Consider the following 70,586-nt stretch of genomic DNA (forward strand, 5'->3'; position numbering starts at 1 on the left):
CAGGTAGTAGCTTTACCTGCTACACCACAGCACTGGTCCCAACCCTATATATATTTTAATTTTTACCAGTCTTATCCTAGTTGAAGATGAATTGGTTAATACATTGTTGGAGGCCAGCGCCACAGCTCACTTGGCTAATCCTCTGCCTGCGGTGCTGGCACCCTGGGTTCTAGTCCCAGTTGAGGCGCCAGTTCTGTCACAGTTGCTCCTCTTCCTCTTCTAGTCCAGCTCTCTGCTGTGGCCCAGGAAGGCAGTGCAGGATGGCCCAAGTGCTTGGGCCCTGCACCTGCGTGGGAGACCAGGAGTAAGCACCTGGCACCTGGCTTCAGATCAGTGCAGCTCTGGCCACCGTGGCCATTTGAGGGGTGAACTAACAGAAGAAAAAAAGGAAGACCTTTCTCTCTGTCTCTCACTGTCTAACTCTGCCTGTCAAAAGAATACATTGTTGCAATAAATTTACTCAATTTTCAGTGTTTTTCTACTGTAAATTTTTACTTTGATAAATTTAGTTAGGTAAAGGTCTTATATGATTTAAGGTTTTTAAATCCTGTAAAATCTCGTCACCTGTAAAAATATACATTTTTTTTAAAATATTGCCCTTGGTTCTAGTTCCTGATTTTGGTTCAAAATATATCCCTTTTTCAGTCTTACTGCCCCATAGCATCTTCAGATTGAAACTTACTGAATTATTTATCATTTCTTAAGTTTCTATCATCTTTGCAAATAGCTAAAATTTTATAAGGTAAATAAAGACTTTTTGATAATTGAATCTTTCATAGATTTATCCATTTCATAATTTATATCTTCTTCAAAATATGTTGTGTACAGTAAAAACACAACACTACCTATCAGCTTAAAAATAAAATTTCCATTGGACTGGCATTGTGATGTAGCAGGCTAAGTAGCTGCCTGTAACTACAGCATCCCATACAGGCACTGTTTCATGTCCTGGTTGATCCACTTCCAATCTGGCTCCTTACTAATGTGCCTGGGAAAGCAGTGGAAGATGACCCAAGTGCTTGGTACCATGCAGCAACGTGGGAGATCTGGAAGGAGATCCTGGATCCTGACTTCAGTCTGGCCTAGCCTTGGCTCTTGTGGTTATTTGGGGAGTGAATCAACAGATAGAAGATCTCTCTCTCTCTCTCTCTCTCTCTCTCTCTCTCTCATTCTGCCTTTCAAATAAGTAAACAAACCTTTAATAAATCATCTCAATGGAAACACAATTTATTAAAAAAGATTAAATTTTTATAATGCTACAAGATGGATGGATCTCAAAGAAATTAGGCTAAATTAAACAAGTCTATCAAAAAGGCAAATACTGCATGACTCCAGTTCTAGAAATTACCTATGATAGTCAAATTCATAGAAATAATAATGGTGGTTGCCAGGCTATGGGGGAAGAGTGAATAGAGATATATATTTAATGTTTTTGAACTTCAGTTTGAGATCCAAGGAATCCTAGAGATGGATGGTGGTGATGGTTACACAAAAAGAAAAATGTACTTAATGACACTGAACTGTACACATAAAAAAGTTAACATTGTAAATATTGTGTTGTATTATGTGTATCTTACCCCAAGAAAGAAATAATATTTTAAAGATTTATTTATTTACTTGAAAGTCAGAGTTACACAGAGAGAGGAGGGGCAGAGAGAGAGAGATAGAGAGAGAGATAGAGATGTCTTCCATCTGTTGGCTCACTCCCCAATTGGCCGCAACAGCCAAAGTTGTGCCGATCTGAAACTAGGAGCGAAGAGCTTCTTCTGGGTCTCCCATACAGGTGCAGGGGCCCAAGGACTTGGGCCATCTTCTGCTGCTTTCCCAGGCCATAGCAGAGAGCTAGATTGGAAGAAGAGCAATCCGGTTCTTGAACTGGCAGCAGCTGGGACTAGAACCGGAGCCCACATGGGATACTAGCTCTGCAGGCTGGGGCTTTAACCCACTGTACCACAGCACTGGCCCCTTGTTGAATTCTTTAATTACTGGAGGACTAAGCTTGTGATTATAAAGTAAATTGAAAATATGTCATTGGAAAAATTAAAAAATTATAAGAAAGAAAGGAGTAGTGAGGCAGGGATTGAGAGAGGGAGTATAGGGTGGGAAGTTTCATTATGTTCTAAAATTATATGTGAAATACATGCATCTCTCCCTTTTATATAAATAAGTAAAAAATTTTTTCAAAAATCAGTGAGCCACAAAGTCATCTTCTGTAAACATTGAAGGATCCTTAGAAGGTAAAGATTTTAAATACTTAGTGTCTAACATATTTACTAACTCATGAGAGCTCTTCAATATTTGTGAATTGTCTTTCTCATGTATTTCCTTAATTATGGCATTCCTTCAGGTAATGATACATCCCCAAATACTCTTACTAAATATTATATATTTTGGCCTTCTCCCTAGGAAAATACCTTTACATTTTCATATTTTGGAGATATTTAGTTTTCTTAATCTGTTCCAGAAGCACATTTTCAAAGATGCATTTTAGCACTTACTGCCTTCCACATTCTCAGAATTTTTTTTTGACAGGCAGAGTTAGACAGTGAGAGAGACAGAGAGAAAGGTCTTCCTTCTGTTGGTTCACCCCCAAATGGCCGCTACAGCTGGAGCACTGCACTGATCGGAAGTCAGGAGACAGGTGCTTCTTCCTGTTCTCCCATGTGGGTGTAGGGGCCCATGCACCTGGGCCATCCTTCACTGCCTTCCTGGGCCACAGCAGAGAGATGGACTGGAAGAGGAGCATCCAGGACTAGAATCTGGCACCTATATGGGATGCCAGCACTGCAGGAGGAGATTAGTCAAGTGAGCCACAGCGCTGGCCCCAGAAAGAATTTAAGGAGGTGGAAAATGGGAAGAGGCACTATTGAATGCAAAAATAAATAAATGCACAGGATAGTGAAAGTGCAGAATAGTTTAGGAAATAGTACATTACATATGAGAGTACTTAAAAAGATTAGTGGAAAATTGAATTAAAATCTAATGTATGTGGGCCAGCCAACTCGGTGCCACAGTAGCTTAAGATGCTGCTTGTGACACAAGCATCCCATATCAGAGTGCCTGTTGGAGTCCCAGCTGCTCTGATTCCCATCCATCTCCCTGGTAATGTACCTGGGAAAGTGGAGGAAGATGGCCCAAACACTTGGGTGCCTGCTACCCAAGTGGGAGACCTGGATGGAGTTCCTAGTTTCTGACTTTGGCCTTGCGTAGTCCTGGCTATTGTGTTCATTTGGAGAGTGAACCAGTAGATGGAATATATCTCTTTCTATCTTTCCCCCTCTCTCTCTATCACTTTGCCTTTCAAATAAATAAATATTCTTTAAAAAAGATAATGCAGGGGCCGGTGCCATGGCACACTAGATTAATCCTCAGCCTGTGGCGCCAGCATCCCATATGGGTGCTGGTTCTAGTCTCCTTTGCTCCTCTTCCGGTACTGCTCTCTGCTGTGGCCTGGGAAGGCAGTGGAGGATGGCCCAAGTGCTTGGGCCCCTGAACCCATGTGGGAGACTGGGACAAAGCTCCTGGCTTTGGATTGGCACAGCTTCAGCCATTGCGGCCCTTTCGGGTGTGAACCAACAGAAGGAAGACCTTTCTCCCTCCCCCCCCCCAACTCTACCTGTCAAATAAATAAATAAAATCTTTTTTTTTTGAAAGGTGGAGTGTACAGTGAGAGAGAGAGACAGAGAGAAAGGTCTTCCTTTTCCATTGGTTCACCCCCCAATGGCCATTGTGGCCAGCGTGCTGCGGTCGGCGCATGGCACTGATCCGAAGCCAGAAGCCAGGTGCTTCTCCTGGTCTCCCATGCGGGTACAGGGCCCAAGACTTGGGCCATCCTCCACTGCACTCCCGGGCCACAGCAGAGAGCTGGCCTGGAAGAAGAGCAACCGGGACAGAATCCGGTGCCCCAACTGGGACTAGAACCCAGGGTGCTGGTGCCACAGGCAGAGGATTAGCCTATTGAGCCGGGGTGCTGTCAATAAAATCTTTTTTTTTTTTTAGTTAGAAACATACCAGGGGACTCCAATTCAATCCCATCAAGGTGGCATGTACCAAAGCCATCTCACTAGTCCAAGTGATCAATTTCATTTCACAATTGATCATAATGAAAGGACTAAGAGTCAAAGGGAGCACATAAACAAGTCTAGTACCTGCTAATATTAATCGATAGAATAAATAAAGGGGAGAGTGATCCAACATGGGAAGCGAGATACTCAGCAGACTCATAGAATGGCAGTTGTCCTAAACAGCACTCTGGCCTCAGAATCAGCCCTAAAGGCATTCGGATCTGGCTGAAAAGCCCATGAGAGTATTTCAGGCATGGAAAGCCAAGACACTCTGGCAAAAAAAAAAAAAAAAAAAAAAAAAAGACCTAAATGAAAGATCTTTGTGAGTGAGATCCCAGTGGAAAGAATGGGTCATCAAAGGAGGTACCTTTCTCTGAAGGGAGGAGAGAACCTCCACTTTGACTATGACCTTGTCTAAACAAGATAAGAGTCGGAGAAATCAAAAGGCTTCCATAGCCTTGGAAACTCATGACTGGTGCATAGGGAGATTACTGATGCCATAGACAGGAGTGTCAATTTGTAAAGTCAACAACAGGAGTCACTGTGCACTTACTCCTCATGTGGATATCTGTCCTTAATGTGCTGTACATTGAGGCTTAATGCTATAACGAGTACTCAAACAGTATATTTCACTTTGTGTTTCTATGGGGGTGCAAACTGTTGAAATATTTACTTAATGTATACTAAACTGATCTTCTGTAAAAAAAAAAAGAAATTATCAATTCCCAACTTGACTCTCACTGGGATTAAACATGACAATAGGTCTGATCTGATTTCATCATCATTTAAAAAAATCATCTATTATTTTTCACTTTATGTTTCTGTGTGGGAGCAAACTGTTGAAATCTTTACTTAATGTATGCTAAACTGATCTTCTGTATATAAAGAGAATCGAAAATGAATCTTGATGTGAATGGAAGGGGAGAGGGAGTGGGAAAGGGGAGAGTTGCGGGTGGGAGGGACGTTATGGGGGGGAAGCCATTGTAATCCATAAGTCGTACTTTGGAAATTTATATTCATTAAATAAAAGTTAAAAAAAAAAAAGGTTTGCTGGGAGGAAGGGCAATACCCTTTACTTGTGCATTAGGTTTGCACGTAACTGAAACACAGTATATAATAGATGCCTTTTCTAAACTTTGAAATAAAAACAATTAAAATAAAAAAAAAGATAATGCAGAGTTTCTGTGAAATAATTGACAATACTTCATACTGTGGTTAATATGGGAGGTGATTGTGGTTTCAGTGAAGGTGTACAATGTGCTGGCTGAAAAGGAAGAGTAATAAGAAGTGGAGCTAGAGACCTTTAATACAGTAGGTTTAATTTTCTTCTATGTGAAACAGCATAACTATTTAGATCAATTATTTAATGCTGCTTGTAAAATAATTAATTTTAGTGTATTTTAATACACCAGTGCAAGGTCTTAGTCCACCCAAACGAAGATGGACTGGGTCAGAGGAAAGGTAAGTGCACCGCTTGCCTGTTCCCCAGCCTCCCTTGATCCCAGAGACAATCAGACACAGCGGGGAGTCGAGTCAAGCAGGAAATCGTTTTTTGCGCACATAGCAAAGCCTTTTAAAGCACAAAACTGCAGGATTATTGGGGCAGGGCATAAGGACCAACCAATTACTTAAAAGGTCATTTTACGGGGCGATTTTTTACAGGACCAGCCATATGTCTGTACATTTGTCATCAGTCGTCATCACCTCTCCTGATGCTGTGCAGCCAATTGCGTTTGGTGGTAAACAACCTTGGGTACCGCCCACCTTACTTCCTTTAGGCGCCATCTTTGAATTGCCTCATGTGCCTAGTATCCCTGCACACCAAGACCTCAAAATTGATAGTAGAAACTTTCAAATCCAGAAATAGGTAAAAATTCCTTTGGATATTGGCAATCAGTGAAAATAAACATGTTCAGATTTTAGATTTATATGGAATTAGTTCCTAAGTGATTACATGAATTCTCATTAGACATTGATATTTCACTTCATCTTTACATATATTACACACATAGTTTTGATTCAGGTAGAAATTTGCTCTTTATTCAAATTGCACTCTTTCAATAACAATTTGAATATAAAGTAAAATGGTTACTTCTCATAGAGAACTGTGAAAGTAGTCATCCATGTTTCTGTCCAGTGGTTTTTTTCTAAACAAAATCTAAAATGGATTTCTCTACTCCACCATGTTTAATGCTTCTGACCTTCACTGTCACGCCCAGTGACCTGAGACTCCCAGAAAACATTATAATTCTGAGAACCACATATTGAGAAGATACTGGATTTTATTAGTCATAAAGGCATGTGTTGAACTAGATTATGATATTTATTTTAATATTTCTTTAATATAGTGTGTACTTCTTGGCATGTAGTTATCATACTATGTAGATCAGAGGCAAACTCTATTGTGGAGAAAATCATGGTTAAAATATCTTGATTTCTACCCTAGAGAGTTTCTTAAATGCATGTCTGCCTTACCAATTATTTTTATTTTTTTAATCATTTGTTTGCTGTCTTCTGTTTGCTCTTCATGAAAAGCTTACTTATTTGGGAAAATGAGAAATGGTTTATATTGCCTACTTTAAAAAGTTAGTTTCAGGATTGCTTTATAGTTTACAGCAAATGTAGAGCATATTTTCACCTTCAAATGTTATATATATATATATATATATGTGCACACACACACCTTCCTTTCAACAAAAATTCTCAAAAGCTAACTAAATGCTTGAATATATTGAATGTATTATAAATATACCTCAGAAATATGAAGCACTCTAGCACAAATAAACATTTCCATGAGTTTTCCCTATACTAATGTTTTCTCTATATGGAATTTTTTTGTATATAAGTAGTATTTTTATGGAGATGAGCTTCAACCACTGAGTCTATATTTCTAATTTTTGAACTACTTAATAGTTACTATTTCAGAATGTAAAAACCAGAATAGAACTATTTAAATCTGTTTCTACAAAGTGACCATACTGGTGCATACCTATTGAATATTATCCTTGTTCAACACAATTGTAACAATGTCAGAAATACAGTTTCATAAGAGAACATCTAACATTTTATTTATGAGATAAAAAAGAGTTATTAAAACTATTAAACATAAACCACTTGTTAAAAATCATTTTATATCCACTACCTATCACTTGGAACGAAAAATACTCCTTATCAGGTTACATATTGCCCCTTTTACATCCTTATTCCTCAGAGTGTAGATAAAAGGGTTGAGTGTAGGAGTCACCACTCCATAGAAGAGAGCCATGAACTTGGGCTGGTCCTTTGAGATGGTGGAGGGGGGCTGAATGTACATGCTAATGGCTGGGCCATAAAATAAGAAAACTACAATGAGATGAGAAGAACATGTCCCAAAAGCTTTTTTCCTTCCTTCAGAAGATTTAATCTTAAATACAGCACGTCCGATACTAGCATAGGAAGCAAGAATTAAACACAGAGGGACAGCTAACATGAAAATGCACACCACAGAGAGTGTGAGCTCATTAGCCCCCTTTTCACCACAGGCAGTCTTTATCAGAACCGGAATCTCACACAGCAAGTGATCCAGTGTATTGATACCACACAATGGCAACTGTAGTGTGATGGTCGCTTCTGAGAAGGCATAGGCCATTCCACCCAGCCAGACCACAGACGCTAACAGGATGCAAATGCGCTGATTCATGATGAGCGGGTAGTGCAGGGGTCTGCAGATGGCCACATAGCGGTCAAAGGACATAAGTGCCAAGAGCAGACACTCTGTGCCCCCCATTATGCTGAAGGCATACAACTGAATTGCACACCCCATGTAGCTGATGGTCTTCTTGGAGCTTCCCAGGTTAAACAGCATCTGAGGGACAATGCTTGTGGTGTAACACATGTCCAGAAAGGAGAGGTTGGTGAGGAAGAAATACATGGGGCTGTGGAGACGGGGGTCTATCTTGGACACCAGAATGATGGCAATGTTTCCCAGCAGGGCCATGGGGTATGTTATGAGGAGAACAATGAAGAGAGGAAGCTGTACCCATGGATGGTTAGCAAAGCCGAGTAGAATGAACTCCTTAGGGTGGCTTTCATTAATCAGTGCCATTATCCTCAGTTTGTTTCACGCATCAAGAGAGTAGTAACAAAAGAGCTAGAAAGAATTAATGACAAATGATAAAACACTATTATGCATTGGCATTCACTCATTCATGGAAAGTAGGTTCAGTAATTTCCTGGGAAAATAAGGAATATTCACTGCGTGATAACATTTTCATTCGTGACACTATGAATTAAAGATGGTTAGCCGAAACAAATAAGGTAGCTATCCTTGATTCTTTTGGGTATTAAATGAAAAGTAGAAGGATCTTTGTTTGGGGAACTCATAGTAGTGCTCTTAATACTTTGACTTACATAAAAATCACCTAAGAAGGCTCTTAGTAGAGAGTTTATTGCTTCCTGTCTCCAGGTGTACAATACATTGATGTGGCACAGGTCACAGAAATTGGATGGTTCATATTCAGAAGTACTGATGTGGCCGATGCCACGGCTCAATAGGCTAATCCTCCACCTAGCAGCACCGGCACACCGGGTTCTAGTCCCGGTCGGGGCGCCAGATTCTGTCCCGGTTGCCCCTCTTCCAGGCCAGCTCTCTGCTGTGGCCCGGGAGTGCAGTGGAGGATGGCCCAAGTGCTTGGGCCCTGCACCCCATGGGAGACCAGGAGAAGCACCTGGCTCCTGGCTTCAGATCAGCACGGTGCGCCGGCCGCAGCGCGCCAGCCGTGGCGGCCATTGGGGGGTGAACCAAAGGCAAAAGGAAGACCTTTCTCTCTCTCTCTCTCACTGTCCACTCTGCCTGTCAAAAAAAAAAAAAAAAAAGTACTGATGCAGACATTCCTGAAATATTAAGAGTAGTAAAAATGCTGAGGCAGCAAAACAGGTGGAGGAAGGAGGAGAAAACATGTATCTTTAAGAATCACCAAGATGGAATTGTCCAGCTCCAACTAAGCAGTCAAATAATTACTTCATCTCCAGGGGGAGTAAGAAGACTTTGTTTGCTATAAATAAACCTATCGTGGCTATTTGTAATCGAGCAAAAAATTTTTAATGCTTCTAACATCAGTTTCCTCAAATAAAAGTTGAGAGTTGCATTATAATAAGATAGATTTTGTAATCTTCAAACTTTTATTTATGTGTAATATTTTTCCTGCATAATTATTTTGTTTAAACTTTGGGCACTAGATTGTTCACACTAAATTTTAGTTTATCCGTTTTTCAGAAACTTTCCTTTATTGACTTATCTTTTTATATGAGTTTGCACAGTTATGTTACAAATGCATTTGTGAACTTCAGGTAAATGCTGTCTGGAAAAAAGTCAAAATTCTAATTCAGGCTAAGACTTATTCAAATACATAAGTTATATTATATTTCTAGGACATATTCCTTTGTTTTTTAACTAAGAGCACACAGAGACAGCAAAATCAACTATTTGAGTAAAGCAGCATTTTAAGAAAATAAATTAGGTAGTGAAGGTTTTTGATTACATTGCTATTTTCCTTTAATTGTGAAGTGTTTGCATGAAATTGACAGTCTTCTGTAAGATAGAGATTATTCAGATTGGAATTTAAGATACCATCCTAGTATAAAAATTTTGAGTTACTCTTCTAGTCAATTAGTGGTTATGGGTAACAGTTTGCATTTCAATATAGAGTATATATTTGTATATAGTGTATAACTGTTCATATTCTGTGTTTTTAAATCTCAAATCCATTCTGTGAGGTGTCAAAAAAGCTACTGATAGCTAAACTGGGAACATTATCCTCACTTTACATGCTATCCTAGACCAGAAATGTACAATTACTATAATAAAGTAATAATTCCTACTCATCCTTAACGAGTCCTGTAGGCTAAACTCTTCAATAAGCTTTTTACACCAATGAAATAAGTTAGTACCCATCCTAAACCCCATTAGAAAGAAAGTTTTAGTCATTTTATTTTAGTGTATTGTTAATCTTTTATTCCAACAGTTTGCCTGTACTGCAGAATTTCTAAAAACCAAAAGGTGAGCAATACCTTAAATGAGACAGTGGGATATTGAGACTAAATTTAAAGTTTCTTGATTCCAAACAATGCATCTTTATTCTAGGGATGTTTCTTGTATGAGTGTAGCTTCTTGTATCTTACTTGCGATTGATGTTATTCAAGATGTTGTATTAGCATGTGAAATCTAGGATATGTTAGCCCAACTTTTTTCTATGTTGTAGATGGAATATGAAATAAGCATGATAGAAATTAAATATCAGCTAAAATAAATATTCTAAAATTTGCCACCTGTCCACATATTAAATAATTGCACAGACAACTATTAATTATTCATTTAACATTGTTACAGCTATATTTTTCTTCCAAGTACTGTCCACTCGTTAGAGTAAATTTTGATTTGATCTTATTATGGGTAATAGTCACTACAGTATACCTTCAGTAATTTCACTAAATTTATATTGTTTGTAATTGTTTGTATTATTCACTTTATTAAGTATAGTTTTGTTTATGAATAGTGATGTTGACTCTCATTAGAAAAAATTCTAGCAAATTTAGGTATTGAATAATTGGCTTTTACTTACAGTTCTTGAACTGGGGAAGCCTATGTTCTACAAAGCAGAATGAAAACTCCAAGGGTTCAGTAGCAAACAGTGGGTTTTGTAAGTTGGGGATTAAAAAATAGAAAAATAAGTGGCTAACATTAAGTTACTCCAAGTTGCTTCTTTGAATGGGTTAAAGCATGGGGACCTTCTTGGTATACTAACTCAGGAAGACTGGAATCTCCTGTTTTTAGGAAAAAGTACTGTGTTTTGAAATCTATTTACTTCATTATAGCTTCAATTTGATTATGAGACATGACTCCATTTTGGCTTGCTCTGTTCTGCTGGAGCTGAGTACAGGAGCTTCTTTCAAAGTTCTAGACATTTTCTTAGAGAAATAGCAATAGGTGTTCCTTATCTATGCAATTCATTGTGAAGCATATTTAAATTCTATAATTCTACCGTTAGATATCATTTCCATGTCATTCTCATGATATTTTATTGCTTTTAACTCTTGGATTCCTTGACCATCGCATCTTCTACTTCCAGTGATCTTTTTCCCCAAAGAAACCGTTTGTTTAAGAAATACAGACTTCATGCATTTCATAAATACAACTTTAGGAATAGAGTGATTCTTCCCAACATACCTGCCCTCCCACCCACTCTCCCACCTCCACTCATCCTCTCTCTCCCATTCCCAGTCCCATTCTCCAGTAAGATCTATTTTCGTTTAACTTTACACACAGAAGACCAACTCTACTAAATAAAGAGTTCAACAATTTGCACACACACTCAAAAAAACTGTTCCTCAACAGTTGAGACAAGGGCTGTTCAAAGTCATTGCATCTTGAAGTCAATTTCACCTTTTTAAAGAAAATTAACTTTATAGATGCACCCAAGAATGATACATCTTTTATGAGCACTTAAACATAATTATAATATAACTCTTTGAGGACAAAGGTCCTGCATGGGAAGTTAGTGCACAGTGACTCCTGTTGTTAATTGAAAAATTAACACTATTTTATATATGATGTCAGTGATCAACCTGAGGCTCTTGACATGAGCTGTCTTGGCTATGGAAGCCTTTTGAATCTACAAACTCCATCAGTATTTAGACAAGGCAAGCAAAGTAGAAGTTCTCTCCTCCCTTCAGAGAAAAGTACAACCTTCTTTGATGACCACTTCTTTCTGCTGGAGTATCACCCACTGAAGTCTTTCATGTAGGATATTTTTTTTTGCCACAGTGTCTCAGCTTTCCAAGCCTGAAGTGTTTTCATTGGCTTTTCAGACAGACCGGAATGCTTTAAGGTCTGATTCTGAGGTCAGAGTGCTATTTAAAGCAATTGTCATTCTATGAGTCTGATGTGTTCCAGTGATTTTTGAACACTGTTTCATTACATGAGGATCTATTCATCCTTCCATGTTTAATTTACTTTAATAAATGCCAGCCTTTATTACTATTGATGTGTCTTCTGTGATTACACTCACATTTTCATTCTAATGTATCTCATTTGTACTTGATTTTTATCAATAACAGCACTTCATGTATATTTATGGCATATTTTATTTTTATGTACAGTAAAAGATAAGGAGAAATAAAAGTAATTTTTATCTGGTACCAATTCATCTGGATGAAACACAAGCACAAATCAAACCACAAAATTTTCACCATACTTTAAAAAAATTGATTCATGTTACATATTCACCTGATTGAATAAAGTCTTCATCATTTGGGTCTTTCAGTATCTCTCAGATATACTGTTTATTGAAACTTAAATGTTTTTAAGTACTATTTAATTCAGAGACTTAAGAGATTTAATTAACAAATTAATCTAGTTGTTTCTAAAGTCAGTGAACTAGGTATTTTCAGAGTTTAGAAAAAACTCCTTGAAATGAGATGTTCTGCCTTTCATACAGATATTAGTCACAACATTCTACTCTAATTCCAATATTCCTTGACAATGCCTAGCCTTTAAAGACTAGTATCTTTTCTTACCTTATTTTAATAAATATCTTCAGTAGAAAGGAATTATTAAGAAATACATTTGAATTTTTCAAACTTTCAGAGAATAAGCTGTAGTACGCAGATGAGTACAATATTTATAAGTTATCTTCAGAACTGTTAGTTTTTCTGCATAAAGAAAAACTCATGTCTTAGGAAGACAATACCAAGAATGCTTTGTGGGTATGTTATTTGTATGCTATTACTGTGACCCCATGGGCATTGTTTTCAAATAGGCCATTCATTTATCTTTATCCCTGATGGGTTAACAGGGAAAGTTCCTTGGGACAAAGTTCTTTATGGTAAGGCTTCTTATGTATGATTAGATACTCACTGAATTGAGGTTGACAGCAAATCTCTGTTGTTAGATGTCGCATAATATTTGATGTTTTTAAAGTTAGGTGTTTTATAATGTCACTCAATTTCCCGGCACACTGGACATTGTTTTTCAGTAGGCTAGAATTATCTCTTGGTATTCACATAGAATCGGTTCCAGTGCCCATGTGGTATACCAAAATATGTGGATGCTCAAATCCTTTTTATGAAATGTCTTGGAGTTGGTGATGTGGTGTCATAGACTAAACCTCTGCTTGAGATGCAGGAATCCCATACAGGTGCCAGTTCATGTCCTAGCTGCTCCTATTCCAACCCAGCTCTCTGGTTACAGCCCGTGAAAGCTGTAGAAAATGGCCCAAGTGCTTGGGCACTTTTGCCCATGTGGGAGACTGGGAAGAAGCTTTTGGCTTTGGATTGATTTAGCTCCTGCTGTTGCAGCCATTTAGGGGGTGTGAACCAGCAGATGGAAGACCTTTCTTTCTATCTTTCCCTCTGTCTATAATTCTACCACTCAAATAAATAAATAAAATCTTTTTTAAAAGATTTTATTTATTTATTTGAAAGTCAGAGTTACACAGAGAGAGGAGAGGCAGAGAGAGAGAAAGGTCTTCCATCCAATGGTTCACTCCCCAATTGACCACAAGGCCAGAGTTGTGCTGATCTGAAGCCAGGAGCCAGGAGTCTCTTCTGAGTCTCCCATGAAGGTGTAGGGGCCTAAGGACTTGGGCCATCTTCCACTGCTTTCCCAGGCCACAGCAGAGAGCTGGATAGGAAGTGAAGCAGCCGGGACTCAAACCAGCGCACGTGTGGGATGCCAGTGCTTCAAGCCAGGGTGTTAACCTGCTTTGCCACAGTGCCAGCCCCAATAAAATCTTAAAAAAATGTCTTACTAGAGTCCTGTGTTGTGGCATAGCAGGTAAAGACATGGCCTGTGGTGCTGGCTTCCCATATAGGAATTGGTTTGTGTTCCAGCTGGTCCACTTGTGATCCAGCTCTCTGCTAATGGACTGGGGAAAGCAAATGTTTGAACCCCCGCCACCCACTTGGGAGGCCCAGATGAAGCTCCTGGCTCCTGGCTTTGACCTGGCCCAAGGTTGGCTGTTCAGACTACCTAGGGAGTGAACCAGCAGATGGAAGATATATCTGTCTCTCCCTTTCTTTCTATAACTCTGACCTTCAAAATAAGTCAATCTTTATAAAAGTAAAAAATAAAATGCCTTAATATAAACATATAACCCACACAATATTTCTGTATACCTTTTTATTCCAGTATACTTGTAGTCATATCTAGATTACTTACAATACCTAAGGTAATAGATGTGCTATGTAAAAATTTATTGTATTGTTTAGGGAATACTGAGAAGAAAAAAACATGTCTGTATGTGTTCACTACAGCTGCAACCATCATAGATCTAACTATGCACAATACACTCTGCACTTTCTTGAATCTTGTGGATGCAGAATCCGTAGACATGGAGGACTGACTTAATAACAAGTAACTAAATGAATAAGAAAAATTTGATCACAGTTAGTCTGCATAGTTTTTGGGGAACTCAAATATGAGTTTCTTGAATATATTACTACATTGATTTTAGAAAATCTCATTTAATATTAATTATTCATAAAACGACACTAAAAAGGCATAAAATAATTAGAGAGAAAAGTAGAAAGCAAAATGATATCTTTCCAAAGAGAATAAATCAAGTGATACTCCAAGTAAAACATTAAAATAAAGACTAAGTTACAGATATTCTCTTGATTTCCAAGATGGTGGAATAGGGAAAGGATAGATTGCACTAGGATAGGGAAACAAACAAACAAACAAAAAGGTTGTGATTCCAAGATGGCTGAATAGGGACAGTGTGGTCTGTTCCAGGCTAGGGGAAGATGAATGAATGAATGGAAGGATAGAAGGATGGATGGATGGATGGATGGATGGGAGGAAGGAAGGAAGGAAGGAAGGAAGGAAGGAAGGAATAGAAAGAGAAAGGGTAGAGGAAGTGCATTCTCAGGAGAGAGTTTGAGGGAAACTGCTGTGGAGATTCTGTAGAAGCAGGAGAGACACCATGCATCTGTGTGGAAGGTACAGATGTGCAACAATAAGCATGGACACAACAAACGACCTCAGAAGCCCTTAGCTGGAGAAAGCTCCAGCTTTGGAGGACAACGTGAGATCAGACTGCAATGGCCCATGCCACTGGTGATGCAGGTGAAGGGAGAGGCTAGCAGACTACACACTATCTTTGAGTCTGGCCCAGAACCTTGAGGGGAACAGGGTGCCTGCTCTCCCAGAGAAAAAGAAAAGGGGCACATCTCTCTCACTCCATGCCCTCTGCCCCACAATGGCACCTGGCAACTGGCTGACAGAAGGTGGGTGCCATTTTGGACAGAAGTAGGTAGAAATGCTGCAGATCTTGGGCATCTACCCAGCAACTGGTTGGGACAGTCTCCATCTTGTCAGCAGAGACAACCACAGCAGCTCCAGTGCATACACCCAAAAGCAGGTGGGGAGAAGGAGCTATTCTGATATTAGTACCGGCTGAAGAGATTTTTGTATGTGTCCAGAAGAACTGTGAAATTAGTACAGCTGTGGCTGGTGTGTGATCAAGGGATTATTTTTGTCTCAAAGAAAGCTTTTATTTAAGGAATACAAACTTCATGAATTTCATAAGTACAACTTTGGGAATATAGTGATTCTAACATACTCACCCTCCCACCATTCCTCCTCCTCCATCTCCCATTCCCAGGCCCATTCGCCACTAAAATCCATTTTCAATAACTTTATACATAGAAGATAAACACTATACTAAGTAAAGAGTTCAAGAATTTGCACAACACACACACACACACACAAAACCAAACTGTGCCTCATTAGTTGAGACAAGGGTTTTTCAAAGAGATTGCATCTTGAAATTAATTTCACTTCTCTTTTTGTTTTAGGAACTTAATTAACTTTAAAGAAGCACGCAAGAATGATACATCTTTTATGAGCACTTAGACATAATTCAAATATAACGCTTTGAGGACAGAGGTCCTGTATGGAAGATAGTGCACAGTGACATTAACACTCTTATGTATTATGTCCGTGACACACAAGGCTCTTTTTTTTCAACTTTTTATAATTATAAATTTCCAAACTTTTGGATTATAGCAGATTCCCCCCGATAACCGCCCTCCCACCTGCAAACATCCCATCTCCCACTCCCTCTCCCATCCCATTCTTCATCAAGATTCATTTTCATTTATCTTTATATACAGAAGATCAACTTAATATATGCAAAGTAAAGATTTCAACAGACTGTACCCACATAGACACAAAATATAAAGTATGGTTTGTGTAATAGTTTTACTGTTAATTTGCATAGTACAACACATTAAAGACTGAGATCCTACATGGGGAGCAGGTGCACAGTGACTCCTTTGTTGATTTGACAATTGACACTCTTATTTATGACATCAGTAATCACCCGAGGCTCTTGTCATGAGCTGCCAAGGCTATGGAAGCCTCTTGAGTTTGCCAACTCCGATCTTATTTGGACAAGGCCATATTCTTTTTTATGACTACTAATTTTTATTTTTTAAAACTTAAGAAGTAATTTGTATCCATAGTTTTTATAACTTTTTTTAACTTTAATTTAATAAATATAAATTTCCAAAGTACAACTTTTGGATTATAGTGGCTTTCCCCCCCCCATAACCTCCCTCCCACCTGCTACTCTCCCATCTCCCACTCCCTCTCCCATACCATCCTTCATCAAGTTTCATTTTCAATTATCTTTATATACAGAAGATCAACATAGCATATACTAAGTAAAGACTTCAACAGTTTGAACCCACACAGAAACACAAAATATAAAGTATTGTTTGAGAACTACTTTGACCGTTAATCCACATAGTACAACACATTAAGGACAGAAATCCTACATGGGGAGTAAGTGCATAGTGACTCCTGTTGTTGATTTAACAATTGACACTCTTATTTATGACATCAGGAATCACCCAAGGCTCTTGTCATGAATTGCCAAGGCTATGGAAGCCTCTTGAGTTCACAAACTCTGATCTTATTTAGACAAGGCCATAGTCAAAGTGGAAGTTTTCTCCTCCCTTCAGAGAAAGGTATCTCCTTGTATGATAGCCCATACTTTCTGCTGGGATCTCACTCACAGAGATCTTTCATATAGGTCTTTTTTTTGCCACCATGTCTTGGATTTCCATGCCTGAGAAACTTTCATGGGCTTTTTAGCCAGATCTGAATGCCTTAAGGGCTGATTCTGAGGCCAGAGTTCTGTTTAGGACATCTGCCATTCTATGAGTCTGCTCTCTCTGCTGCTTCCCATGATGGATCATTCTCTCATTTTTAATTCTATCAATATTAGCAGACACTAGTCCTGTTTATGTGATCCCTTTGACACTTAATCCTATCTTTATGATCAATTATGAACTGAAACTGATCACTTTGACTAGTGAGATGGCATTGGCACATGCCACCTCGATGGGATTGAATTGGAATCCCCTGGCACGTTTCTAACTCTACTGTTTGGGGTAAGTCCGATTGAGCATGTGCTGTACTGTACATTTCCACCCTCTCTTATTCCCATTCTTATATTTAATGGGGATAACTTTCCAGTTAAATTTAAACAGCTAAGAGTAATTGTGTGTTAATTAAAGAGTTCCACCGATGGTTTTAAGTAGAACAAAACAAAATCTAAAAGAATAAAGTAGTAAGTTGTTCCTTGAGAGTCAGGACAAGGACTGATCATTGTTTCTCATAGTGTCCATTTCACTTCAACAGGTTCCCTTTTAGGTGCTCAGTTAGTTGTCACCAACCAGGGAGAACATATGATATTTGTCCCTTTGGGACTGGCTTATTTCACTCAACATAATGTTTTCCAGATTCCTCCATTTTGTTACAAATGACTGGATTTCTTTTTTTCACTGCTGTATAGTATTCTATATAGTACATGTCTCATAATTTCTTTATCCAGTCAACTCTTGATGGGCATTTAGGTTGATTCCATATCTTAGCTATTGTGAATTGAGCTGCAATAAACATGGAGGTACAGACAGCTTTTTTTGTTTGCTAATTTAATTTCCTTTGGGTAAATTCCAAGGAGTGGGATGGCTGGTTCATGTGGTAGGGTTATATTCAGGTTTCTGAGGAATCTCCAGACTGACTTCCATAGTGGCTTCACCAGGTTGCATTCCCACCAGCAGCGGGTTAGTGTGCCTTTTTCCCCACATCCTCGCCAGCATCTATTGTTGGTAGATTTCTGTATGTGAGTCATTCTAACTGGGGTGAGGTGAAACCTCATTGTGGTTTTGATTTGCATTTCCCTGATTGCTAGTGATCCTGAACATTTTTTCATGTGTCAGTTGGCCATTTGGATTTCCTCTTTTGAAAAATGTCTATTTGGTTGAAAAGTAATCCCTATTAGGAATTTGGAAAACACTATGCTGAGTGAAATAAGCCAATCCCAAAGGGACAAATACTACTTGTTCTCCTTGATAGGTGACAACTAACTGAGCACCAAAAAGGAAACCTGTTAAAGTGAAATGATCACTATGAGAAAAGGTGACTTGATCAGCCCTCACCCTGACTGTTGATGAGCAACTTGATATGTTATCCCTCTTAGTATTTTTTTGTTTGTTTGTTCTACTTAATACTTTTGGTTGAATACTGTAATCAATACGCAATTCTTCTTAAGTGCTGAAACTTAACTGAAAAATGATCGCTGTTAAATGCAAGAGTGGAAATAAGAGAGGGAAGAGATGTGCAATCCGGGACATGCTCAAGCTGACTTACCTCAAACGGTAGAGTTAGAAACATACCAGGGGATTCTAATTCAATCCCATCGAGGTGGCATGTACCAATGCCATCTCACTAGTCCCAGTGATCAATTTCTGTTCACAATTGATCATAATGATAGGACTTAGAAGAAAAGGGATCACATAAACAAAAATAGTGTCTGCAAATACTAGCTGATATAATTAAAAAGGGAGAGAATGATCCAACATGGGAAGTGAGATACACAGCAGACCCATAGAATGGCAGATGTCCTAAACAGCACTCTGGCCTCAGAATCAGCCCTTAAGGCATGCAGATCCGGCTGAAAAGCCCATGAGACTATTTCAGGCATGGAAAGCCAAGACACTCTGGCAAAAAAAAAACCTAAATGAAAGATCTCTGCGAGTGAGATCCCAGTGGAAAGAACGGGTCTTCAAAGAAGGAGGTACCTTTCTCTGAAGGGAGGAGAGAACTTCCACTTTGACCATGGCCTTGTCTAAATATGATCAGAGTCAGTGAACTCAGGGGGCTTCCATAGCCTTTGCAGCTCATGACAAGAGCCTAGGGTGATTACTGATGCCATAAACAAGAGTGTCAAATTGTTAAGTCCACAACAGGAGTCACTGTGCACTTACTCCTCATGTAGGATCTTTGTCCTTAGTGTGCTGTACATTGAGACTTAATGCTATAACTAGTACTCAAACAGTATTTTTCACTTCATGTTTCTGTGTGGGAGCAAACTGTTGAAATCTTTACTTAATGTATGCTAAACTGATCTTCTGTATATAAAGAGAATCGAAAATGAATCTTGATGTGAATGGAAGGGGAGAGGGAGTGGGAAAGGGGAGGGTTGCGGTGGGATGGACGTTATGGGGGGGAGCCATTGTAATCCAAAAGCTGTACTTTGGAAATTTATATTCATTAAATAAAAGTTTGAAAGCGAAAAAAAAAAAAAGAAAAAGAAAAATGTCTATTGAGGTCCTTGGCCCATCTCTTAAGTGGGTTGTTTGTTTTGTTGTTGTGGAGTTTCTTGATCTCTTTGTAGATTCTGGTTATAAACCCTTTATCTGTTGGATAGTTTGCAAATATTTTTCCCATTCTGTTGGTTGGAAGAGGCCATATTCAAAGTGGAAGTTCTCTCCTTACTTTAGGGAAAGATATCTCCTTGTATGATGGCCCATTCTTTCCGTTGGTATCTCACTCACAGAGATCTTTCATTTTGGTCATTTTCCTGTCACAGTGTCTTGGCTTTCCATGCCTGCAAAACTCTCATGGGCTTTTTAGCTGAGTCCAAATGCCTTAAGGGCTGATTCTGAGGCCATAATGCTTTACGTGCTTCTGCCATTCTGTGAGTCTGCTGTGTATCCCACTTCCCATGTTTGAACGTTCTCTCCTTAATTCTATCAGTTAGTATTAGCAGACACTAGTCTTGTTTATGTGATCCCTTTGACACTTAATCCTATCTTTATGATCAATTATGAACTGAAACTGATCACTTTGGTAGGATAGCATTTGTACATGCCACCTTAATGGGATTGAATTGGATTCCCAATTCACGTTTCTAGCTCTACCATTAGTGGTAAGTATGAGTGATCATGTGCTGTATTGTACATCTCCTCCCTCTCTTATTCCCACTCTTATATTTACAGAGATCAAGTGTCAGTTAATTTAAAATGCCTAAGAAATTTGTGTGTTAAAGAGTTCAACCCATGGTATTAAGTAGAAAAAGAAAATATTGAAAAGAATAAAACAGTAAGCTGTTCTTGTCAGGACAAGGGATGATATAGTCATTGTTTTTCACAATGTCCATTTCACTTCTACAGGGTTCCTTTTAAGTGCTCAGTTAGTTGTCACCAACCAGGGAGAACATATGATATTTGTCCCTTTGGGACTGGCTTATTTCACTCAACATAATGTTTTCCAGATTCCTCCATTTTGTTGCAAATGACTGGATTTCTTTTTTTTCACTGCTGTATAGTATTCTATATAGTACATGTCTCATAATTTCTTTATCCAGTCAACTCTTGATGGGCATTTAGGTTGATTCCATATCTTAGCTATTGTGAATTGAGCTGCAATAAACATGGAGGTACAGACAGCTTTTTTTGTTTGCTAATTTAATTTCCTTTGGGTAAATTCCAAGGAGTGGGATGGCTGGTTCATGTGGTAGGGTTATATTCAGGTTTCTGAGGAATCTCCAGACTGACTTCCATAGTGGCTTCACCAGGTTGCATTCCCACCAGCAGCGGGTTAGTGTGCCTTTTTCCCCACATCCTCGCCAGCATCTATTGTTGGTAGATTTCTGTATGTGAGTCATTCTAACTGGGGTGAGGTGAAACCTCATTGTGGTTTTGATTTGTATTTCCCTGATTGCTAGTGATCCTGAACACTTTTTTAATGTGTCAGTTGGCCATTTGGATTTCCTCTTTTGAAAAATGTCTATTGAGGTCCTTGGCCCATCTCTTAAGTGGGTTGTTTGTTTTGTTGTTGTGGAGTTTCTTGATCTCTTTGTAGATTCTGGTTATTAACCCTTTATCTGTTGGATAGTTTGCAAATATTTTTTCCCATTCTGACAGTTGCCTCTTCACTTTCCTGACTTTTTTTTGCAGTACAGAAACTTCTCAATTTGATGTAATCCTAATTGTTTATTCTGCCTTGACTGCCTGTGCCTCTGGGATCTTTTCCAAGAACTCTTTGCCTGTGCCTAAATCTTGCAGGGTTGCTCTGATATTCTCTAATAATTTTATGGTATTGGGTCAGAGTTTTAGATCTTTAATGCATGTTGAGTGGATTTTGCGCACGGTGAAATCTAGGGGTCTTGCTTCATGCTTCTGCATGTAGAAATCCAGTTTTCCCAGCACCATTTGTTGAATAGACTGTCCTTGCTCCAGGAATTGGTTTTAGATCCTTGATCAAATATGAGTTAGCTGTAGATGTTTGGATTGATCTCTGGTGTTTCTATTCTGTTCCATTGGTCTATCCATCTGTTTCCATACCAGTAACATGCTCTTCTGATTACAACTGCCCTGTAGTATGTCCCGAAAACTGGTATTGTGATGCCTCTGGCTTTGTTTTTGTTGTCCAAGATTGCTTTTAGCTATTCGACATCTCCTGTGCCTCCATATGAATTTCAGCATCATTTTTTCCAAATCTGAGAAGAATGCCTTCGATATTTTGATTGGTATTGCATTGAATCTACAAATTGCTTTTGAGAGAATGGACATTTTGATGATATTGATTCTTCTAATCCATAAGCATGGAAGATTCTTCCATTTTTTGGTATCCTCCTCTATTTCTTTCTTTAAGATTTTGTAATTCTCATCATAGAGAACTTTGACGTCCTTGGTTAAGTTTATTCCAAGGAATTTGATTGTTTTTGTAGCTATTGTGAATGGGATTGATCTGAGAAGTTCTTTCTCAACTGTGGCATTGTCTGTGATACAAAGGCTGTTGGTTTTTGTGCATTGATTTTATATCCTGCTCCTTTGTCAAATTCTTCCATGAGTTCCAATATTCTCTTAGTAGTTTTGTTTGGATCCCCTAAATAAAGAATCATGTCATCTGCAAACAGGGTTGTTTGACTTCTTCCTTCTGAATTTGCATCCATTTCATTTCTTTTTCTTGCCTAATGGCTCTGTCTAAAGTGTCCAGTACCATATTGAATAGCAGGAGTAAGAGTTGGCATCCCCGTCTGGTACCAGATCTCAGTGAAAATGCTTCCAACTCTTCCCCATTTAATAGGATACTGGCCGTGTGTTTTTCATAAATTGCTTTCATTGTATGTAGGAATTTTACCCAAGGTTCTTGACATGAGCTGCCTAGACTATGAAGCCATTTGAATTCGCAAATTCCATCAGTATTTAGACAAGACCATTAGCATAGTGGAAGTTCTCTCCTCCTTTCAGAGAAAAGTACAACCTTCTCTGATGACCAGTTTTTTCCACTGTGGTCTCACCTGCTGAGGTCCTTCATGTAGGACATTTTTTGCAACAGTGCATTGGCTTTCCAAGCCTGAAATGCTCTCATGGGCTTTTCAGACTGACAAGAATGCCATAAGGGCTTATTCTGAAGTCAGAGTGCTATTTAAAGCAATTGTCATTCTAGGAGTTGCTGTTGGACTGATTCCCCTGTTGACACATTCACCTCTTTTTAATTCTGTCTATCATTATTACAGACACTCAATCCTATCCATATGATAACTAATACACTTAAGATAGTACTTTTACCTCCAAGCTTAAGGAGATTTGGGGACCCATGGCAAGTTTTTAAACTGTACCCTTGGATGTATGTCCACAGAATTGTATGCAGAACTATACAGTTTTACAATTACAGACTTTCTACACTTCATAATTACAACTTTAGGAACATGGTGATTTTTCCCATCATGCCCACCTCCCTCCCCGACGTTGCCACCCCCTTCCACCTCCCTCTCTTATTCCCACTATTATTTTTTACTGAGATCTATTTTTAGTTGACTTTCTACACATATGATTTACTCTATGTTAATTAAATAGTTCAATAAATAGTATGATAAAAACCTGTTCCTCCACAGTAGGCAAGGGCTTTTCAAGTCTTTATTTCTCTAGTGTCAATTTCACTTGTATAGATTGCCTTTTAGGTGCTCTATTAGTTAGTTATCACAGGTAAGGGAGAACATATGGTGTTGGTCCTTTGGGACTGGCTTATTTCACTAAATATGATGTTTTACAGATTCACCCATTTTTTTTTTGCAAATGACCAGATTTTTTTTACTGCTGTGTAGTATTCCATTGTGTACATATCCCATAATATCTTTATCCAGCCTTCTGTTGACAAGAATTTGGGTTGATTCCATGTCTTTTTGAATTGGGCTGCAGTAAACATGGGGGTACAGATAACTCATATGCTGATTTCATTTCCCTTGAGTAGATTTCCAGGAGTGTGTTGACTGGGTCATATGCTAGGTCTATATTGAGATTATTGAGCTATCTCCATACTGTCTTTACCATAGTGGCTTTACCTCTTTAGATTTCCCATCAACAGTGGATTAGGGTATCTTTTTCCCTACGTCCTTGCAAGCATTTGTTGTTTCTTGATTTCCATATGAAAGCTATTCTAATGGGGTGAGGTGAAACTTCACTGTGGTTTTGATTTGCATTTCTCTGAAGGCTAGTGATCCTGAAGAATTTGTTCATGTGTCTGTTGGCTATTTGGATTTCATCTTTTGAAAAATGTCTAAGTCCTTGGCCCATCTCTTAAGTGGGTTGTTTGTTTTGTTGTTGTTGAGTTTCTTGATCTCTTTATATATTCTGGTTATTAATCTCTTATCAGTTGAATAGTTTGCAAATAACTTCTCCCATTCCATTGGTTGCCTCTTCACTTTCCTGCATGTTTCTTTTGCAGGCAGAAGCTTCTCAACTTGTTGTAATCACATTTGTTAATTTTGCTTTGATTGCCTGTGCCTCTAAGGTATTTTTGAACAACTCTTTGCCTGTGCCAATGTCTTGCAGGGTTTCCCTAATGTCCTCATAATTTGATGGTATTGGTTATAGATTTAGGTATTTAGTCCATGTTGAGTATATTTTTATGTAAGATGTAAGGGAGGGGTCTTGTTTCATACTTCTGCATGTGAAAATTCATTTTTCCCAGCACCATTTATTGAATAGACTGGGGATTGGTTTTAGCTCCTTGGTCAAATATAAGTTGGTTGTAGATGCTTGGATTGATTTCTGGTATTTCTATCCTGTTCCATTAGTCTATACATCTGTTTTTGTACCAGTAACAGGCTGTTTTGATTGTAACTGCCTGTAGTATGTCTTGAAATCTGGTATTATGATGCCTCTGGCTTTTTTTTTATTATTGTTTTATAAGATTATTTTAGCTATTTGGAGTTTCCTGTGCTTCCATAGGAATTTCAGCATCATTTTTTTCTATATCTGAGAATGTCCTTGGTATCACATTGAATCTGTAAATTGCTTTTTGAAGAATGGACATTTTGATGATCTTGATTCTTCTAATCCATGAATGTAGAAGATTTTTCCATTTTTTTGTATCCTGTATTTTTTCTTTAGTGTTTTATAATTCTCATTGTAGATATGTTTCATATCCTTGGTTAAATTTAATTTTATTATTATTTTTAAGATTTTATTTATTTGAGAGGTAGTTACAGACAGTGAGAGGTAGAGACAGAAATAAAGTCTTTCTTCCATTGGTTCACTCTCCAAATGGCTGCAACAGCTGGAGCTGTGCTGATCTGAAGCCAGGAGTCAAGTGATTTTTCCCAGACTCCCATAAAGGTGCAGGGGCACAAGCACTTGGTCTATCTTGTATTGCTTTCCCAGGCCATAGCTGACAGCTGGATTGAAAGAGTAGCAGGCGGGACTAGAACTGGAGCCCATATGAGATGCCAGCACTGCAGGTGGAGGATTAACCTACTGCACCATGGTGCTGACCCCATCCTTGGTTAAATTTATTCCAAGGTATTTGATTTTTTGTAGCTATTGTGAATGGGATTGATCTTAGAAGTTCTTTTTTAGCCAGGGCATTGTCTGTGTATACAAAGGCTGTTGAATTTTGTGTATTTTTTCATATCCTGATACTTTACTAAATTCTTCTATGAGTTCCAATAGTCTCTTAGTGGAGTCTTTTGGATCCCCTATATATAGAATCATGTAATTTGTAAATAGAGATAATTTGACTTGCTCTTTCCCAATTTGTATCCCTTTGATCCCTTTTTTTAAAAGATTTATTTATTTATTTATTTGAAAGTCAGATTACACAGAGAGAGGAGGAGAAGCAGAGAGAGAGAGAGAGAGAGAGAGAGATCGCAAAACTCTTCCATCTGCTGGTTCACTCACCAATTGGCTGCAATGGCCAGAGATGTGCTGACCCAAAGCCAGGTGCCAGGAACTTCTTCCAGGTATCCTACATGGGGGTAGTGGTACAAGGACTTGGGCCATCTGTACTGCTTTCCCAGGCCATTGCAGAGAGCTGGATTGGCAGCAGAGCAGCCGGGACTCAAACTGGTGCTCATATGGGATCCTGGCACTGCAGGCAGTGGCTTTACCTTCTACACCACAGTGCTGGCCCCTCCCTTTGATTTCTTTTTCTTGCCTAATGGCTCTGGCTAAAGCTTTCAGGACTATATTGAACAGCAATGGTAAGAGTTCTTATCTTGTCCTGATCTCAGTGGGAATACATCCAACACTTCCCCATTCATAGGATGCTGGCTGTGGGTTTGTCATAAATTGCCTTGATTGTGTTGAGGAATGTTCCTTCTACACCCAATTTGCTTAGAGTTTTCATCATGAAAGGATACTGTATTTTATCAAATGCTTTCTCTGCATCTATTGAGATAATCATATGGTTTTTGTTCATCAGTTTGTTAATGTGCTATATCTATCTCATTGATTTTGTAAATATTGAACCATCCCTCCATACCAGGGATAAATCCCACTTGGTCTAGGTGAGTGATCTTTTTGTTGTGTTGTTGGATTTGATTGGCTAGAATTTTGTTGAGGATTTTTACATCTGTTTATCAAAGACATTGGCCTGTAATTCTTTTCTATGTTGCATCTTTTTTAGTTTTAGGAATTGAGGTGATTCTGGCTTCATGGAAAGAATATGGGAGGATTCCCTCTTTTTAAATTCTTCTGAATAGTTTGAGAAGAATTGGAGTTAGTTCTTTAAATGTATGGTAAAATAACAGTGCAGCTATCCAGTCCTGGACTTTTCTTAATTGGGAGGGTCTTTATTACTGATTCAATTTCTGTCATGGCTATGAGTCTGTTTAGGTTGTCTGTGTCTTTTTAGCTCAATTTAGGTCAGTTATATGTGTCTAGAAGTCTACTGATTTCTTCTAGGTTTCCTGGTTTGTTGGTATATATCTCTTGGTAGTAATTTCTGATGATTATTTTTATTTCTGTGATGTTGTGTCTGTTGTTTTATTTACTTGTTCATCTCTAATTTTATTAACTTGGATCTTCTCTTTCCTTTTTTTGGTTAGTTGGGAAATTGTGTGACAATTTTTAAATTTTTTTTAAGGTACAGCTCTTCGTTTTGGTGGTATTTTGTATTTTTCAATTTTGTTTATTCTCTAATTTTTATTAGTTCTTTTCTCCTAGTTTTGGTTTTCGCTTTATGTTGTTTTTCTACATCCTTGAGATGCACTGATATCTCATTTATTTGGTGCCATTCCAATTTCTTTTTAAAAAAGATTTATTTATTTGTTTGATAATCAAAGTTACACAGAGAGTGGAGAGGCAGAGAGAGAGAGAGAGAAGTCTTCCACCTGCTGGTTCTCTCCCTAGTTGGCTGCAATGGCTGGAGCTATGCCAATCCAAAGCCAGGAACCAGGAGCTTCTTCTGGGTGTCCCATGCGGGTGCAGGGGCTCATGGACTTGGGCCATCTTCCACTGCTTTCTCTGGCCATAATAGAGAGCTGGATGAGAAGTGGAGTAGCCGATACTTGAACTGGCGCCCACATGGCATACCAGCAGTGCAGGCAATGTCGTTACTTACTATGTCACAGCTCTGGTCCCTCCTGTTTCTTGAGGTAGGCACCAATTGCAATAAACTTTCCTCTTAAAACTGCTTTTGCTGTATGTGGTAAGTTTTGATATGCGGTGTTGTCATCTCCCTATTTCTTCCCTGAGACTGTACTCTCTCCACTTTTTTTTTAACTTTTATTTAATGAATATAAATTTCCAAAGTATGACTTAAGAATAACTGTGTATTAATTACAGAATTAAACCAGTCATATTAAGTAGAACAGACAAAAAAACTACTAAGAGGGATAATGTATTAAGTTGTTCATTAACAGTCAGGACTATGCTGATCAAGTCACCGTTTCCCATAGTGTACATTTCACTTCAACATGTTTCCTTTTTGGTTCTCTCCACTTTTTTAAAACTATCTTCTATACTAGAGCGGGAAGCTCCCTCCCTACTTGGCCATGCTAGTCTTGTCCCTATTTCTGGAAGAGTTCTTTTTCTCTGCCTCCGTATCTTTCTTTCTCTGTAACTCAGCCTTTCAAATAGTTAATTAAAACAAGAAGTCAAGAGACATAGAAATAGAATTAGAAGGGAGAGAGAGAGAGAGAGAGGGAGGGAGAGAGAGAGAGAGAGAAGACATTCCCATCCATTGGTTCATTCCTTAAATGCCTGTAGTGCTTCGGGGCTGGGACCAAATCTAGGAGCTGAGAACTCAATCTAGGTCTCCTATGTGAGTTGCAGTAGCAACCAGATTACTTGAACTATCACCATTGCCTGCCAGGGTCTCCATAAAAATGAAGATAGAGTAAGGAGTCAGACCAGTTATTGAACCCAGGCACTGTGATATTGGCTGTGGGTGTCTTAACTGGTATCTACATACTTAACCTTATAATGTATTTTTATAAAGAGGCAATAGCATCTACATGAATTGAGGCTGATAAATTCATTGCTTCACAATGAACACACAGTGAAATCATGCTGCCTACTGATTGTGTGGTTAAATGTGAACAGTGAGATAATATTTCTCAGATAATGGAAGTCTATGGATGGTATTTGTAGTCATGATGTTTGATGATGGTAAATTTGAACTAGGGAATTAATGCCATACATATGTTTTCCACTTAGTGTAGTTACTATTTCAATGTGTGCCAAACAGGAGTATTCTAGTGCACTTTTGAGATCAGAGTGATCATTTTGGTGAATACTAACTGAGTATAATCCTCAACTAACATGATTATAAAAGAAAAAAATATGAAATAGTTTCCAAGAAGAAGATAACGTGAAATTTGATTATAAGTCAAGAATGAGTTTTTAGAGAAATCCATCTAAATATAAATTAATTCTCATATAATTTTATTTGATGTTTAGAAACTATCATTTAGAACTGAAAATATTTCTCAATAGGCTTCCTAAGGCTCCTTTTACGTCCTTGTTCCTAAGGGTATAGATGAAAGGGTTGAGTGTAGGAGTCACCACTCCATAGAAGAGAGCCATGAACTTGGGCTGGTCCTTTGAGATGGAAGAAGGGGGCTGAAGGTACATGCTAATGGCTGGGCCATAAAATAAGAAAACTACAATGAGGTGAGAAGAACATGTCCCAAAAGCTTTTTTCCTTCCCTCAGAAGATTTAATCTTAAGTATAGCATTACCAATACTAGCATAGGAAGCAAGAATTAAACACAGAGGGACAGCTAGCATGAAAATGCACACCACAGAGAGTGTGAGCTCATTAGCCTCCTTTTCACCACAGGCAGTCTTTATCAGAACTGGAATCTCACACAGCAAGTGATCCAGTGTATTGACTCCACACAGAGGCAACTGTAATGTAACAGTGGCCTCCGAGACAGCGTAGGTTATTCCACTGAGCCACACAATGGATACTAACAGGGTGCAGATGCGCTGATTCATGATGAGTGGGTAGTGCAGAGGTCTGCAGATGGCCACATAGCGATCAAAGGACATAAGTGCCAAGAGCAGACACTCTGTGCCCCCCATCGTGTGGAAGATATAAAGTTGAATTGCACACCCCATGTAGCTGATGGTCTTCTTGGGGCTTCCCAGGTTAAACAGCATCTGAGGGACAATGCTTGTGGTGTAACACATGTCCAGAAAGGAGAGGTTGGTGAGGAAGAAATACATGGGGCTGTGGAGACGGGGGTCTATCTTGGACACCAGAATGATGGCAATGTTTCCCAGCAGGGCCATGGGGTATGTTATGAGGAGAACAATGAAGAGAGGCAGCTCCAACCAAGGTCGGTCAGCAAAGCTGAGTAGAATGAACTCCTTAGGGTGGCTTTCATTTATCAGTGCCATTATCTTTAAATGTTTCTCCTAAATAAAGAAAGTAGCAAAAAAAATGGAGTTATGAGGTGTGATAAAATATAATTATGCATTGGCCATTAATAGAAAATGTCAATCAGTTACTACTGGGGTAAATAATATAAGGAATCTGCCATTAGTTGATGATATTTGCTTCAATTGCACTAAAATTAAACCTATTACTTTCAATAAGTAAATTCTTAATGTGAATATCCTCTTGTGAATAATAAAGATGATGATAGCTATCTATTTTACTTTTGATGAGTATTAAAAATGAAAAGTAGAAGTGACTCTAAAGTAATGCTCTTCACACCTAAATTTGTATAAAAATCAGCCAAGGAGGCTGTTAAACTGAAGTTCAGTTGATTCTATCTCCATGAGCCTGATAGAGTAGGTGTAGCCTGGTACCCTGGAGTTGGGTGGTTCATTTTCAGAATCTCTGCCACAAGACATTACTGAAATGTTCAGAAGAGTAAAAACATTGAGATCTCAATAGTTCTAGAAAAAGGCAGAAGAAACCTGGATGTCTGAGAATCTAGATAGCTTTACCCATCTCCACGTACTTCGTTGCATAGTCATGTTTTTGCATAGCAAGATTTTGTGTTTAAAAAAGTATTTCTTGGGCCGGCGCCGTTGCTCAATAGGCTAATCCTCCGCCTTGCGTCGCCAGCACTCCGGGTTCTAGTCCCGGTCGTGGTGCCAGATTCTGTCCCAGTTGCCCCTCTTCCAGGCCTGCTCTCTGCTGTGGCCAGGGAGTGTAGTGGAGGATGGCCCAGATGCTTGGGCCCTGCACCCCATGGGAGACCAGGAGAAGCACCTGGCTCCTGCCTTCGGGTCAGTGCGGTGCCGCAGCCGCAATGCGCTGGCCACGGCAGTCATTGGAGGGTGAACCAACAGCAATGGAAGACCTTTCTCTCTGTCTCTCTCTCTCACTGTCCACTCTGCCTGTCAAAAAACGGAAAAAGAAAAGAGTATTTCTTAGCTATTTCAAATTAAGTAAGAGATATGAAAACTTTAGTAACAGTTTCTCTAAGTATAAATTGGAGTTCAACTACCAACAATTTTCTCACTGCATAATAATTTGTTTCTGTTGTCTGACTACTTCTAGACTGTGACTATTGCCCTTCAATGTGAAGTTTTATTTAATTTTTCTATATTGTCAGGGTTTTTATTTAGCAAATTGCTTTATCATCCTATTCTATTGTTAAGATATAGGACAATGACTCACTGATTGTACAGCTACAAATATATTTTTACCTTCAGGTAATTGCTCTCAGGGGGTAAAGTCAACATTCCAATTTAAGCCCAGAGATGTACTCAAATCCAGAAGTTATTTTTCATTTTTAGGTCATATTCCTATGTTTTTTTTTACCTGAAAGTTACATCTAAACAAAACAAAATCAAGTAGTTCAGTAAAGCAGTGTTTTGAGAAAATAAATCACATAGAAGGCTTTTGTTTATATATTGCTCTTTCCTTTGGTAGTTAATTGTGTTTGCTGAAATCCACGGTCTTTGTAAGATGTCAGATATCCACACGGGAGGTTAAAATCACATCCCGGTGGAAAAAATATGTTACTCTGCTAATTAGTGGTTTAATAGTATCATGTTATATTCTTAAGGTTACAAAGCACAGTTTCCATATGCTCTCTTCCATTGAAATCCCAAAGTCATTCTGGGACGTGCCACACAAAGCTACTCACAATTTATATGTGAATGTTGTCTTTTATTATATTCATTGTAGGTCAGAATATGTAATAACAAGAATAAGATAATAATTCCAACCAATCCTTAATGAGTGCTGTGTGTCAAACACTCCAAAGTGTTTTCACATTCATTTATTGCTTAGGATTCTCCTCCAAACCTTATTAGAAAGGTAATTTTACTATATTATTTTAAGATATTATTAATTATTCATTCCTTTTTTCTGCCAGAAACCTTTAAGGTATAGAAACTTCATGCATTTCATAAATACAACTTCAGAAACAGAGTGATTCTTCCTATAGTATCCACCCTCTCACCGACACTGCCACCTTCTTCCTCCTGCCTCTCCTATTTCCATTCATACTTTTTACTAAAAAAATTCATTCATTTCTATAGTGTGCTAATAATTAAGGAGGTTAAATATAAAAAGTGAGTAATTCCTAAAAAATCAGCAAAATATGAGATTATAAATTCAGAATTTTAAGATTCCAAAGAAAAATATGTATTCTAGGCTAGAGCTGTGGCTCACTAGGCTAATCCTCCGCCTGCGGCGCTGGCACTCCGGATTCTACCCCCAGTTGGGGCGCCGGTTCTGTTCTGTCCCGGTTTCTCCTCTTCCAGTCCAGCTGTCTGCTGTGGCCCAGGAAGGCAGTGAAGGATGGCCCAAGTGCTTGGGCCCTGCACCCGCGTTGGAGACCAGGAGGAAGCACCTGGCTCCTGACTTCAGGTCAGCTCAGCGGACCATTTCAGGGGTGAACCAATGGAAGGAAGACCTTTCTCTCTCTCTCTCTCACTGTCTAACTATGCTGTCAAAAAAAAAAAAAGAAAAAGAAAGAAAGAAAGAAAGAGAAATATGTATTCTAGATGTGTTTCTTGAATTAGATTGGTTCCTACCCCCCATTTGAGCTTTACTTTATTCAAGATGAGTACACTGAATTTAGGAACATATCTTTGCATAAGATCTTTTTCTGGAGAAATTCTTTGTTGTAGGTGGCACATGAAATAAGTATGGTGTGAATAAATTGATTTTTAAAATAGTATTCTGAAAAACCCTAATCTGTCAACATCATTAAGCAATTGTGTTATAAAAATCTTTTGTTTAATTCTGTAGTTAATACACAGTTATTCTTAAGTGTTGAAAATTAACTGAAATGTGATCCCTGTTAAACATAAGAGTGGGAATAAGAGAGGGAAGAGATGTATAATTTGGGACATGCTCAAGCTGACTTGCCCCAAATGGTAGAGTTAGAAACATACCAGGGGATTCCAATTCAGTCCCATCAAGGTGGCATGTACCAATGCCATCTCACTATTCCAAGTGATCAATTTCAGTTCACAACTGATCATAATGAAAGGACTAAGAGTCAAAGGGAGCACATAAACAAGTCTAATACCTGCTAACACTAACCGATAGAATAAATAAAGGGGAGAGTGATCCAACATGGGAAGTGAGATACTCAGCAGACTCATAGAATGGCGGATGTCCTAAATAGCACTCTGGCCTCAGAATCAGCCCTAAAGGCATTCGGATCTGGCTGAAAAGCCCATAAGAGTATTTCAGGTATGGAAAGCCAAGACACTCTGGCAAAAGATCTCTGTGAGTGAGATCCCAGTGGAAAGAATGGGTCATCAAAGAAGGAGGTACCTTTCTCTGAAGGGAGGAGAGAACCTCCACTTTGACTATGACCTTGTCTAAACAAGATAAGAGTCGGAGAACTCAGAGGGCTTCCATAGCCTTAGAAACTCATGACTGGAGCATAGGGAGATTACTGATGCCATAGACAGGAGTGTCAATTGGTAAAGTCAACAACAGGAGTCACTGTGCACTTACTCCTCATGTAGGATCTCTGTCCTTAATGTGCTGTGCATTGAGATTTAATGCTATAACGAGTACTCAAACAATATAATTCACTTTGTGTTTCTATGGGGGTGCAAACTGTTGAAACCTTTACTTAATGCATACTAAACTGATCTTCTGTAAAAAAAAAAAAAAAAAAAAAAAGAAAGAAAGAAAGAAATTATCAAGTCCCAACTTGACTCTCACTGGGATTAAACATGACAATAGGTCTGCTCTGATTTCATCATCATTTAAAAAAAATCATCTATTGTTTTTCACTTTATGTTTCTGTGTGGGAGCAAACTGTTGAAATCCTTACTTAATGTATACTAAGCTGATCTTCTGTATATTAAGATAATCGAAAATGAATCTTGATGTGAATGGAAGGGGAAAGGGAGTGGGAAAGGGGAGGGTTGTGGGTGGGAGGGACGGTATGGGGGGGAAGCCATTGTAATCCATAAGTCGTACTTTGGAAATTTATATTCATTAAATAAAAGTTAAAAAAAAAAGAAAGTGAAAAAAAAATCTTTTGTCTATTTATGTAATATCCCTACATTTGCATTTTATATTTTTCTATTATGAATCATTCTCCAATTATTTAGATATCTTTTATTTGATTCTCCATGAATCTTCTATGACTAATTATGTCTAACTCTAATTACTGTAATCTATCCAGTATGTTTTCAGCCATTTTATTAAATTTGTATAATTTATAATTTTGTTTATATTATTTATCATATTAAATATTGATTTGTTTAAGATTGTGGATCAATTCAGAGTCTTTTCACTTCTCTGGACTCTTCCCTGGAGGTGTTAGAAGATTAATCAGTGTGCTTATTCAAATTGATCCAATCAAGATGAGTTAGCCTTAAAATATATTTAAGCATTGCAATGTGATACTTAGATTTTTAATCTTTTTCTTGTAGTTCTTACATTTCATTACTGTTAGCTGTTGGAGTCCATCTGTTATTTTTCAGTCTTCTATTTTCAGCGATTTTCCATTACTGTTTCACTGGACTAACCATCAAAGAAATGCAAATTAAAACCACAATTGGTTTCACCTCATCCTAACTAGAGTGGCCATCATACAAAAAGCAAAAACAACAACCACTGGCAAGGATGTGGAGAAAAGTACCCTAATACCCTCTTGGTGGGATTGTAAACTAGTACAACCATTGTGGAAGACAGTGTAGAGATTCCTTAGAAATCTGAAAATAAATAAACCATATGACCCAGCCATGCCACTCCTAGGAATCTACCCAAAGGAAATAAAATCAGCATATGAAAGAGTTATCTGGGGGCCGGTGCTGTGGCGCGGCAGTTTAATGCCCTGGCCTAAAGCGCTGGCATCCCATATGGGCGCTGATTTGAGTCCCTGCTGCTCCACTTCCAATCCAACTCTCTGCTATGGCCTAGGAAAGCAGTAAGAAGATGGCTCAAGTCCTTGGGTCCCTGCAACTGTGTGGGAGACCCAGAAGAAGCTCCTGGCTCCTGGCTTCGGATCAGCACAGTTCCAGCCGTTGTGGCCAATTGGGTAGTGAACCACAGGATGGAGGATTTCTCTCTCTCTCTCTCTCTCTGCTTCTCCTCTCTCTGTGTAACTCTGACTTACAAATAAATAAATAAATCTTTAAAAAAAGAGTTATCTGTACTCCTACGTTTATAGCAGCTCAATTCACACTTGCTGAGATATGGAATCCACCCATATGTCCATCAACTGATGATTGGGTAAAGAAAATGTGGTATATATACACTATGGAATACTACTCAGCCAAACAAAAGAATGCAATGTCTTTCACAACAAAATGGATGCAACTGCAGACCATTATGCTTAGTAAAATAAGCCAGAGAGACACACAAAGACAAATATATGCTTTCTCTGGTTACAGCTAATACATAGAGTATAAAGAAACTTAGATATATTGAGCCAAGCTGATATCATGTTTGTTGTCTATAACTGTTTTCTAGACCCCTTGGAATAGTTGTCCATCTAGTTTTTACTTGTAGAGCTCTTTGTTTAGAGGAGCATTGAATCTATGATTATATAGTTAATTCAAAGTGTGCAATTGCAAAAATATAAAGGAAAAAGGAAATGAAGGGAGGATGTGGAAGGGAGGAAGAGAGGGAGGAAAGCATCATTATATTCTTGAAATCATATCCATGAAATTAATAAAATCTCATGGCCGGCGCCATGGCTCAATAGGCTAATCCTCCGCCTTGCGGCACCAGCACACCGGGTTCTAGTCCCGGTTGGGGTGCCGGATTCTGTCCCGGTTGCCCCTCTTCCAGGCCAGCTCTCTGCTATGGCCAGGGAGTGCAGTGGAGGATGGCCCAAGTGCTTGGGCCCTGCACCCCATGGGAGACCAGGAGAAGCACCTGGCTCCTGCCTTCAGATCAGTGCGGTGCCCCGGCCGCAGTGCACCGGCCACAGCGGTCATTGGAGGGTGAACCAACAGCAAAAAGGAAGACCTTTCTCTCTGTCTCTCTCTCTCACTGTCCACTCTGCCTGTCAAAAAAAAAAAAAGAAATTAATAAAATCTCTTCTCCATAAATAAAAAAGTAAAAAAAAAGTGAAATTACAAGATTCACAGCTTACTGTAAGTTGTAAAGATAATAAAAAGGAATTGGAATTAGGAAGCTGACTGTGGAAAATACATATTAGATTTGTGAATGTAACTCTTTGGAATAATAATACATAAAACTCAGAATATTCAGTCACTTTATAAAGTGCCAGGCTCTGTTCCTGTTAACACTTCCTTTGTATCTACATTCACATTTGCATTCTAGTTTATCTTATTCATTCTTTATTTCATCATATAACATTGTATACTTCCATAACTTTTTAGATTTATAATTGACAAAACATCAAAAGATGAAAAAAGTTTATTTTTATTTGACACCAAAATACCTGGATGAAACATATTCATGAGTTAATCTGTGTAGTTTTCACCAAATGTTAAGAAATGATTTATATGATACGTTCACATGATTCAATGACAGCTTCACAATTAACTCAGGTTTTTAATATCTGTTGGATATAGTTTTAATTAAAAGTTTAGTGTTTTTAAATCTGGGGTAAGTGAATGTCTGACAATTAGATTAATTGCAATGATAAATCTAGTTTGTTGAACAACTGACGTAGATTTTTCCCAAGGTTTGGAAAAGCTCCTGAGATGAAACTCTCTGCCTTTTGTACATGTAGAATAGCTACTAAGGTCTACACACTCCAGTCTTCCCTGAGGAGTCCATATCTTTAAAAAGCAAGTGTGTTTTTACTCACCTTATTTTGATAAATAGCCTTCAATAAAAAGGAATTATGAAGGAATATAGTTGAATTCTTCAAACTTTCAGAAAAGGAAAGTGAGTCCGTATGACAGAGAAGAGTGTAGTATTTATGAATTCATTTCAGAATTCGTAGTTTTTCAATTGATACAAGGATGTCAAAGAGAAAACAACCCATAGTTTAGAAAGACAGTCATAGGAAGTCTGAAGAAGATTTTGTGTACATGTATTTGTATGATATTGTTTTAAACTCTTGGGCATTGTTTTCAAATAGTCCCTTAATATTTATCCCAGAGAATTTCCTTGGGGCATAGCTCTCTGTGGAAATGCTTCTAATGTACAATTAGGTACTTACTGAATTAAAGTTTTAGAGCAAGACTAATTTATTGTGCTTTAAATAAATTCATTCAAATACTCAAAAAATTAGATATTAGTTTCTGTGGAAATCACACATTATCTTTTTTCAGTGACTATAATTTACAACTGAGAATTTATTTTATACATAAATAGAAGGGAGCTCCAAGTTTCTAATACTAAAGTAATGTCAAAGAAAGGGAGATGTTGATAAGCTGATTTGATCAGTAAACATTGTATACATGTTGAAACATTACACCATAGCATATAAATATGTATAATTATTGTAATAACAATTTTTAAAATTAAAATAAATTTTTGCATATTCATAGGGTTCCATGTGATGTTTCAGCATATGTGTATATTATCTCATACATATTGAAGCTTCATTTTAGACTTGTGTGTATTAGGTACATACTTTTCACTATTGTAAAATTGCACAGTTTATCAAAGTATAATTTTTTAAAAGCATGAAAATAATGTTAAGATGGCCACTTTTTATACTGAATATGGACAGTATTTGTCCATGTTTCTGTCTAGCATCTTTTATAGAGTCAAACAAAGTCTGATGTAGATTTCCTTACCCTACCACATCCCATGCTTCTTTGCCTCATCCTAAGCCTATATTTTACTCCAGAATTCAATCAAGTAATCGGAAATCTGAGTTTCACAGTCGGAAAATTGAATGCTTATTAGTCATAAAGGCATTTGTTTAATCATGATCCTGACGTGCATTTATGTTAACCATCCTCTTGAGAGAAAGACGCACTTCATGCTGTGCAGTTTTTATGCTGTATAGGTCTGAGGACATCTCTAGTGTGGAGAAAACCATTGTAAAAACATTTGGGTTTCTACCTTGAAGAGTGTCCTCAAGGCATATCTGCCTTCTTCCCATTTCTTTTAACTTTCATATTGTTTTTAATCATTAAACTTTGTGTTTTTCCATTTTTTTTTTTCAGGAAAGGCCGCTTGCTGGGGAAACAGAAAAGTTTTAGATCATTTTTCTTGAAAATTCTTTCCCAGGATTTATCAGGGCTTTCATCAAAGGTAAAGCATACTTTCAACTTCAAATATAACATGGGCCTTTGATTCAACAGAACTTCCCCCAAATTAGCCAAAATATTGCTCATGCTACTACACATTTTTTCTATATATATATTTCAATATATGTTCCAGAAATGGAAAATAAAACAAATAAAGCATATCTATGAGTATAAATAAAACCTTTCCTCTCACTACTTTTTAGAAAAATTATTTATTTATTTGAAAGGCAGAGCTGCAGAGGCAGAGGCATATATATTTTTAGAGAGAGGTCTTCCATCTGCTGGTTAACTCCCCAAATGGCCACAAAGGCCAGAGCTAGGCTAATCCAAAGCCTGCAGCCAGGAGCTTCTTTTGGGTCTCTCATATGGATACAGGGGCCCAAGGATTTCAGCCATCTTCTATTGCTTTCCTAGGCCATAGCAGAGAGCTGGGTCAGAAGTGGAGCAGCCAGGACTTGAACCAGTGCCCATATGTGATGCTGGCACTGCAGGCAGCTTCACCTGCTATGCCACAGCACCAGCCCCTTTATCATCTCCTATTTATTTCTTTAATGTTTGTAATCTTATCGTTAAGATCTTTGATGTCCATAGTTAAAATTATTCCAAGGAATTTAATTTTATTTTTTGGTTATTGTGAATAGGATTGATTTTAGAAGTTCTTTCTCAGCCTTGACATTATTTGTGTATACACAGACCGTTGATTTTTGTGTGTTAATTTTATACCCTGTCACTTTACTGAACTATTTTATGAGTTCCAATAGTCTCTTAGTGGAGTATTTTGGATCCCATAAATTTATTTATTTATTTATTTATTTTTAATTTTTTTCGACAGGCAGAGTGGACAGTGAGAGAGAGAGAGAGAGTCAGAGCGAAAGATCTTCCTTTTCCGTTGGTTCACCCCCCAGTGGCCACTGTGGCCGGCGCACTGCGCTGATCCGAAGCCAGGAGCCAGGTGCTTCTCCTGGTCTCCCATGTGGGTACAGGGCCCAAGCACTTGGGCCATCCTCCACTGCACTCCTGGGCCACAGCAGAGAGCTGGCCTGGAAGAGGGGCAACTGGGACAGAATCTGGTGCCCCAACCGGGACTAGAACCCGTGTGCTGGCGCCACAGGCGGAGGATTAGCCTATTGAGCTACGGTGGCACCGGCCAGATCCCATAAATTTAGAATCATGTTATCTGCAAATAAATATAGTTTGACTTCCTCCTTCTCAATTTGTATCCCTTTGATATTTTTTTTCTTTCCTAATGATTCTGACTAAAACTTCTGGGACTATATTAAATAGCAGTGGTGAGAATGGGGACTTTTGTCCGGTTCTGGATCTTAGCAGGAATGCTCTCAACTTTACCTAATTCAATAGAATGTTGGCTGTTGGTTTGTCATAAGTTGCCTTGATTGTATTGAGGAATGTTCCTTCTATACCCAATTTGCTTAAGGTTTTCATCATGAAGATGTTTTATCAAATGCTTTCTCTGCATTTATTGAGATAATCATATGGTTTTTGTTCTCAGTTTGTTTATACGATGTATGACATTGATTGATTTTCAAATGTTAAATCATACCAGGGATAAATCCCACTTGGTCTGGGTGAATAATCTTTCTGAATTTTTATTGGATTCAATTGGATATTATTTTGTTGAGAATTTTTGCACCTATATTCTTCAGAAAAATTGGTCTGTGGTTCTCTTTTCTGTTGTATCTTTTTCAGATTTAGGCATTAACGTGATTCTGGCTTCATAGAAGTGGTTTGGGAGAATTCAATCCATTTCAATTATTTTGAATAGCTTTATAAGAATTGGAGTTAATTATTCTTTAAATGTCTGGTAGAAATCAGCAGTGAAGCCATTCGATCCTCTACTTTTCTTTGTTGGGAGGGTCTTTATTAGTGATTCAATTTCTGTCTTGGTTCTTGGTCTGTTTAGGTTTTCTATGTCCTCATGGCTCAATTTAGGGAAGTTATATGTGTCCAGGAATCTATCCATTTCTTCTAGATTTCCTAATTTGTTGACATACAGTTCTTTGTAGTAATTCCTGATGATTTTTTTTATTTCTGTGGTATCTGTTGTTACTTTTTTCTACTCTAATTTAACTAATTTGGGTCTTCTCCCTCTTTTTTGTACTTGATTTTTGGACCAACAGTGTATCAGTTTTGCTTATTTTTTGGAAAAAAAATGTTATTTTGCTGATTTTTTGTATTTTTTTGGTTTCAATTTTGTTTCTTCTCTAATGTTAATATTTTTTAAACTTTTTAAAATTTTTGGTTTAGTTTGTTGTTGTTTTTCTAAGACCTTTAAATGCATTGATAGCTCATTTAATTGATTCCTTTCCAATTTTTGATGTAGGCATGAATTGCTATAAACTTTCCTCTAACTTGTATGGAGTTCCTATTGAAGTTTTCTCCCTAACCCTTTCCTGAGATTGAACTCTCTCCACTTTTTTAAAACTATCTTTCCATAGATTAGAACAGTAAGCTGCCTCTGTATTTTATTATCTTAAAATCTCATATTCAAAATTTATATTGATTAAAGATTCTCAATTTTTTATGTAATCATGTAATTTTCCATCGCAGAAATATAAATTATTTATTTATCATACAGATTTTTAAACAGATTTAATAGGTATTCCTGGTTTTCCCTATTTATGTACAGGAATGTTTCCAAATACAAACTATTACATCACTTTTTTGTTCTCTCACTGGTTCAGAAAATTCATGGCTATGTTATGCAAGATAAATTTTAAGAATATTTACCATATTTTTACATCTTTATTCTAATTTATTTAATATGTAATTATAAATTCAGTAACAAAAATAACATAAAATATATTAATGAAATTAGAATTTTAATGCAATTTAAAGAATCTAAAGCATCACTTTAAGTTGAAGGTACAACCTCATGTGAAACTCATGATTCTTTGAAAATGTAATGTGGCTCACATGGAATGTTCAGCGTGCCATGCTGCCCTCTTACACTTGGAACAAAATGAAGAGAGATGACCAATTCTCATGTGACAGTGATGGAGCCCAATTATGGATGACTACCATGATATTCTTTTGAAGAGTCACTTGAGCTAATGAATTAATATATTAATTTATATTGTTAATTTTAACTATCTAACACAGTTACTATTTATGTATGTATGAACCATAATATAATAATTTAAGGTATTTCCACAAACAATGTACTATATTAGTAGAGAGTAACTAAACTTCTTCTTTGCTTTATATATTTATAAAGGATGTCAGAATTGATACATTTTCCAAAACAACATATACTATAATATTTAGGATAAAATAATGAGTTATTAGAGAGATACATTTAAACCCACTCTAATTGATATCTAATTTCATTTGATGTCTACTATCACTTGGGATTGAAAATGCTCCTCATCATGTCCCTCAAATCCCCCTTCACATCTTTATTTCTTAGTGTGTAGACAAAAGAGTTGGGTGTAGGAGTCACCACTCCATAGAAGAGAGCCATGATCTTCTGTATATAAAGAGAATTGAAAATGAATCTTGATGTGAATGGAAGGGGAGAGGGAGAGGGAAAGGGGAGGGTTGCGGGTGGGAGGGAAGTTATTGGGGGGAGAGCCATTGTAATCCAGAAGCTGTACTTTGGAAATTTATATTCATTAAATAAAAGCTTAAAAAAAAGAAAAAAAAAAGAAGAGAGCCATGAACTTGGGCTGGTCCTTTGAGATTGTGGAGGGGGGCTGAAGGTACATGCTAATGCTAGGACAATAAAAAAGAAAACTACAATGAGATGTGAGGAACATGTCCCAAAAGCCTTTTTCCTTCCCTCAGAAGATTTAATCTAAAAATAGCATGACCAATATGAGCATAAGAAGCAAAAAATGAACATAGAGGAACAACTAATATAAAAATGCACACCACAGAGAGTGTGAGCCCATTAACCTACTTTTCCCCACAGGCAGTCTTTATCAGAACTGGAATCTCACACAGCAAGTGATCCAGTGTATTGACTCCACACAGAGGCAGCTGCAATGTAAGAGTGGCCTCCAAGACAGCATAGGTGATTCCACCCAGCCACACAGTGAATACGAGTAAGTGGCAAATGTGTTGATTCATGATGAGCGGTTAGTGCAGAGGTCTGCAGATGGCCACATAGCGATCAAAGGACATAAGCGCCAAGAGCAGACATTCTGTGGCCCCCATCGTGTGGAAGATGTAAAGCTGAATTGCACACCCCATGTAGCTGATGGTCTTCTTGGAGCTTCCCAGGTTAAACAGCATCTGAGAGACAATGCTTGTGGTGTAACACATATCCAGAAAGGAGAGGTTGGTGAGGAAGAAATACATGGGGCTGTGGAGTCGTGGGTCTATCTTGGACAGCAGAATGATGGCAATGTTTCCCAGCAGGGCCATGGGGTATGTTATGAGGAGAACAATGAAGAGAGGCAGCTCCAGCCAAGGCCAGTCATCAAAGCTGAATAGAATGAACTCTTCAGGGTGGCTTTCATTAATCAGTGCCATTATCCTCAGTTTGTTTCATGAATTAAGAGAGTAGTGACGAAAGTGCTAGAAAGAGTTAATGACTATTACGTATTGGCATTCATTCATGGATAGTAAGGTTCAATATCATCTGGGGAAAATGAAGAATATACACCGGGTGATAACATTTTCATTCATGACACTATGAATTAAAGATGGTTAGCTGAAGCAAATAAGGTAACTATTCTGAGGCTGAATTTCCTCCTCTGTATAAAAAGTATAACAGCTACTTCCTTAATTCTTGTGGGTATTAAATGAAAAGTAGAAGTATCTTTTGGAAACTCCAAAGTAATGCTCTTAATACTTTATCTAGTCTACTGGTGATGGATATTTAGGTTGATTCCATGTCTTTGCTATTGTGAATTGAGCTGCAATAAACATGGAAGTACACACAGCTCTTTTATTTTCCAATTTAATTTATTTGGGTAAATTCCAAGGAGTGGGATGGCTGGGCCATGTGGTAGGGCTATATTCAGGTTTCTGAGGATCTCCAAACTGACTTATATTGTGGCTTTACCAGTTTGCATTCCCACCAACAGTGGATTGGTGTCCCTTTTTCTCCACATCCTCTCCAGCATCTGTTGGTGGTAGATTTCTGAATGTGAGCCATTCTAACCGGGGTGAGGTGAAACCTCATTGTGGTTTTGATTTGCATTTCCCTGATTGCTAGTGATCTTGAACATTTTTTCATGTGCCTGTTGGCCATTAGGATTTCCTCTTTTGAAAAGTGTCTATTGAGGTCCTTGGCCCATCTCTGAAGTGGGTTGTTTGTTTTGATGTTGTGGTGTTTCTTGATTTCTTTGTAGATTCTGGTTTTCAACCCTTTATCTGTTGCATAGTTTACAAATATTTTTCCCATTCTGTCGGTTGCCTCTTCACTTTCCTGACTGTTTCTTTTGAAGTACAGAAAATTCTCAATTTGATGCAATGCAAAATGTTAATTTTGGCTTTGACTACCTGTGCTTCTGGGGTCTTTTCCAAGAAGTCTTTGCTGGTACCTATATCTTGCAGGGTTTCTCCTAAGTTCTCTAATAATTTGATGGTGTTGGGTCATAGATTTAAGTCTTTAATCCATGTTGAGTGGATTTTTGTTTAAGGTGAAAGGTAGGGGTCTTGCTTCATGATTCTGCATGTGGAAATAAATTTTTCCAGCACCATTTATTGAATAGACTGTCCTTACTCTAGGAATTGGTTTTAGATCCTTGATCAAATATGAGTTGGCTGTAGATGTTTGGATTGATTTCTGGTGTTTCTATTCTGTTCCATTGGTCTATCCATCTGTTTCTGTACCAGTACCATGCTGTTTTGATTACAACTGCCCTGTAGTATGTCCTGAAATCTGGTATTGTGATGCCTCTGGCTTTGTTTTTGTTGTACAAGTTTGCTTTAGCTATTTGAGGATCTGGCGTCTCCATATGAATTTCAGCATCATTTTTTCTAGATCTGAGAAGAATGTCTTTGGTATCTTGTTGGTGTCCCACTGAGTTTATAAATTGCTTTTGGGAGAATGGACATTTTGATGATGTCGATTCTTCCAATCCATGAGCATGGAAGATTTTTCCATTTCTTGGTATCCTCTTCTATTTCTTTCTTTAAGGTTTTGTAATTCTCATCATAGAGATCTTTAACATCCTTGGTTGAGTTTATTCCAAGGTATTCAATTGTTTTTGTAGCTATTGTGAATGGGATTGATCTTAGAAGTTCTTCCTCAGCCATGGCATTGCCTGTGTAGACAAAGACTGTTGATTTTTGTGCATTGATTTTATATCCTGCCACTTTGCCAAACTGCTCTATGACTTCCAATAGTCTCTTAGTAGAGTTCTTTGAATCCCCTAAATAAAGAATCATATCATCTGCAAAGAGGGATAGTTTGACTTCTTCCTTCCCAATTTGTATTCCTTTAATTTCTTTTTCTTGCCTAATAGCTCTGGCTAAAACTTTCAGAACTACATTGAATGGCAGTGGTGAGAGTGGGCATCCCTGTCTGGTACCAGATCTCAGTGGAAATGCTTCCAACTTTTCCCCATTCAATAGGATGTTGGCTGTGGTTTTTTCATAAATTGCTTTGATTGTATTGAGGAATGTTCCTTCCATACCCAATTTGCTTAGAGTTTTCATCATGAAAGGGTGTTGAATTTTATCAAATGCTTTCTCTGCATCTATTGAGACATTCATGTTTTTTTATGCAGTCTGTTAATGTGGTGTACCACATTGATTGCTTTGCGAACATTGAACCATCCCTGCATGCCAGGGATAAATCCCACCTGGTCAGGGTGGATGATTTTTCTGATGTGTTGTTGTATTCTATTGGCAAGAATTTTATTGAGGATTTTTGTGTCTATGTTCATCAGGGAAATTGGTCTGTAATTTTCTTTCATGCTGCATCTTTCTCTGGCTTAGAGATTAAGGTGATGCTGGCTTCATAGAAAGAATTTGGGAGGATTCCATCTTTTTCGATTGTTCTGAATAGTTTGAGAAGAATTGGAGTTAGTTCTTCTTTAAATGTCTGGTAGAATTCAGCAGTGAATCCATCTGGTCCTGGGCTTTTCTTTTCTGGGAGGGCCTTTATTACTGTTTCCATTTCTGTCTCAGTTATGGGTCCGTTTATGTTTTCTATATCTTCCTGGTTCAATTTAGGTAGGTTGCATGTGTCCAGGAATCTATCCATTTCTGATAGATTTCCCTGTTTGCTGGCATACAACTCTTCGTAGTAATTTCTGATGATTCTTTTTATTTCTATGGTGTCTGTTTTTCTGTTTCATTTTTCACCTCTGATTTTATTGATTTGGGTCTTTTCTCTTCTTTTTTTAGTTAGTTGGGCCAATGGGTGTCAATTTTGTTTATTTTTTCAAAAAACCAACTCCTCATTTGGCTGATTTATTTGATTTTTTTTTTTGGATTCAATCCTATTGATTTCTTTTCTGATTTTAATTATTTCTCTACTCCTACTAGATTTGGGTCTGGTTTGCTGCAGATTTCTAGATCCTTGAGATGAATTGAAAGCTCATTTATTTGGTGCCTTTCCAATTTCTTGATGTAGGCACCTATTGCTATAAACTTTCCTCTTAACACTACTTTTGCTGTATCCCATAAGTTTTGGTATGTTATGCTGTTATCCTCATTTACTTCCAGAAAATTTTTGATTTCTCTTTTGATATCTTCTATGACCCGTTGTTCATTCAGGAGCATGTTGTTCAATCTCCATGTGTTTGCATATGCTCTAGGGATTCCTGAGTTGCTAACTTACTTCCAGCTTCATTCCATTATGGTCTGAGAAGATGCATGGTATTTTTTGGATTCTTTTGAATTTGCTGAGACTTGCTTTATGGCCTAGTATGTGGTCAATCCTAGAGAAGGTTCCATGTACTGCTGAGAAGAATGGAAATTCTTTATGTGTAGGATGAAAAGTTCTGTAGATATCTGTTAGATCCATTTGGGCTATAGTGTCATTTAAATCTACTGTTTCCTTGTTGATCTTCTGTCCTGTTCATATGTGTATTTCTGAGAGTGGAGTATTGAAGTCCCCCATTCCTATTGTATTGGGGTCTAAGTCTGCCCTCAGTGTGGGCTCAAAGTCTCCTGCAGTCTCTCACTGGGTTGCCAATGTTACCGAATTGTCGCATCTCTGTAAGAGTACTCACGTGAACTCTGTGAGTTCTCTCACTCACCGTCTCTTTTTTCACAGTCTCAGTTCATTAGCTCCACACATTCACTAGGTCCTAGGAAATCAAATTCACAAACAGAAAAGCTGTCTGAAACTTAATGTTTATTTAAGCTCAATTCACAATAGCTAAGACCTGGAACCAACCCAAATGCCCATCAACAGTAGACTGGATAAAGAAATTATGGGACATGTATATAGAATACTATACAGCAGGCCGGTGCCGCGGCTCACTAGGCTAATCCTCCACCTAGCGGCGCCGGCACACTGGGTTCTAGTCCCGGTCGGGGCGCCGGATTCTGTCCTGGTTGCCCCTCTTCCAGGCCAGCCCTCTGCTGTGGCCAGGGAGTGCAGTGGAGGATGGCCCAGGTGCTTGGGCCCTGCACCCCATGGGAGACCAGGAAAAGCACCTGGTTCCTGGCTCCTGGCTCCTGGCTCCTGCCATCGGATCAGCGCAGTGCGCCGGCCGCAGCGCGCCGGCTGCGGCGGCCATTGGAGGGTGAACCAACGGCAAAGGAAGATCTTTCTCTCTGTCTCTCTCTCTCACTGTCCACTCTGCCTGTCAAAAAAATAAAAAAAAGAATACTATACAGCAGTGAAAAACAATGAAATCCTGTCATTTGCAACAAATTGGAGGAATCTGGAAAACATCATGCTGAGTGAATTAAGCCAGTCCCAAAGGGACAAATATCATATGTTCTCCCTGATCAGTGACAACTATCTGAGCACCAAAGGGGAAACCTGTTGAAGTGAAATGGACACTATAAGAAACAGTGATTTGATCATCCCTTGCCCTGACTTGTTGACGTACAATGCAATACTTTATCCCATTTAGTTTTTTTTTCTAGTAATACTATTGGTTGAACTCTGTAATTAACACACAATTATTCTTAGGTGCTGACATTTAACTGAAAAGTGATCCCTGTTAAATATAAGAGTGGGAATAAGAAAGGGAGGAGATGTACAATTTGGGACATGCTCAACCTGACTTGCCCCAAATGGTGGAGTTAGAAATGTGCCAGTGGATTCCAATACAATCCTATCAAGATTGCATGTACCAATGCCATCTCACTAGTCAAAGTGATCAATTTCTGTTCACAATTAATCACACTGATAGGTCTAAGAGTCAAAGGGATCACACAAACAAGACTAGTGTCTGCGAATACTAACTGATAGAATCAAAAAGGGAGAGAACGATCCATCTTGGGAAGCGGCATACAGAGCAGACTCATAGAATGGCAGATGTCCTAAACAGCACTCTTGCCTAAGAATCAACCCTAAAGGCATTCGGATCTGACTGAAGAGCCCATGAGAGTATTTTAGGCATGGAGAGCCATGACACTGTGGCAAAATAAAAAAAAAGAAAGAAAAAAAGAAAGAAAGATCTGCGTGTGAGATACCCAAAGAAGGAGGAACCTTTCTCTAAAGGGGGGAGAGAACTTCCACTTTGACTATGACTTTGTCTAAATAAGATCGAAGTCAGTGAATTCAAGAGGCTTCCATAGCCTTGGCAATTCATGACTAGAGCCTAGGGAGATTACTGATGCCATAAACAAAAGTGTCAAATTGTTAAGTCAACAACAGGAGTCACTGTGTACTTACTTCTCATGTGGGATCTCTGTCCTTAATGTGTTGTCCAATGTGAATTAATGCTATATTTAGTCCTCGAATAGTAGTTTACACTTTATGTTCTGTGTGGGTGCAAACTGATGAAATCTTTACTTAATATATACTAAATCAATCTTCTGTATATAAAGATAATTGAAAATGAATCTTGATGTGAATGGAAGGGGAGAGGGAGTGGGAAAGGGGAGGGGTGCGAGTGGGAGGGAATTTATGGGGGGGAAAAAGCCATTGTAATCTATAACCTGTACTTGGGAAAATTTTATTTACTAAATAAATGTTAAAAAAAAGACTTGGACTATATCTTGCCATTCTCTCCTAGCCTGTAGGGTTTTTGATGAGAAGTCTGCTATGAGTCTAATTGGAGATCCTCTGAAAGTAATCTGGCATTTCTTTCATGCACATTTTATAATATTTCTTTATGTTTTATTGTGGAGGGTTTGATTGCAATGTGTTGTTACGAATATCTTTTCTGGTCATGTCTATTAGGTGTTCTATGTGCTTCCCATACTTGGATGTCCTTTCTTTCTCTAAGTTGGGGAAATTTTCTGTTATTATTTAACTAAAAAGACCTTCTAACCTTTTCTCTCTTTCTAAGCCTTCAGGAACTCCTAGAACTTGTATGTTTTGTCATTCGATAGTATCCTGTAGATTCCCAGCAGTGTTTTTTAGTTTTCTAATTCCTCACCTTGTTTTCTATCTGACTGTATAGTTTCTTGCATTTTTGTCTTCTATGTTGGATATTCTCCCTTCTGCTTCACTATTTTTGTTTTAAGAGTTTTTATTGCATTTTTAATTTTTTCTATTGAATTCTTCACATCCAAAACTTAATTTGTTATCTATTTAAATCTCAATTTTGTAGGCAAAATTTTATTTCATGTGTATGGTTTTCACTAGTTCATTCATTTGCTTCTAATTACTTCTATGCAATCTGAATAACATTTTTTGAATTACATTTCTTGCATTTCTTCATACTCTTCATCTTCAGAATCTAGTATTCAAGTGTTGTATTCTTTTGGGGGTACCATGCTGTGTTCCTAATTCTTGTTTCTTGAATTGGTGCATATATTATTCGTCGTTTGTAGAGATACTCATTGGTTTCTTCTTCTCCTTCTTCTTCTTTTTTTTTTTTTTTTGCTGCAGTATCTTTTATCTTTGGACTATGTTTGGATTAGTGGACTGTCTGCTTTCAGGGAATACCTAGAGGCATGTGGTGGGTGTGGCTAGAGAACTCTGTTCAGTGCTCCAGGGTGAAGGGAATGTTAAGGTGACCCCAGGTTGGGTGTGGTAAATCTCCTCTTTTATTTAAAAATTTTAATAAGAATGGATTTTTTTTTCTGTTGTTGATGTAGACTCAGTTCATTTCCTCTCCTCAAGGGAGACCAGGGCCTGGGCAGCAGTGGGTATATTTATCTGCCCTTCCACAAGGATAACACAAAAGATGTGTGTAGTCCTCAATGTAAGAAGATTCCTTGGAAGTGTCCTTCATCAGGGCACCAGGGAACCCTGAGCATGTGGAGCCTCCCACAGTGGCTGCCCAAAGTCCCAGCCATACTCTGAGCCTTCCCACCCAGCCTCAGTGTTTCCCAAGCTCTGCAGTCTCAGTGTTTTCACAGTCCTGGCACACAAGCCTCCCCCAGTCACAAGCACCAAGCCCTGTGTCAGTTCTCCTCCACCAGACTCTAGAATCTCTGCAGAGCTGGTTTCTGGGTGCTGCCACAAGGTGGCAAAACTGTTACGTATGTCCAAAATGGTGCCCACTCTGTATTGGCTTATTATAGGAGGCCATTCCAGGGTCATCAAGGAGAGAGAAACATGCCCCCGCCCTCTTTTTTTCTTCCTCTAATTTGGCAGGTACACTATACCCACAGGGCTCCCAGCTGGATTCCCTCCTGTCTTTTCCATCAATTTTATAACCAGTGGCTTGGGCTGCTGCAGTCCAGTTTCACCTCTTTCCAAAGCTGGGATGGAGGCTCTCAGCTGCTGGGGTCCTGATTTGTGCATGCCTTCACATTCTACATAGGTCTGCTATGTCCCTCTAATTTGTGTAGACATTTTCTCCCTAACTCTTCCCTGAGATTGTACTCTCTCCACTTTGTAAAAACTATCTTCTCCTAGACTAGAGCAGTAAGCTCCCTCCCTATTCCACCATCTTAATCCTGTCCCTATTTCCAGACGACTTCTTTGTCTCTGCTCTATCCCTCCTTCTCTGTAACTCTGCCTTTCAAATAAATTAGTTAATTAAAAAAGAAGCTGAGAGATATAGAAATAAATTAGAAGCAAAGAGAGAGTGAGGGAGGGAGAAAGAGAGAGAGAGAGAAAGAGAGAGAACACACTCCCATCCAGTTTTGGTTTTTTGGTTCACTCCTCAAATGCCTGCAATGTCTCGGGACTAGGACCAAACCTAGGAGCTGGGAAGTCAATATAGGTCTCCAATGTGAGTTGCAGTAGTAACTCAATTACTTGAACTATCACTATTGCCTCCCAGGGTCTTCATAAATTTGAAGGTAGAGTCAGGAGTCATAGCCAGGTATTGAACCAGGCACTCTGATATCAGTTGTGGTTGTCTTAACTGGTATTTATATACTTAACCTTTTTATTTTAAAATATTTATTTATTTATTTATTTGATAGGTAGAGTTACAGACAGTGAGAGGGAGAGACAGAGAAAGATCTTCCTTCCATTGGTTCACTCCCCAAATGGCCACAATGACCGAAGCTGCGCTGATCCGAAACCAGGAGCCAGGAGCTTCTTCCTGGTTTCCCACATAGGTGCAGGGACCCAAGCATTTGGGCCATCTTCTACTGCTTTTCCAGGCCATAGCAGAGAGCTGGATTGGAAGAGGAGCAGTCAGGACTAGAACTGACATCCATATGGAATGCTGGCGCCACAGCAGAGGATTAACCTATTGCACCACAGCACCAGCCTCCATATATACTTAACCTTATAATGTGTTTTTCTAAAGAAGCAATAGCATCTATATGAACTGAGGCTGATATTATTTTTATAAAGTCTAGTATGCTTCACAATGAGTACACAGCAAAATCATCTTGACTACTGATTATGTAGTTAAACATAAAGAATGAGATAACATTTCTGAGATAACACTAATAGGAAGTCCAAAGATGATATTTGTAGTCAAGCTGTTTGATGATGGTAAATTTAACTAATTAATACCATGTTATATATTTGCTACTTAACATAGTTACTATTTCAGTGTGTGGCAAACAGAAGTATTTTAGTGCACTTTTAAAATCAGAGGGATCATTTTGGTGAAATTAACTGAGTATGGTACTCATCTAACATGATTATAAAAGAAAAAAACATGAAATTTTTTGAAAGAAGACCATGTAACATGAAATTTGTTTATAAATCAAAAATGAGCTTTTAGAAAAATCCATCTAGATCTACATTAATTGTCATGTAATTTTATTTGATGTTTAAAAGCTATCATTTAGAACTGAAAATATTTCTCAATAGGCTTCCTAAGGCTCCTTTTACGTCCTTGTTCCTAAGGGTATAGATGAAAGGGTTGAGTGTAGGAGTCACCACTCCATAGAAGAGAGCCATGAACTTGGGCTGGTCCTTTGAGATGGAAGAAGGGGGCTGAAGGTACATGCTAATGGCTGGGCCATAAAATAAGAAAACTACAATGAGGTGAGAAGAACATGTCCCAAAAGCTTTTTTCCTTCCCTCAGAAGATTTAATCTTAACTACAGCATTGCCAATACTAGCATAGGAAGCAAGGATTAAACATAGAGGAACAGCTAATATAAAAATGCACACAACAGAGAGTGTGAGCTCATTAACCAGCTTTTCCCCACAGGCAGTCTTTATCAGAACCGGAATCTCACACAGCAAGTGATCCAGTGTATTGACTCCACACAGAGGCAACTGTAATGTAACAGTGGCCTCCGAGACAGCATAGGTTATTCCACTGAGCCACACAATGGATACTAACAGGGTGCAGATGCGCTGATTCATGATGAGTGGGTAGTGCAGAGGTCTGCAGATGGCCACATAGCGGTCAAAGGACATAAGTGCCAAGAGCAGACACTCTGTGCCCCCCATCGTGTGGAAGATATAAAGCTGAATTGCACACCCCATGTAGCTGATGGTCTTCTTGGAGCTTCCCAGGTTAAACAGCATCTGAGGGACAATGCTTGTAGTGTAACACATGTCCAGAAAGGAGAGGTTGGTGAGGAAGAAATACATGGGGCTGTGGAGACGGGGGTCTGTCTTGGACAGCAGAATGATGGCAATGTTTCCCAGCAGGGCCATGGGGTATGTTATGAGGAGAACAATGAAGAGAGGCAGCTCCAACCAAGGTCGGTCAGCAAAGCCAAGTAGAATGAACTCTTCAGGGTGGCTTACATTAATCAGTGCCATTATCATTAACTGTTTCCCCTAAAGAAAGAAGTTATGAGGAATGATAAAATATAATTATGCATTGGCCATTAATATAAGATGTCAATCAGTTACTACTAGGGTAAATAATATAAGGAATCTGCCATTAGTTGATGATATTTGCTTCCATGGCACTAAAGTAAAGCTTATTACTTTCTTTTTTTAAATTTATTTGACAGGCAGAGTTATAGACACAGAGACAGAGAGAAAAGTCTTCCTTCCATTGATTCACCCCCCATAATGGACACCATGGCCAGCGCTGTGCAAATCTGGAGCCAGGAGCCAGGTGCTTCTTCTTGGTCTCTCTCGCGGCTGCAGGGGCCCAAGTATTTGGGCCATCCTCCACTGCCTTCCTGGGCCACAGCAGAGAGCTGGACTGGAAGAGGAGCAACCAGGACTAGAACCCGGCACCCATAAGGGATGCCAGTGACACAGGCAGAGGATTAACAAAGTGAGCCATGGCCTGGCTCCGCCTATTACTTTCAATCAGTAAATTCTTAATGTGAATATCCTCTTGTGAATAATAAAGATGATGATAACTATCTATTTTACTTTTGATTAGTATTAAAAATGAAAAGTAGAAGTGACTCCAAAGTAATGCTGTTTACACTTAGGTTTGTATAAAAATCAGCCAAGGAGGCTGTTAAACTGAAGTTCAGTTGTTTCTATCACCATGAGCCTGATAGAGTAGGTGTAGCCTGGTACCCTGGAGTTGGGTGGCCCAGTTTCAGAATATCTGCTACAATACATTACCGAGATGTTCAGAAGAGTAAAAACATTGAGATTTCAATAGTTCTAGAAAAGGCAGAAGATACCTGGATCTCTGAGAATCAAGATAGCTTTATCCATCTCCAGGTACTTCGTTGCATAGTCATGTCTTTGCACAGCAAGATTTTGTGTTTAAAAAAGTATTTCTTAGCTATTTCAAATTAAGTAAGAGATATGAAAACTTTAGTAACAGTTTCTCTAAGTATAAATTGGAGTTCAACTACCAACAATTTTCTCACTGCATAATAATTTGTTTCTGTTGTCTGACTACTTCTAGACTGTGACTATTGCCCTTCAATGTGAAGTTTTATTTAATTTTTCTATATTGTCAGGGTTTTTATTTAGCAAATTGCTTTATCATCCTATTCTATTGTAAGATATAGGACAATGACTCACTGATTGTACAGCTACAAATATATTTTTACCTTCAGGTAATTGCTCTCAGGGGTAAAGTCAACATTCCAATTTAAGCCCAGAGATGTACTCAAATCCAGAAGTTATTTTTCATTTTTAGGTCATATTCCTTTGTTGTTGTTTGTTTACCTGAAAGTCACATTTAAACAAAACAAAATCAAGTTACTCTGCTAATTAGTGGTTTGATAGTACCGTGTTGTATTCTTAAGGTTACAAAGCACAGTTTCCATATGCTCTCTTCCTTTGAAATCCCAAAGTCATTCTGGGAGGTGTCACGCAAAGCTACTCAGAACTAATATGTGAATGTTGTCTTTTGATTATATTCATTGTAGGTCAGAAGTATGTAATAATAAGAATAAGATAATAATTCCAACCAAGCCTTAACAAGTGCTGTGTGTCAAACACTCCAAGGGGCTTTTTACATTCGTTAAATTACTTAGAATTCTCCCCCAAACCTTACTAAAAAGGAAATTTTACTATGTATATTTTAAGATTTGTTAACTACTCATTTCTTTTTTTCTCCCAGAAAAATTATTTAAGGTATACAAACTTCATGCATTTCATAAATACAACTTTAGAAACAGAGTGATTCTTCCCATAGTACCTACCTTTTCACCCACACTGCCACCTTCTTCCTCCATCCTCTCCTATTTCCATTCATACTCTTTACTAAAAAAATTCATTCATTTCTATAGTGTGCTAATAGCTAAGGAGGATTAATATAAAAAAGCAAATAATTCCTAAAAAATCAGCAGAATATGAGATTATAAATTCAGAATTTTAAGATTCCAAAGAAACATATGTATTCTAGGTGTGTTTCTTGAATGAGATTGGTTTCTACCCCTCTAAGCATAAATTGTATTTTACTCAAGATGAATACACCGAATTTAGGAACATACCTTTGCATAAGATCTTTTTATGGAGAAATTCTTTGTTGTAGGTGGAATGTGAAATAAGCATGGTGTAAATGAATTGATTTTTAAAATAGTATTCTGAAAAACTGTTATCTGCCAATATCATTAAGCAATTGTGTTATAAAAATCTTTTGTATATTCATGTAACATCCTTACATTTGCATTTTATATTTGTCTACTATGAATCGTTCTCCAATTCTTGAGATATCTTTTATTTGATTTTCCATGACTAATTATGTCTAACTCTAATGACTGTAATTTGTATAATTTATAATTTTGTTCATGTTATTAATCATATTAAATATTGTTTTGTTTATAATTGTTGATCATTTCAGAGTCCTTTTAAAAAGAAAAATATATGCTTTCTCTGGTTATAGCTAATACATAGAGTATAAAGAAACTTAGGTATATTGAGCCACGCTGATATCATGTTTGTTGTCTATAACTCTTTTCTACACTCTCAGAACAGTGGTGGTCTAGCTTTTATTTGTAGAGTTCTTTGTTTAGAGGAGCACTGAATCTATGATTATATAGTTAATTCAAAGTGTGCAATTACAAAAATACAAAGGAAAAAGGAAATGAAGGGAGGTTGTGGAAGGGAGGAAGGGAGGGAGGAACGCATCATTGTATTCTTGAAATCATATCCATGAAATTAATAAAATCTCCATAAATAAAAAATATTAAAAAACACAGTGAAATTACAAGATTCCACAGCTTACTGTAAATTGTAATGGTAATAAAAAGGAATTGGAAATAGGGAGCTGACTGTGGAAAATACGTATTAGATTTGTGAATGTAACTCTTTGGAATAATAACACATAACTCCCCAGAATATTCAGTCACTTTGTAAAGTGCCAGACTCTGTTCCTGTCGATACTTCCTTTGTATCTACACTCAAATTTTCATTCTAGCTTATCTTATTCATACTTTATTTTATCATATAATATTTTATGCTTCCATAACTTTTTAGATTTATAATTAGTAAAACATCAAACGAGAGAAAAGTTTATTTTTATTTGACACCAAAATACCTGGATGAAACATATTCATGAGTTAATCTGTGTAGTTTTCACCAAATGTTAAGAAATAATTCATATGATACGTTCACATGATTCAATGACAGCTTCACAATTAACTCAGGTTTTTAATATCTGTTGGATATAGTTTTAATTAAAAGCTTTGTGTTTTTAAATTTGGTGTAAGTAGTTTGTTGAACAACTGACGTAGATTTTTCCCAAGGTTTGGAAAGGCTCCTGAGATGAAACTCTCTGCCTTTTGTACATGTAGAATAGCTACTAAGGTCTACACACTCCAGTCTTCCCTGAGGAGTCCATATCTTTAAAAAGCAAGTGTGTTTTTACTCACCTTATTTTGATAAATAGCCTTCAATAAAAAGGAATTATGAAGGAATATAGTTGAATTCTTCAAACTTTCAGAAAAGGAAAGTGAGTCCGTATGACAGAGAAGAGTGTAGTATTTATGAATTCATTTCAGAATTCGTAGTTTTTCAATTGATACAAGGATGTCAAAGAGAAAACAACCCATAGTTTAGAAAGACAGTCATAGGAAGTCTGAAGAAGATTTTGTGTACATGTATTTGTACGATATTTTTGAAAGCTCTTGGGCATTGTTTTCAAATAGTCCCTTAATATTTATCCCAGAGAATTTCCTTGGGGCATAGCTCTCTGTGGAAATGCTTCTAATGTACAATTAGGTACTTACTGAATTAAAGTTTTGGAGCAAGACCAATTTATTGTGCTTTAAACAAATTCATTCAAATACTCAAAAATTAGACATTAGTTTCTGTGGAAATCACACATTATCTTTTTTCAGTGACTATAATTTACAACTGAGAATTTATTTTATACACAAATAGAAGGGAGCTCCAAGTTTCTAATACTAAAGTAATGTCAAAGAAAGGGAGATGTTGATAAGCTGATTCGATCAGTAAGCATTGTATACATGTTGAAACATTACACCGTAGCATATAAATATGTATAATTATTGTAATAACAATTTTTAAAATTAACATAAATGTGGGGAAATTAGTTACATGAAGCAATTAAAAGATAGTGCCAAAAGGAAGTAAGGTGGGTGGAATCCAAAGTTGTTTACCACCAAAACTAATTGGCTATGCAACATCAGGGGAAGTGGCAACAACTGATATCAAGTGTATAGACATATGGCCAGTCCTATGAAAATCGCCCCGTAAAATGACCCTTTAAGTGATTGGTTGGTCTTTATGCCCTGCCCCAATGACTCCGCAGTTTTGTGCTTTAAAAGGCTCTGTTACGCGTGAAATAAGAGTTCTTGCTAGACTTGGCTCCCCGCTGCGTCTGATTGTCTCCAGGATCGGGAGGCTGGGGAGCGGGCAAGCGGCGCACTTACCTTTCCTCGGACCCAGTCCATCCTTATATGGGTGGACTAAGACCCAGAACATAAAATTTTTGCATATTCATAGGGTTCCATGTGATGTTTCAGCATGTGTATATATTATCTCATAACATATTGAGGCTTCATTTTAGACTTGTGTGTATTAGGTACATACTTTTCACTACTGTAAAATTGCACAGTTCATCAAAATATAATCTTTTAATAGCATGAAAATAAGGTTAAGATGGCCACTTTTTATACTGAATTAGGACAGTATTTGTCCATGTTTCTCTCTAGCATCCTTTATAGTGTCAAACAAAATCTGATGTAGATTTCCTTACCCTACCCCATCCCATGCTTCTTTGCCGCATCCTAAGCCTATATTATCCTCCAGATTTCTATCAAGTAATTGGAATTCTGAGTTTCACAGTCAGAAAATTGAATACTTATTAGTCATAAAGGCATTTATTTAATCATGATCCTTACGTGCATTTATGTTAATCATCCTCTTGAGAGAAAGACGCACTTCATGCTGTGCAGTTTTTATGCTATATAGGTCTGAGGACATCTCTAGTGTGGAGAAAACCCTTGGAAAAACATTTGGGTTTCTACCTTGAAGAGTCTCCTGAAGGCATATCTGCCTTATTCCCATTTCTTTTAACTTACATATTATTTTTAATCGTTAAACTTTGTGTTCTTCAGATTTGTTTTTCAGGAAAGGCTGCTATGCTGGGAAAAGAGAAAAGTTTTAGATCACTTTCCTTGAAAATTCTTTCCCAGGATTTATCAGGGCTTCCATCAAAGGTAAAGCAAACTTTCGCCTTCAAATATAATACGGGCCTTTGATTCAACAGAACTTCCCCCAAATTAGCCAAAATATTGCTCATGCCACCATCTTCTCTCTCTCTCTCTCTCTCTCTCTCTCTCTATATATATATATATATATATATATATATTTAAACTATTTTTTGGTTTGGTTTGTTGTAGTTTTTCTTTTTAAAAAAAAACTTTTATTTAATTAATATGAATTTCCAAAGTACAGCTTTTGGATTATAGTGGCTTTCCCCCCATAACCTCCCTCCCACCCACAACAATCTCCTACTCCTTCTCCCATCCCATTCTTCATCAAGATTCATTTTCAATTTTCTTTATATACAGATCAACTTGGATACACTAAGTAAAGATTTCAACAGTTTGTACCCACACAGATACACAAAGTGTAAAGTACTGTTTGAGTAGTAGTTTTACCATTAATTTGCATAGTACAACACATTAAGGACAGAGGTCCTACAGGGGAGCAAGAATACAGTGACCCCCATTGTTGATTTAAAAATTGACACTCTTATTTTTGATGTCAGTAATCACCTGAGGCTCTTGTCATGAGCTGCCAAGGCTATGGAAGCTTCTTGAGTTTGCCACCTCTGATCTTATTTAGTTAAGGCCATAGTCAAAGTGGAAGTTTTCTCCTCTCTTTGGAGAAAGGTACCTCCTTCTTTGATGGCCTGTTCTTTATGCTGGGATTTCACTCATAGAGATCTTTCATTTAGGTCATTTTTTTGTCACAGTATCTTGGCTTTCCATGCCTGAGAAACTCTCATGGGCTTTTCAGCCAGGTCCAAATACCTTAAGGGCTGATTCTGAGTCCAGAGTGCTACTTAGGACATCTGCCATTCTATGAGTCTGCTATGTATCCCACTTCCCATGTTGGATTGTTCTCTCTCTTTTTTAAAATTATCAGATATTATTAGCAGACACTAGTCTTGTTTATGTATCCTTTTGACATTTAATCCTATCTTTATGATCAATTATGAACTTCAACTGATCACTTTGACTAATAAGATGGCATTTGAACATGCCACCTTGACGAGATTGATTTGGAATCCCCTGGCACATTTCTAGCTCTGCCATTAGGGATAGGTCTGAGTGACCATTTGCCAAGTTGTACATCTCCTCCATCACTTATTCCCACTCTTATATTTAACAGGGATCACTTTTCAGTTAAATTTAAACACTAAGAATAATTGTGTGTTAATTAAAGAGTTCTACCAATGGTATTATTTAGAACAAAAAAATACTCAAAAGAATAGAATAGTAAGTTGTTCCTCCACAGTAAGGACAAGGGAAGATCAAGTCATTGTTTCTCATTGTGTCCATTTCACTTCTACAGGTTATCTTGTAGGTGCTCATTTAGTTGTCACCGATCAGGGAGAACATATGATATTTGTCCTTTTGGGACTGGCTTACTTGACTCAACATGATATTTTCCAGGTTCCTCCATTTTGTATCAAATGACCAGATTTCATTTTTTTTACTACTGTATAGTATTCTATAGAGTACATATCCCATAATTTCTTTATCTAGTCTTCTGTTGATGGGCATTTAGGTTGATTCCATATCTTAGCTATTGTGAATTGAGCTGCAATAAACATGGAGGTGCAGACAGCTCTTTTATTTGCCAATTTAATTTCCCTTGTATAAATTCTTGGGAGTGGGATGGATGGGTCATGTGGGAGACTATATTCAGGTTTCTGATGAATCCCCAAACTGACTTCCATAGTGGCTTTACCAGGTTGCATTCCCGCCAACAATGGATTAGTGTTTCGTATTCCCCCACATCCTTATCACCATCTGTTGTTGGTTTCTGTATGTAAGCCATTCTAACCGGGGTGAGGTGAAACCTCATTGTGGTTTTGATTTGCATTCCACAGATAGTTAGTGATCCTGAAATTTTTTTCATGTGCCCGTTGGCCATTTGGATTTCCTCTTTTAAAAAATGTCTATTGAGGTCCTTGGCCCATCTCTTGAGTGGGTTGTTTGTTTTGTTGTGGAGTTTCTTGATCTCATTGTAGATTCTGGTTATTGATCCTTTATCAATTGCATACTTTGCAAATTTTTATTCCCATTCTGTTGATTGCCTCATCACTTTCCTGTTTCTTTTGCAGTACAGAAACCTCTCAATTTTTTGTTATCCTAATTGTTAATTCTGGCTTTGATTGCCTGTGCCTCTGGGGTATTTTCCAAGAAGTCTTTGCCAGTACCTATATCTTGCAGGGTTTCTCCTAAGTTCTCTAATAATTTGATGGTGTCAGATCATAGATTTAGATCTTTAATCCATGTTGAGTGGATTTTTGTGTATCGTGTAAGGTAGGGGTCTTGGTTCATGCTTCTGCATGTGGAAATCCAGTTTTCCCAGCACCATTTGTTGAATAGACTATCCTTGCTCCAGGAATTGATTTTAGATCCTTGATCAAATATAAGTTGGCTGTAGATGTTGGATGGATTTCTGGTGTTTCTATTCTGTTCCATTGGTCTATCCATCTGTTTCCGTACCAGTACCATGCTGTTTTGATAACAACTGCCCTGTAGTATGTCCTGAAATCTGGTATAGTGATACCTCCAGCTTTGTTTTTGTTATACAAGATTGCTTTAGCTATTCGAGGTCTCCTGTGTCTCCGTATGAATTTCAGCATCATTTTTTCCAGATTTGAGAAGAATGTCTTTGGTATTTTGATTGGTATCCCATTAAATCTATAAATTGCTTTTGGGAGAATGGACATTTTGATGATGTCGATTCTTCCATTCCATGAGCATGGAAGATTTTTCCATTTTTCGGTATCCTCTTCTATTTGTTTCTTTATTTATAATTCTCATTGTAGAAATCTTTGACAACCTTTGGTTAAGTTTATTCCAAGGTATTTGTTTTTGTAGCTATTGTGAATGGGATTGATCTTAGAAGGTCTTTCTCAGCCATGGCATTGCCTTGTATACAAAGGCTGTTGATTTTTGTGCATTGATTTTATATCCTGCTACTGTGCCCTACTCTTCTGTGAGTTCCAATAGTCTCTTAGTAGAGTTCTTTGGATCCCTTAAATAAAGAATCATATCATCTTTAACGAGGAAGAGGAATAGTTTGACTTCTTCCTTTCCAATTTGTATCCCATTAATTTCTTTTTTTTTTTTTTTTGCCTAATTGCTCCAGCTATAACTTCCAATATATATTGAATAGCAATGGTGAGATTGGGCACCCCTGTCTGGTACCAGATCTTGATAGGAATGCCTCCAATTTTTCCCCATTCAATAGGATGCTGACCATGGGTTATTCATCAATTGCCTTGATTATGTTGAGGAATGTTCCTTCTATACACAGCATGCTTAGAGTTCTCATCATGAAAGGGTGTTGAATTTTATCAAATGCTTTCTCTGCATCTTTTGAGATAATCATATGGTTTTTCTTCTGCAGTTTGTTAATGTGGTGTATCACATTAATTGATTTGCAAACATTGACCCATCTCTGCATACCAGGGATAAATCCCACTTGGTCTGGGTGGATGATCTTTCTGATTTGTTGTTGAAATCTATTGGCCAGAATTTTATTGAGGATTTTTGCATCTATGTTCATCAGGGAATTGTGCGTAATTCTCTTTCTCTGCTGCATCTTTTTCAGGTTTAGGAATTAAGGTGATGCTGGCTTCATAGAGAGATTTTGGGAGGATTCCATCTTTTTCGATAGTTCTGAATAGTTTGAGGAGAATTGGAGTTAGTTCTTCTTTAAATGACTGGTAGAATTCAGCAGTGAATTCTTCAGGTCCTGGGCTTTTCTTCATTGGGAAGGCCTTTGTTATTGATTCAATTTCTTTCTCAGTTATGGGTCTGTTTAGGTTTTCGATGTCTTCCTGGTTCAATTTAGGTAGGTTGCATGTGTCCAGGAATCTATCCATCTGACATATTTCTCTGTTTGCTGGCATACAAGTATTTGTAGTAATTTATGATGACTGTTTTTATTTCTGTGGTGTCTGTTGTTACATTCACTTTTTCATCTCTGATTTTATTTATTTGAGACTTTTCTCTTCTTTTTTTTTATTTAGTTGGGCCAATGATGTGTCAATTTTTTTTATTTTTTCAAAAAAACAGCTCTTTGTTTGGCTGATCTTTTGTAATTTTTTTTGGATCAATTCTGTTGATTTCTTCTCTAATTTTAATTATTTCTTTTTTCTCCTACTAGTTTTTGGCCTGGTTTGCTGCAGTTCTCCTTGAAATTTGGGATGCATTGATAGCTCATTTGTTTGGTGCCTTTCCAATTTCTTGATGTATGCACCTACTGCTATAAACTTTCCTCTTAAGACTGTTTTTGCTGTATCCCATAAGTTTTGATATTTTTTGTTATTGTCCTCATTTATTTCCAAAAAGTTTTTGATTTCTCTTTTGATTTCTTCTATGACCCACTGTTCATTCAGAAGCATGTTGTTCAGTCTCCAAGTGTTTGCATATGCTCGAGGTTTTGCTGAGTTGCTATTTTCTAGCTTGATTCCACTGTGGTCTGAGAAGCTGCATCGTATGATTTTGATTCTTTTGAATTTTCTGAGACTTGCTTTATGGCCTAGTATGTGGTCAATCCTAGAGTAGGTTCCATGTACTGCTGAGAAGAATGTGTATTCTTCTGTATTGTGTATTCTGTCCTGAATGAAAAGATCCATTTGGTCTATAGTGTCGATTAAATCTGCTGTTTCCTTGTTGATCTTCCTGGTTGTTCTGTCTATTGCTGACAGTTGAGTATTATAGTCCCCCAATACTATTGTATTGGAATCTCAGTCTCCCTTTAAGTTCCTTAATATATCTTTTAAATAAACTGGTGCCCTGTAATTGGTGCATATGCGTTTATATTAGTTACATCTTCCTGTTGAATTGATCCCTTAATCATTATATAGTGCTCCTCTTTGTCTCTTTTAACAGTTTTTGTTTTAAAATTTATTTTACCTGATATTAAGATGGCTACACCCGCTCTTTTTTCATTTCTGTTGGCATGGAATATCTTTTTCCAACCTTTCACTTTCAGTCTGCATGCATCTTGGTTGGAGTTTTGTGTTTCTAGTTAGCAGCAAATAGATGGGTTTTGTTTTTTAATCAAATCAGCCAGTCTGTGTTTTTCACTGGAGAGTCGATGCCATATACATTCAATGTGACTATTGATAAGTAGTGACTTTGCCCTGCCGTTTTCCCAAAGATATTTCTAATATATACTTTGAACTTGATGTGATCTTTTACTGTGAGGTTTTCTTCCTTTCCCTTCATTTGTATTGGTGACTGTGTTTCTGTGTTTCTGTGTGTAACACATTTTTAAGCATCTTTTGCAGGGCTGGATGAGTGGTGACAAATTCTTCCAATTTCTGTTTGCTATGAAAGATCTTTATTTCACCTTAATTCACAAATTATAGCTTTGTGGGATATAATATTATGGGGTGACAGTTGTTTTCTCTTAGTACCTTGGCTATATCTCACCATTCCCTCCTAGCCTGTAGTGTTTCTGATGAGAAGTCTGCTGTGATTCTAATTGGAGATCCTCTGAGAGTAATCTGACGTTTCTCTCTGCACATTTTAGAATCTTTTATTTATGTTTCACTGTGGTGAGTTTGATTACAATGTGTTGTTCTGAGGATCTCTTTTGGTCATGTTTATTGCGGGTCCTATGTACTTCCTGTACTTGGATGTCTCTTTCCTTCTCCAAACCTGGGAAGTTTTCTGCTGTTATCTCACTTAAAAAAGCCTTCTCATCCTTTCTCTCTCTCCATGCCTTCAGGAACTCCTGGAACCTGAATGTTGGTTTTTTAATAGTATTCTGTTGATTCCCAACAATATTTTTTAGATTTCTAATTTCCTCTTCTTTTCTTTGGTTTGACTGTATACTTTCCATTGCTCTGTCCTCTAAGTCCAATATTTTCTCTTCTGCCTCACGGATTCTGTTTTGAAGGCTCTCAACTGTGTTGTTTATTTGTTCTATTAAATTCCTCATTTCATTTTGATTCCTCCTTAAGATTTCATTTTCATGAGATAAATTTTCTTTCATGTCCTGCATGGATTTCATTAGTTAATGCATTTGTTTTGGTTACTTCTAAATATTCTTATATTTTTTGAGTTCTATTTCTTTTTTTTTTATCTTTTATTTAATGAATATAAATTTCCAAAGTACGACTCATGTGTTACAATGGCTTCCCCCCCATACCGTCCCTCCCACCCACAACCCTCCCCTTTCCCACTCCCTTTCCCCTTCCATTCACATCAAGATTCATTTTCGATTATCTTAATATACAGAAGATCAGCTTAGTATACCTTAAGTAAGTATTTCAACAGTTTGCTCCCACACAGAAACATAAAGTGAAAAATAATAGATGATTTTTTTTAAATGATGATGAAATCAGATCAGACCTATTGTCATGTTTAATCCCAGTGAGAGTCAAGTTGGGAATTGATAATTTCTTTCTTTTTTTTTTTTTTACAGAAGATCAGTTTAGTGTACATTAAGTAAAGATTTCAGTCGTTTGCACCCCCATAGAAACACAAAGTGAAATATACTGTTTGAGTACTTGTTATAGCATTAAGCCTCAGTGTACAGCACGTTAAGGACAGAGATCCTACATGAGGAGTAAGTGCACAGTGACTCCTGTTGTTGACTTTACCAATTGACACTCCTGTTTATGGCATCAGTAATCTCCCTATGCACCAGTTATGAGTTTCCAAGGCTATGGAAGCCCCTTGAGTTCTCCGACTCTTATCTTGTTTAGACACGGTCATAGTCAAAGTGGAGGTTCTCTCCTCCCTTCAGAGAAAGGCACCTCCCTCTTTGAAGACCTGTTCTTTCCACTGGGATCTCACTCACAGAGATCTTTTTGCCAGAGTGTCTTGGCTTTCCATGCCTGAAATACTCTCATGGGCTTTTCAGCCAGATCCGAGTGCCTTTAGGGCTGATTCTGAGGCCAGAGTGCTATTTAGGACATCCGCCATTCTATGAGTCTGCTGAGTATCTCACTTCCCATGTTGGATCACTCTCCCCTTTATTTATTCTATCGGTTGGTGTTAGCAGATACTAGACTTGTTTATGTGCTCCCTTTGACTCTTAGTCCTTTCATTATGATCAATTGTGAACTGAAATTGATCACTTGCAGTAGTGAGATGGCATTGGCTTGAGTTCTATTTCTTGATTTTCTTATATTTAGTTATCTTCATAATCTTATATTGGAATGTCATGTTCCTTTGGGAGCATCATTTTGTCTTCCTTGTTCTTGTTTCCTCAGTTGTTGCATTTGTTGTTTGGCATTTGTAATTGGACTGTCTGCTTTCAGTGCATATCTAGAGGCTTGTGTTGGGGTGGCCAGAGAGCTCTGTTCAAGCCTCGTTCTCTCTAGGCTCTTCCTTCTGCTTTTCTGCCAGTGTCTCAGGCTACTTGTGGTTTCATCTCACCTCTCCAGCGCTGGTGTGGAGACTCTTGGTTGCTGGGGTCCTGAGCCATGGGCGCCTGTGCTCTCCACATAGTTCCACCGTGTCCCTCTAATTCCAGAAAAGTTTCCTCTGCAGTTTTTTCCCTAACTCTTCCCTAAGACTACATTATCTCCACTTTTATTAAAATATCTTTTGCTGGACTATCAGTGAGCTCCCTTCCTATTCCACCATCTTGGATCCAGGTCTCCATCTGTTGTTGTTTTTCTAAGACCTTGAAATGCATTGACAGCTTGTTTAATTGGCTCCTTTCCAATTATTGATGTAGGCACCAATTGCTATAAACTTTCCTCTAACTTGTATGGAGTTCCCACTGAAGTTTTCTCCTAACTCTTTCCTGAGATTGCACTCTCTCCACTTTTTAAAACTATCTTTCCCTAGATTAGAGCAGTAAGCTCCCTCTGTATTCCACTACCTTGCATTATCATATTCAAAATTTATATTGATAAAAGATTCTCAAGGCTTTTTGATGTAATCATGAAATTTTCCATTGCAGAAATATAATCTATCTCACATACAGATTTTTAAACAAATTCAAAAGGCATTCCTGGTTATTCCAATTTATGTACAGGAATGTACTAATTGCAAACTATTATATCATTTTTTGTTCTCTCACTGGTTCAGAAAATTCATGGCTATGTTATGTAAGATGAATATTAAGAATCTTATCCATATTTTTACCTATTTATTCTAGTTTATTTAATATATAATTATAAATTCATTAACAAAAATAAAAACATTGAACACATTCATTAAATTAGAATTTTAATGCAATTTAAAGAATCTATAGCATCAAAATAAGTTGAAGGTACAACCTCATGTGAAAGTCATGATTCTTTGAAAATATAATGTGGCTCACATGGAATGTTCAGTGTGCCACTTATACTTGGAACAAAATGAAGAGAGATGATCAATTCTCATGTGACATTGATTGATCCCACTGATGGATGATTACCATGATATTCTTTTGAAGAGTCAATGAGCTAACGAATTGATATAATAATTTATATTGTTAATTTTAACTATCTAACACAGTTACTATTTATGTATGTATGAACCATAATATAATAATTTTAAGGTATTTCCACAAGCAATGTACTATATTAGTAGATAATAACTGAACTTCTTCTTTGCTTTATATATTTATAAAGGATATCAGAATTGATACATTTTCCAAAAGAACATGTAATATGACATTTAGGATCAAACAATGAGTTATTAGAGAAATACATATAAACCCACTCTATTTGATATCTAATTTCATTTGATGTCTACTATCACTTGGAATTAAAAATGCTCCTCATCAGGTTCCTCAAAGCCCCTTTTACATCTTTATTTCTTAGTGTGTAGATAAAAGGGTTGAGTGTAGGAGTCACCACTCCATAGAAGAGAGCCATGAACTTGGGCTGGTCCTTTGAGATGGAAGAAGGGGGCTGAAGGTACATGCTAATGGCTGGGCCATAAAATAAGAAAACTACAATGAGATGAGAGGAACATGTCCCAAAAGCCTTTTTTCTTCCCTCAGATGATTTTATCTTAAATATAGCATGCCCAATATGAGTATAAGAAGCAAAAATTAAACATAGAGGGACAACTATTATAAAAATGCATACCACAGAGAGTGTGAGCTCATTAGTACTCTTTTCACCACAGGCAGTCTTTATCAGAACTGGAATCTCACACAGCAAGTGATCCAGTGTATTGACTCCACACAGAGGCAGCTGCAATGTAAGAGTGGCCTCTGAGACAGCATAGGTGATTCCACCCAGCCACACAGTGAATACGAGTAAGTGGCAAATGTATTGATTCATGATGAGCGGGTAGTGCAGAGGTCTGCAGATGGCCACATAGCGATCAAAGGACATAAGCGCCAAGAGCAGACACTCTGTTGCCCCCATTGTGCTGAAGATGTAAAGTTGAATTGCACATCCCAAGTAGCTTATGGTCTTCTTGGAGCTTCCCAGGTTAAACAGCATCTGAGGGACAATGCTTGTGGTGTAACACATGTCCAGAAAGGAGAGGTTGGCGAGGAAGAAATACATGGGGCTGTGGAGACGGGGGTCTAACTTGGACAGCAGAATGATGGCGATGTTTCCCAGCAGGGCCATGGGGTATGTTATGAGGAGAACAATGAAGAGAGGCAGCTCCAGCCAAGGTCGGTCAGCAAAGCCGAGTAGAATGAACTCTTCAGGGTGGCTTTCATTAATCAGTGCCATTATCTTCATTTTGTTTCACCTATAGATGAGTAGCAGCACAAAAGTAAAAAGGTATGAAGAGTATAAAACATAATTGTGCATTGCCCAGAAGATAGGTGAGGTGTGGGAAATAACACAAAGGATACAACACTGAGTGAACATATCTCCTTTGCTCATACTAGACAGCAAAGGAGGTTACCATCAACAAGTAAGGTAACCATTATGAACCTGAACTTCCCTCCTCTGTATACAAAGACTGCAGTATGTATCTGTTGTGGCACAGTGGATTAAGCCACGATGGGTTAAGCCATTGCCTGCAGCACCAGCACCCATTCAAGTCCCAACTGCTCCACTTCTAATTCAGCTTCTTGCTGATGTGCCCAGGGAAAGCAGTGGTAGACAGCAAATGCTGGGACCCCAGCCACCCACACATGAGACCTGGATGGAGTTCTACATCCCTGACTTAAGCCTGGCCCAGCCCCCACAACTGTGGCCATTTGGGGAGTAAATCAGCAGATGGGAGATATTCTCTCTCTCTTTCTTTCTCTCTTTCTCTCTCTCTCTCACACACACACACACAGCCTTTCAAATAAATAAATAAATCTAAAAAATCAATTATAAACTTGAGTTCTTGTGGGGATTAAATGAAAATTAGAAGGGACTATGTTTTTGAAACTTCGAAGTTATGCTTTTCCAACTTTGGCTGACATAATATTCAGCTGAAGAGCTTGGTAAAATGTTTACTGGTTTGTGATTCTAGACTTCTGATATAGTAAATGTGGCCTGAGCCCAGGGATCAGATGGCTCATTTTCAGAGTCACTGCTGCAAGGCATTGAAGAAATGTTGAGAAAGTAGAGGTACTATGGTAACAATCATAGCAGAGAAAAGAGAAGAAAACCTAGAATTACAAAGTCATTGAGCTAGTCTTGTCTAATTCTCTTAGCGAGTTGAATAATTACATCATCTGCATGAGGAGTAAGAATTATATCACCTCCATGGCGAGTAGGAAGACTTAGTTTTAAATTAAACTGACTTAACTTTTGGAAATTGAATAGGACATTTAAATAACTTATAACATTAGTTTCCTGAAGCATAAATTTATCACTGAGCTGTAATGACAGGTTTTTTTCATGCTCACAAATTTGTTTTGTATATAGTAATTATTTTGTTTAAAATTTGCCAATTTGACCTTTCAAGGTAAAAAATTTTAATTTACCTATTTAATATGGATTTTGCTTTAGTCATGGGCTTATTAAACTATTTTTATAGAATTTGGATGGTTATTAGTGACTCAGTAATTGTATATAGTGTCATATGCATTGTTGAACTTCAGGTAACTGATGTCAGGAGAAAAGACAATATTCCAATTCATGCCAACAGACTTATTCAGATTCACAAGTTATTTAATATTTTCAGGGTATATTCCTCTGTTTTTCAGCTAAAAGTTACATTGAAACAACAAAGTCAAGTAATGGGATAAAGTTTCATTTGATAAAGATAATGTAAATATTGATGTTTTGTTGATATTATTTTCCTTTAGTAGTTAAATGTGTTTCATCAGGCTGGCGCCACGGCTCACTAGGCTAATCCTCCGCCTGCAGCACTGGTACTCCAGGTTCTAGTCCAGGTTGGGGCGCCAAATTCTGTCCCAGTTGCTCCTCTTCCAGGCCAGCTCTCTGCTGTGGCCTGGGAAGGCAGTGAAGGATGGCCCAAGTGCTTGGGCCCTGCACCCACATGGGAGACCAGGAGGAAGCACCTGGCTCCTGGCTTCGGATCAGCACAGCGCCAGCCTTAGCGGCCATTTGTGGGGTGAACCAATGGAAAGAAGACCTTTCTCTCTGTCTCTCTCTCTCTTACTGCCAACTCTGCCTGTCCAAAAAAAAAAAAAAAATGTGTTTCATCAAATCCACAATGTTATGTAAGATGTGGTATATTCAGATAAGAAGTTAAGATGGCATCACAGTGACAAAATTCTGAGTTATTATACCATCCAGTTAGTGGCTGATTAGTACCATATAACATTCTTCAGGTTACAAAGAAAAGTTCTCACATACTCTATTTCCTGAAGCTACTCATAACTAAGATGTGGATGCTTTTCTTCAGTTATATGCTATCCTCATCCAGAAGTATGCAATCCCAATGATATAACATTAATAATTTCAACAAATCTTTAGTATATGCAATACATTAAAACTTTTTATACCTATTAGGTAATGTAGTAACCACAAAATATTGTGTCCATGTAGGACACAATCATTTGTTCCTATAGTCCGCTAGTAACAAGTGAAGTTTTAAATACCAGAAAGGAAAGAATGCTTTAAATGGAGTAGTGATATATCAAGATGAAATTTAGAGTTTCAAGATCCCAAAGAAATGATTTGTATTCTAGGGAGGTTTCCTGGATGAGTGTGGCCCTATTCCTTCTTTAGCACTGACATTATTTAAAATGTCTTATGAGTACACTGAATTTACAAACACATTTTGGCCAAGGTTGTTGTTAAGGTGAAAATTCTATGTTGTAGATGGGATATGAAATCATCATGGTATGAATTAATTGGATTGTTAAATCTAAAATCTTCTAAATTTATATTCTATTCACATTATTAAATAATCACACTATTAGAAACATATTGTCTCCTAGTTTAGCATCATTATATGCCTATTTTATATTTTTTCTAAAATAGAACATTCTTCAGTTTATTAAAAAAGTATTTTGTTATTTGATCCTCCATGAATTTTTCCATATATATTTATTTTTTGAAAAGCGACCATTTATTAGAACGAATAGGAGAGTATCAAACAGAGGAAAAGAGGAGGGTGGAAGTAGGGTCTGCCTTGGAAGTCAGTTCCAGAAACACATAAATGCCTTTAAACATTTGTATTTAAAAGAGGATCATATACACAGATCACTTACCCTTTAAAAAGAAACAAAAACAGACATGTCTGGCTGAAATAAAAGCCAAAAACTCAGCCCAAACCCCTCCACAAACCAAAAAGTCTGTGGTGAATTTCCTATTTACATTCAGAAATCTGGCTATGGAATGAGACTCACAGCCACTCAGGGTGGTGCAGGGCGCTGAGGGGCAGCCAGCGCTCTGGAAAACAACCTGTGAGAAGCTGGGGAAAGCCCAGGCCACAGTCCTTATTTAATTGTATCTGCTGCTCCATAATCACTCCAGTGTACTTTCAGTAATTTTATTAGATTTGTATTAGCTGTAATTTTATTTATATAATTTATCTTATTAACTGTAGTTTTGTTTAGGGAGTGGTGATCATACCAGTCAACAGACAGATTACAACACATGTAGTTATAGAGCTAAGTGGCTTGTATTTATAATTAATTAATAAGGGACACATCATCCTATAAAGTAGGAAAGCTTCCTCTAGGCTAAAACAGAACAATGGGTTTTGTAAGTGGGAACAAGGAAACAGAATAATAGAAAAATATTCATTGTTTAACATCAAGGTTATACCAGATTATTTTTTCATAAGGATTAAAGCTGAAGGATGTCTTCATTATGCTGAGTCAGGCAGATAAAACTTTCCTGTTTTCAGGAAATACTGGTTTGTTAAGGGATCTATCTGCTTCTTTAGCACTTAAGTTTGATTATGCATCATGCAGTGGAGTGACTACAGTTTGTAGTCTGTTTGTTCTGATCTGTTGAAGCCTAGTGCAGGAGCTCAGTCCAACACTTGGAA

General features: G+C 37.8%; 4 protein-coding genes and 1 pseudogene across 4 annotated transcripts; all 5 read right to left on the reverse strand.

Moving 5' to 3' along the window:
- Window positions 1-7,209: 7,209 nt before the first annotated feature.
- Window positions 7,210-8,148, reverse strand: LOC100340070 (olfactory receptor 2B11). The gene has a single exon (XM_008262421.4). The coding sequence runs from the start codon at window positions 8,146-8,148 to the stop codon at window positions 7,210-7,212; it is 939 nt and encodes a 312-aa protein (XP_008260643.4).
- A 20,441-nt stretch (window positions 8,149-28,589) lies between these two features.
- On the reverse strand, window positions 28,590-29,528 carry LOC100339820 (olfactory receptor 2B11-like). Its single transcript, XM_002714184.3, has one exon. It carries the CDS (start codon window positions 29,526-29,528, stop codon window positions 28,590-28,592), a length of 939 nt encoding a protein of 312 aa, XP_002714230.3.
- Window positions 29,529-41,112: 11,584 nt separating this feature from the next.
- On the reverse strand, window positions 41,113-42,245 carry LOC108177402 (olfactory receptor 2B11-like; annotated as a pseudogene).
- Window positions 42,246-50,997: 8,752 nt separating this feature from the next.
- LOC100339565 (olfactory receptor 2B11-like) lies at window positions 50,998-54,096 on the reverse strand. Its single transcript, XM_002714183.3, has 2 exons — window positions 54,061-54,096; window positions 50,998-51,927 (listed from the first exon to the last, which is right to left on the reverse strand). The coding sequence occupies exons 1-2, from the start codon at window positions 54,094-54,096 to the stop codon at window positions 50,998-51,000; spliced, it is 966 nt and encodes a 321-aa protein (XP_002714229.3).
- An 11,872-nt stretch (window positions 54,097-65,968) lies between these two features.
- On the reverse strand, window positions 65,969-66,907 carry LOC100339317 (olfactory receptor 2B11-like). Its single transcript, XM_002714182.3, has one exon. It carries the CDS (start codon window positions 66,905-66,907, stop codon window positions 65,969-65,971), a length of 939 nt encoding a protein of 312 aa, XP_002714228.3.
- Window positions 66,908-70,586: the final 3,679 nt, after the last annotated feature.

This window comes from Oryctolagus cuniculus, chromosome 5, assembly GCF_051225735.1.
Source record: "Oryctolagus cuniculus isolate XC-2025 breed Fujian yellow rabbit chromosome 5, ASM5122573v1, whole genome shotgun sequence".
In the NCBI taxonomy this organism is placed as follows: domain Eukaryota; kingdom Metazoa; phylum Chordata; class Mammalia; order Lagomorpha; family Leporidae; genus Oryctolagus; species Oryctolagus cuniculus.

Coding starts and splice junctions, on each gene's coding strand:
- LOC100340070 (XM_008262421.4), bottom strand. CDS start 8,148: ATGGCACTGATTAATGAAAGCCACCCTAAGGAGTTCATTCTACTCGGC.
- LOC100339820 (XM_002714184.3), bottom strand. CDS start 29,528: ATGGCACTGATAAATGAAAGCCACCCTAAGGAGTTCATTCTACTCAGC.
- LOC100339565 (XM_002714183.3), bottom strand. CDS start 54,096: ATGCTTATTTCACATTCCACCTACAACAAAGAATTT. Junction 51,928..54,060: donor CCACCTACAACAAAGAATTT/CTCCATAAAAAG, acceptor ATAATGGCACTG/ATTAATGTAAGCCACCCTGA.
- LOC100339317 (XM_002714182.3), bottom strand. CDS start 66,907: ATGGCACTGATTAATGAAAGCCACCCTGAAGAGTTCATTCTACTCGGC.